Below are 71,874 nucleotides of genomic sequence, written 5' to 3' on the forward strand. Positions count from 1 at the left end.
TGAACGAGCCTGGGCCAGCCGCTGGAGACAGGGCCACAGGAGACGGAGACGAGGATGAAGACTTGTTGCTTCATCTAGCTCCCAGCTGACCACAAAGCAGGAGACAGCCAGCAGATACAACTGCCCATCCCAAGCCAGGGAACCCACCCAGCCTCCTTGCAGCACTGTGAACTAAGCAAGTTTTCAGGTGGATTGTTACGCAGCACTAGCCAGCTGATACATTCATGTGGCTCCACTGCCTCGATCAGTGCAGGTCCTGACATAGGCTCAGTTCAGAGTTGGACGAATGGATGGGAAGAAACGAAGTGTGACTTGGAGGGAACTTCAGCTAAGTTGGTCCTGGGAATATTCCCTTTCCTTCCTCTCCCACCTTTAGATGGATCTCCCATCTTCAGCTGCTGTAATGAGCTCCATTAACACCCGTCACCTGAACCACCAGTCTGCACCCAGCAGTCACTTCTTGTCCACTGTTTTGATTGGCAGTCGACACTTAGAGCTTCCTCAGCTGCAGGACAAACACCCCAGAGTCCAGTGCTCCCCAGCGTTTTTGAAGAGCATGGGTCATGTATTTCGTCAAACGCTCCTCCACCTGTGTCCTTCTGAGGTGTGCTCACAGTTACCTTCCTGCCCTGCAGTCTTGGCAAGTGAACCCTGGAAGTGGCGTCCCGTCCTTCTCAGAGTAGCCTGTCGAGAGGGGGGTCAGGTACATGACGTACACGTGTCTTATTACTGGTGATGACAGCGACAGGATCTTGTGGTTAAGGTGGCATTGCCAGGCCTCTCTAAAGATGCTTTTTTCCTGGTCATGCTCTGTGTCACTGGTCATGTGCTTGTCCAGCTGCATCCCTGGATGGACACTGCTGGAGGGCAGGGTCCATGTCTTTTTCCTCATTGCTGTATCCCCAGCACCTGGGACCACATCTCATCGTTTTTTTGTGTGTGCTCAACAACATCTTATTAAATAAATGAATGTCATGAAAGATACAACCCATCTTCAGGGAGCTGACATAATGGGTTTCAGACCGATTATCTGGAACAGAAAGGGCAAATGCCTCCATCCGTGCCTCCTGCACGTCCCACGTCTTTTAGTTAATCTCATACTTCACTTCGCTATTCTCTTACTCTTAACCCACAGCTGAATGAAACACACTGAGGACCCGTGATCTGGGTCCTGTGAAATTTCAGAAGGCCAGGCAGGAAGCAAACAACCTTTAATTAGCAATAGAAAATCAGTATTTCTTATTGACCCGTCTTCACGAAGCCCGCCTTCCCCCACGAGCCCTCCTGATTTCCGAGCCTCTGTGAAGGCCGTGACTGCCAGCATCGCTGCCATATCCACAGGGAGGTTCAGCGTGACGTCTGGGCTGCAGGTGACCAGGTATCTGACTAACAGCCATATAAACAAACTGGGTAATTACCCCTGTCTGGAGAAGCACACATTGAGCTGCAGGTTGGTTCAGCGGCTTACTGATGTTATCAAGGCCCAGGCGTGGCCGTCCTCAGCCTACAAGACGGCAGCCCCAGACGCAGGCATCACCTCCTGTCTCATGACGGCGTCCTAAGCAGATTCGGGGAAGTGGGGCTCTTCTTGCATCTCCCAGGAGGCAGACTCTCTCTCATGTCTTCTTGGTGGGAACTGGGCCAAAATACCCTCCCTAAGTACAGGAGAGCCTGGAAAAGAACACCTAGTATAATAGCCTCCACCGTGGGAGGTGGACTCGCCCGCACACAAGGCGGAACGTCTGACTTTGCTTAGACGACTCGTACCACCTGCTATGAGAGGCTTCCAGGTGGGGGACTGGCTGGACCCCAGGGCGTTCCAAGGAAGTGGAAAAGTAGGGCTGGTCTGAGGCAGACTTTCTGCTCTTCTGACAGTGTTTTATCAGGTCAAGATCAGAACTGGAATCCAGGTTTCCCATTTGCTATTTTTTTCCATAAAACTTACAAATATAACCACAGGGAAGCATGCGTGAAGAGCAATTGAGGAAAAAGTCCACCCGTCCATCCTTCTGCCATCCATCCACGCTCTCATCCTCCCATCCTTCCACTTGCCCATCCATCACTTTACCCTTCCTTCCTTCCACGCTTTCATCAGTTCTTCTTACCCCCACCTCCCACTTCTCCCTCCTTCTGCCCACCCTTTCCATGTTAAGGTAGCTATTTGACCCAGTTATGGCCAATGAGACACAAGAAGTCTGCTCCTGGGGAATATTTTCACCCCTTATGTAAGGGAGAGACATTTAAAGAGAGGGCTCTTTCTCCCCTTCTTTCTCAGGACACCATCAGGAGAGGGTAAGATGCTCGGAGCGTCCACAGCCATCTTGCAGCCACGAGAAAAGACACACGAGGATGAGATGTCCCGAGTGTCACATTGAGGGCCGCAGTAAGGAAGGGACATCTCGCAGTTTCTGGGCCCACAGGCCAGTGCAAGAGACAGAGAAATGGGTGATCATGATCGGGTGTGAACTAGCTCTGTGGAATAAATGCTGGGAGGGAAAACAGGGGTCGGAATTGGGGAGGGGTGGTGAGGTCCACACAGAGGCTCAAGGAGGACCAGAAGGGCTGGAGAAGGGGGTTCTGGCCCGAGGGCAGGGCCCGGACAGGCCAGCACGGAGCTGCAATGCGGTCAGGATGGAAGGTCAGGGGGTCGTCTGGGGGAGAATGCTGGGGACTCAGGTGGAAGCGAGCAGCCTTGACGAGAAAGGGTGGGAGCGCCGGCTCTGGCTCAGCCGCTCCCCCGCAGCCTGTTCCTGAGATGCCGACCACTGCCTCCTTTCTGCCCGGTTCACCCGGCGGGCACGCTGGAGGGCCAGTTTGGGCCTTGCTTCTCTCCTGATGTTGAGAACCCTGTGGCCTTTGATATCTGCTCTGGATTCCTGTTTCCTGCTCTCCATGGTCTGGGGGGTGGACAGAGGAAGACAAACCCCTCCCTGGCCGCCCCCTCCTCGCCCCTTCCCCGATAAGGTCAGTATCAAAGGCCCGAGGAGGAAGGCGGCAGAACTCAGGGCCCCATGCTAGGCTGCCAGACTCCTCACACATGGAAACAGCTGATGACCTGGCCCCGAGCCGTCACCTCGGAATGCCCGGCTCACCCTGGGCCCTTGGCAGGCTCGGCTCCTGGGAGAAAACCTCCCAGGAGTGCACTATTGACAACCTGCAACAGCGGGGGGGATCCCGAAAGATGGTTGGAGAGCAAAGGGAGTGGAAGTGGCCGGCTCACAAGAGCTCTTCCTGTGCGAGGTGGGCTGGGGAGCGGTGGGGAGGCACTCCCCAGGAGATGGAGGCCAGAGCAGCACAGGGGCTGCCCTGCTCGGGGAAGCTCCTGCCCCAGCACGTCAGCTGCCTCCCCTGACCTTCCAGAGGGGCAGGAAGATGCAAGCAAAGGAAATGGGAAACACAAGCTACACACCAATTTAGCTTTCTGCTGCTTGGAGCTCAGTTTTTGCTAACTTTGGAAATCCCAGAAGAGAGAGGTGCTTCTGTTGAGGCATTTTAAAAAATATTTTTGAAGGGAAACAAGACGGGCTATTCATTGCCAGTGAGGAACCACGGCTCTCTGGACGCCTAGTACCCCCACTGCGCCTGGGAATTTGATTTAATGAGATGACAGGATGCTGAGAGCATCCTCTCTCAGCCCCAGCCCTGGGCCACGAAGGCCTCGACACAACACAGCCAGGCTGTGAAGCTTTATTTCATTTTCCCCCACCCCTGCCCCCCGACCCCCTGCCCACTACCACTGAGGAGAAAGCAGAGCAGGTGCTGGTCCTGCCTTCCTGTCCCCAGGGCCACAGGGTGCCAGGCAGGTCTCCAAGCCCAGCACCTGCATCGGAGCTGGGAAGTGGGGGCTGGTGCTCATGGAAGGCCCTGCCTCTAGAGCCCAAGGTGGCTGCTTTCTCCCTGCTGGTCAGGTCTGGGCCTGGGCAGCACCTACTTCTGGAGGGAGGCCTTCCCTGACCCCCTAAGTCTAAAAACAGAGCCTCCTCAAACGGATCGCCCTACGTCTCCTTATCTGGATTTGTTATGGTTATTCTTCTCTGCAGTGCTTGCCACTACTGAAAATACACTGCTCATCTCTTTACTTGTTTACTTTACTTGTTTGCCTGCTTCCTGTCTCTTGCAGTTGACTGTCACCTACATGAGGGCAGGTGACATTTCTGTATCAGCAGGGCGACTCCATGCACAGAGCAGGAGCTTAATGAACATCCAGAGTGTGTGCGTCTGTGTGCTTGAGGGTGTGTGATCTCCCAACACGGAGCCTGGTGTGCAGCACACACAGGTGCGACCGGCATCGTTTCTACATTGATTTGCTAACCAGGCATTTGCTCATCCAACGCTCACAACAGCTCTTTAAAGTAAGCAGCAGAAATCCCGGTTTGCAGTTGGGACACTTGAAGCTCAGAGAGGTTATGTGAATGGTCAGTGGCCCACAGCCATGTAGTCGTGTCTGAGGCCCAGGGATTCCTGACGCCAGTGGACCCTCCCCAGCTGCTTTCACTGGGGTAACTGGACCCTACTCCCTGCCTGCCCTGGGTGCTTCTGAGTCTGGGACACCAGGGTGCCACACGGGCACTACCTGTGCTTCTGCCATGTCGCCCGGCAGGGTTCCCACCGTGGAGACGGGTCTCAGGGGTCATGGGGTGCCCATCAGCTAGCCTCTCGCTGTGGTAATGATGTCCTTCACTCGGCCTGTTTGCTGGTGGTCTGTGATGGGTGGTCAGGCTGCACGGCCCTGGCGTCCATGGGTAAGGGAATGCGGGAGAGGAGCTGCTGTGGAGCCCACGTAGGTCAGATTTCATCTCTGCAGCAACACCCTTGCCCATTTCTCACACACACAACACACACACACACACACACGCACCTGCCCATTCACACACATACACACACACACACTCACTCCTGCCCATTCACACACACACACCCCTACCTGTTTCACACATACACACACCTGCCCATTTCACACTCACCTGTCCATTTCACATACATACACACCTTCCCATTTCACACATACACACACACCCCTGCCCATTTCACACACATACACACCTGCTTGTTTCTCCCACACACACACCTGCCCTTTCACACACACACATACCTGCCCATTCACACACACACACACCTGCTCATTGTACACTCACCTGCCCATTTCACACACATACACACCTGCCCGTTTCTCACACACACGCACACACACACTCCCCCGCCAGGTCACTGAGGTGGGAACCTTCTTGCGTCCACTGTGGTTGTTAGCTCTTGGCATTGGCGGCTGGACCAGCAGCCACAGGCCAAGAGAAAGATCCCAGGGCCGAGGATGCTGGCACCCTCCAGCCCCCAGGAGGACGGGCTGCAGCCCTGGCCAGGATCTCCTTGACTTGGACAGATGACCTTCCAATGGACAGTGACAGGTCCTGAAGCCAGGAGGAACCACTCTTGTGTTCTGTGTCCAATGGGATAATTCAGTGCTGATTAGAATGTTGTGGACAGAATGATTGCTGAGCAGGGATGGAACATGTCAGTGCCCAGGGGGAGACCAGAGAGAGGAACCCCGAGGCTGGAGCGGCTGGGGCCTTAGTGGTCACTCCAGGTTTCACAGTGTGAGGAACTTCTGGGCTATTTTCCAAAGGTGGCCCCATTTTACACTCCCAAGAGGTTCTCTTTGGTGATGATTTCCCTCATCTGTTTATTCCTGGCTTATAAGTTGTTGGCAGTGCTCATCTGCTGTGAAAAAAAAGGGGAAGTGTCAGCCACTCAGTTGCATCTGACTCTTTGTGACCTCATGGACTGTAGCCTGCTAGACTCCTCTATCCATGTAATTCTCCAGGCAAGAATACCAGAGTGGGTTGCCATTTCCTACTCCAGGGGATCTTCCCAATTGGACCCATGTCTCCTGCATTGCAACTGGATTCTTCACTATCTGCGCCACCAGGGAAGCCCTACTTTCAGTTTTTTTTCCCCTGAAGATAAATAATGTTACCTAGGGTTTCCTAGGTGGTGCAGTGATAAAGAATCCATCTATCAATGCAAGAGATGTAAGAGGCTTGGGTTTGATCCTTGGGTTGTGAAGATTCCTTGGAGAAGGAAATAGCAATCCACTCTAGTATTCTCGCCTGGGAAATCCCATGCACAGAGGAGCTGGGTGAGCTACAGTCCATGGGGTCGCAAAGAGTTGGACACATTTGAGCACACCCCACATTCCCTAGCACTGCCTAGCACTGGAAAGTGGCATGAACATGGGCCACAGTCGACTGTACCATCTGGGATGCTCCTGGACTCCAGAAGTGGCTACATACTCGGAGATGGTTGGGACATCTTGGGGGAGGGACATTGCAAAGGACAGAGGTTCTATGAAGAAATGGGGGTGGGGTGTGAAGGCCCACTCTGGAGGTCGGCTCACAGGGCTCATGGGGGTTTGTGTAGGCTGCAAGGCCCCAACTCCAGCAGAGGCTCAGCAGTCAGCTGGCATCACCACTGTGGGAGTGAGGTACACTCCATTTAACAGTGAGAAGGGGTCCCTCTCCCCCTCATCTCTGCCTCTGGAGTCCTACCTCCTGGCCCTTGGGAGCCTGGAAGGGAGGTTGTTCCAGGCCACATGGGATGTTGCCACTAACCATATCAACATCTCTAAAATTAATAACATAAACTCCATAGAGAAGGGGCCTGAGCCGGAAATCGAGGGCTGCTGGCTGCTTCCTGGGTCCTACGCTGCAGTAGGGGGCAGGACACCCGGAGACAGGGGGGAACCCTGGGTGGACACCATCCTGTTGGAACATAAGACCTTAAGGACTTGGCCGTGACTGGAGCCAGATCCATCCAGGCGGACCAGGAGAGGAGGTGCAGAGTTCTCATTTAGACACACACACTGTCATATGCTTATGACTTACATAGAAAATAGGCTCTTTCTGCTTGGAGAAGGAAATGGCAACCCACTCCAGTATTCTTGCCTGGGAAACCCATGGACAGAGGAGCAAGGTGGGCTACAGTCCATGGGGTCGCAGAGAGTCAGACACAACCGAGGACTGAACAGCAGCTCCCCAGCGCACCTCTCCCGTGGGTGTGGCCTAAAAGGGTCCAGCGCTTTTACTGAAGGGACGGTCTACGATTCAGGTTTTGCAGAAGTCAGAATTCTCGCACTCCACAGCCTTCGGAAGGTCATCCAGTTCAGACCAGCCCCTCCCTCTCACCAAATGGATGGTTCCACCCACCTTAAGGTCAGGAAAGGTCCTCTGGGTGAGCCCTGAAAGCTCTTTCTCTAAGCTTCCTTACCAGCAAATTGGGCAGAACAATGGGTCCATCTCAGAAGGCTGTTGGGAGGACTGAATAAGATAGCCGTGTAATGTTCTTAGTGCTGTGCCCGGCGCACTGCGAACGTCCCAGAAAGGACTGTATTGCTATCATCAGCATCGTCACCAGCACAAAGTATCTCTTTGTGTCCATGCCTCGCCTTCTGCATCGATCCAGCCAGCAGCTGGCTCTTGAGTGAAAGCTCCCTTCCCGGCTCGCTTATGGTTGCGACACAGCGGGCAGAGCACTTAAGACCTGCAGGCACCAGCTCTTACCTTCTCCAGGGCTGAGGCCGGAACACACGCGACAGCCCAGGTGGCGTAGCAGGCGTCTACGATGCCCGCCCTCTAGTGGAGGGACATGGCTCCTGAACTCAGGTGTGCATGGAGGCAGGTGCCCAGGAATACGGCAAAACCAGGTTAATTTTCACGTCCTCTGAATCCAGTTCTCCTGAAACACAGACCGCAAAAGAGGCGATCAGAGTCACAGGCAATGCAGACAGAAAGGTATATAGAGGCATTTACACATGTGATGCCTCTCTCGGGCTCTGGGTTTTAAATCTGTACTCAGAGCCAGAGAGCAGGATAAAGGGAGGGGCTGTGAAAGGGGAGGGGGCTTCCTTTTGAGCCAATAAGACATGTTCTAAAATCAACTGTGCTGATGATTGCTCAACTCTGTGAAGACACCAAACACCACTGAAATTCACACCTGAAGTGGGCGAACTGGTGTGTTAGGCAAATTATATCCCTATAAAGTGATTTTTTAAGTTGACTTTTTAAAAAGGTTTTATTGTTTTTAGATATTTCCCCCGAAATTCATTTACTATGAAAACAGAAAACACACATAAAAATGCATTTTTCTCAAAGTATTTATTTGCATTCTTTGAGTTCCAGATGTGTTTGCCGTCAGAGGAGAGGTCTTGCTGAGGTGGCCAGTGAGATCCCCGTGCGTGCCAGTTGCTGTGGAGATGGGACATGTCCAAGCCCGGACGTGAACTTAAGTCTCTTGTCCAGTTGTGGAGACTAGACCTTAGGAGCAACTGGACAACAAGAGAGAAGATGGCTCAAAATCAGGGGCTATGCTATTTGCTGAGTGAGTTGAAATAAGGATATTATTGAAGGTTCAAGTAATCCAGGAGGGCTTCATGAAGGAGAGACTTGAGTTAGAAGGTGACAGATTTAATAGAAAGAGCAAGTAAAATATCATACGAGCAAGTAAACTCAACTAACACAGAGTTAGGACAGCCCTCTGCTCTTCCTCCTGGTGCCCTCCTGAGGACTGGCACTCTGCTCTCCACACACCATGGACACACTCCAGAAGACGAGCGCGTCACCCAGGAGGAGAGGTCTCACCGACTCCCCCTCCGGTCTCCAGCTGTTGCTTCCACTGGCCGACCCCAGCCAGAAGCCAGAGGGCGGGGGTCCCTGACACAGACCACGAGACCGGTGCCCAGGGTAAGAGGGAGGAAAAGACAGAAAGGAGGGGAGGGCTGCGTGGAGGCGTCCAGCACCTCAACGCGGGCTGCAGGGGGTTAGGCAAGACCCAGCAGCATCACCCAGGAGGGGGTTTTCCCCGGCAGGCTGACGGAGGAGGTGATGGGGCCCTGAGTCGCCCCAGCTGTCAGTAGCGAGGGGGCGATGGTCACACTTTTATCATTAGAAGGTGATGGGCTCTGAGTCAGGGTCTCTTCATTCATTTACTGTAGATCCTCTCTACCCCACGTGGTTGGCAGACACCACCTCGGAGCTGGTTGGAAACCCAGGATCTCGGCCCCACCCACACACTGCACCAGCACCTGCATGCCAGCCACACACCCAGTGACCCAGTGACTTGGGTGCAGGCTGCTCTCAGAGAGACTCAGCTACCCCAGGGAGGCTGGGCCGGGGAGGGGGTGGGTAGGAGCAAGCCTGGGGGAGCTCCCTCTGCTGCAGGTGTCAGGTGTCGGGAGTAGGAAACCATGGCTGTTGGCCTGTCTGGACCCCAGGGTGGACCCTGCTGGTCCACCACCTCACTCTTCCTGCAGACGCCAGGGCCGGCCCCATGTTTCTCTCCACACAACCTACCTGCATCCACTTCCTGTCCATCAGCACTGATGAGCGAGATGAAATTTAGTTGCCGACTATCTATATATCATATCGCCCGTTCACAACTCTTGGCAGATGCATAAAATCCATTGATTATCAGAAAACAAACATCACGTCTGGCGTGCACATTCTTTATCCCTGTAGACCCACCCAGCCCACGGCCAGCAAGCGAGAAGCTCCGAGTCCAGCGAGGAGGCGGGGAGATGCCGTGGTGTACAGTGCTGGGGAGAAGGGGATGACAAAGGATGAAATGGTTGGGTGGCATCGCTGACACGATGGACGTGAGTCTGAGTGAGCTCCAGGAGTTGGTGATGGACAGGAAGCCCTGGCGTGCTGCAGTCTGTGGGGTTGCAAAGATTCAGACACGACTGAGCAACTGAACTAAACTGAACAGTGCGGGGGGCAGTGCTGCAGCTGTATCATATAATGTGCTTCATGTTAATAAAACACGGGGTGGGGCGGCCAGTCTCGGAAGTGTTTCACCCATGACAAGTGTGTATAATCCATGAAGCACTGGGATCTGCATGCTCTAGAGTGTGCACCATCCAGCTCTGTGTGTATCGTATCATCAGCACAAAAAACGCTCCGCACTTGGACGCTTTCCAATCCATCACCATGTGTGGGGGCTGGGGGCTGCTCCCGGGCTGTTGCTGATGCTGCAGAGGTGGGAGAGGTGGCTTTGATGATTCCAACCACGACACTTCCAGCAGGTCCAGGAGAACCTGGTCACAGGGTCAGGGTCCAGCTGCCACCTCTCCAAGACTTCAGGCTGCAGCGGCGGCTTGTCCCCCCGCCGCCTCCAGCAAGCCTCTCCTCGATCCCTGCTCTTGAATTGGCTGTCTGCTTTCTCCACAGGGGTCCTCTGGAGACCACGAAGCCTCTTTTTCCCCTGACATGATTTCTAACAAATGGAAGAAGAGCACAGGATTCTCAAGACACCTGTGCCTGAGATTCTACAAATGTGAACGTTCACCTTACTTGCTGTGACCTTGCTCTGTCACACACACACACACAGAGGAAGCTGTGGATAGGACTTGCCTTTCCACCAAATACTATCGCGTACGTCTCCTAAAAGCGAGGGATCCTCTTCTATAACCACAGGACAATGATCAAAATTAGGGAACTAAAATTGACGCAACTCTCAGCCAATCTACAGATCTTATTCAGACTCTCTAGATGTTACAAGAATGCTTCTGCTTTGCTGAAAGTGACGGAGCTACAGGCTGCAGAAGACATGTGCCATCTCCAGCCGGCTCCAGCCCTCCTCTGCCTCTCTGTCCCCACTACCCCTGCCTGCATCATTTTTCATTTTCGCTTGCTTCTAATGATGTCTTACGTCAGAACCAGTAGTCATGCTGACGACAGGAACGGTTTTGCACGGGCTTCTCTTTCTGTAATAAATCTCTGCATTCAAACAACACTGCAATGAGTAGCCAGCAGGCCACAAGTTTCAGAGCCATGAATTATCACTGAGGGCTGCTTCGGTTTAGTGACAACTTATGAAACTAATTGTGTGTGTGTGTTTTGTGGGAAGCATGTGTACACATGTGTGTGAACAGAGAATAATACGGAGGCAGTTGAGTTAGGGTGTTTGGGTGGCAGTCTTGAATTTATACAGGCCTCCTGGTTGACTCTGGGCAAGTCAATTAAGTCCTCTGGAGCCTCACCCATCACCTGTCGACTTTGAGCAAGACTGCCTTGTTATTTAAAGGGGTGCGTTTTAACATTCTGAGTCCACTGATATACTGAGTGTGCCACGTGTCTGAGAGCCTGTGCACGTGTGTGTCTGTGCGCATGTGTACGCGTGTGCTAGGGAGGGGTGTACGGACCTAGTTCCACCTCTCTGCCTTCCCCTGGCCTGGGCTCTGTCCTCATGCTGGCTCCCGGTGGAGGCAGGAGGGTTGTCAGTGGTGACTTGGACAGCCAGCTTCCCTGCTGGATCCTGGGGGCAGCAGCACCCCCTCTACCTGCAGTCAGTCCTCCCCCTGACTGGACCACTCTGGTAGGAGCCCGCCCCAACCCTAGCAACAGTTGCCAGGGGACTGCCAGGAGCTGATTGCCAGAAGCTTGGGTCTCAAATCACTCACTGGCTGGGGGAGGGGCTTGCTGTGCCCACCTACCTAATCCTGAGCCTCCCTGAGATGCAGTATGTGCTGGTCACCTGGGAGGAGAAAAATGCTGAAAATATTCAAGACTTCTTCAGGAGCCAGGAAGGTAGTGTGGATGCTGGACAAGCAGTGGTGTCCACCACAAGTCCTGTTTTACAGACGGACAAAGTGAGGCTTGGGAGGATTAAATTGCCCAAAGCTGCAGGCACTTAAAATTCAGTATATTTTGGCTTCAAAGCCCGTGAATTTTCCATTATACCTTGGGATCAAGGTATAATTCAGGTTGAGGTCAGTTGTGCCAAGCAATTTAGTGAATAATTGGTAAATTATTCAGCCAGCCTAGAGATACCTATTTTAAAGGTTGTTTATAGCAAGGATGGGCTTCCCTTGTAGCTCAGTTGGTAAAGAATCTGTCTGCAATGCAGGAGACCCGGGTTTGATCCCTGGGTCGGGAAGATCCCCTGGAGTTCTTGCCTGGAGAATCCCATGGACAGAGGAGCCTGGCAGGCCACAGTCCATGGGGTTGCAAGAGTCAGACACGACTTAGCGACTAAACCACCACCATTATAGCAAGGATGGCCATGGCAGCACTACTCATAACAGCCAAGAGGTGGAAGCAACCCAAGTGTCCATCAGTGTCCGACTGCACAAACAAAATGTGACCCGTCCACACAGCACAATATTATTCAGCCTTAAAGAGGAATCATGTCCTACTGACATGTACGGTGTGGATAAACCTTGAAGACAGTAAGTGAAGTCCAACATGCCAAGACATGTTTGACTACAAAATGACAAGTCCTGTAGGCGTCCAGGTCTATGAAGTACAAGTGGAGTCCAATTCATAGAGACAGAAAGCAGGATGGTGGGGGCCAGGGACTGAGGGACGGGGTGGGTCGGTGTTCAGTTAGGAAGATGAAACAGCTCTAGAGAAGTTCTGGGTGGTGACAACAATGTGAATGTACTTAATGCCACAGAACTGTACACTTAAAATGGTTAAACCAGTAAGTTTTATGTCAGGTCTATTTTACCACAATATTAGGAAAATAAACCATTTTTTAAAAACTTGCATTTTAGGGAAGTCAGCATTTTAATCCCTTGTATGGAGCAGCTTTGCAGCAGTGCTTACTTCTGTCATTACTCTGGTCTCTCTGAAGCCTTCCTAAACTCATTAGTCACCCCAGCGTGGCTGTCTCCCATTCTCTTGAGTGTCACCCAGAAGACTGAGCAGCAATACAGGGACACACTTGTAAACACTCCTCCTAACAGCATCCGCTGGCCTGACCCTAGAAATGAGTGACTTTCCGTTATGAGTTGAATCATGTCTACGCTTTGAGTGAAGCCTGGCCTATGTGCCCTGTGCCATCGCCTGGCATCAGCACAGCCCCTGTGGTACATGGAGCCAAGGACCCCTCTACCCAGCGTGGTCTTGCATCTTTCCCCAGCCAGAAAGCACGCGTGGGCAGGATGCATGGGGCCAGGGCAAAGGTGGGTTTTGTCAGCTCCACGAGTCACCATGAAGTGGGCTGTACTCTGTAAACATGTGTTTGGCAAGTGGTCCCCGCTGTGGGCGGCAGAAATCCAGATGGAGGAAGTCTGCTGAGCACAATGTCGGATTTTACATCTCCTGACCCCACAAGCACGTGGGGCCATGGAGAAGTAGGCTGTTGGTCCACCGAACCTTAGCACACCAATGTGTTTCTGGGGCCTTGTTCAGATCTAGAAGACAAAGGCACAGGGTCCACAACCCTTGCCGGGCCTGGGCGTGGTTAGAGCTGGGAGAAGCCTTAGCATCATCACCCAGGTGGGCTCTCGGCTTCACAGACAAGAAGCCCAGGAAGGTGGGCAACACTGCCCAAGGTTGGAGCCTGAATCTTGGGCTCTGTGAGCTCAGTGCAGTGTCCTCTGGCCTCCTCACACTGGACAAGGCTTTGACAAGTAGCCTCTGCCGTGCACCACTGTGCCCTTATACCCTAAGGCTGGTGCCCTGCCTCTCTGACTTCTGGTTCCCTGTGACACACAGGAGGCTCACCCGACACAGTGCTCGGTCTATAAGGGACTGACGGTGGTGAGTCACGGTGCAGGAGAGGCCAACAGAGCATGGCCTGGGTGTACATGGGGTGTCAGAGGGAGGGTGGGAGAGACTGCCAGCAGAAGAGGGCTGCTTCCCCATCCTTGTTGGTCCTGGAACCCCACTCTTGCTCTGTAAATACCCGCCCCGCCCCCCCCCCCCCAATACACACCTTCTTCAGTTACCTCTGGGAGAGGCTGCTTTCCTGGTGGGGCTGTGATGGACACGGGTCGATCATCAGACCACAGGAATGCTGACATCAAGATTCAAGCTGAGGACAACATGTAGTCTGTACAGCTTGGGAATCCTCTGGAAATCTCACACCAAAGGCACGAAGCATCCGGGAAAAGTGACCGGAGGCCTGGGTACTCCTGCCGGTGTGGATGTCTGCAGACAGCAGAGCTCATTTGATGGGCTCCCCTCAGATAGAAGGGCGTCTGAGGTCTCAGGGCTGCTCTGAGAGTCCAACTGGAGTCCAGACTATTGTGTCACTAACACCCTCCCTTCTCACCCATCCCTCCCTCCCTCCTTCCTTCCCTCCCTCCCCCACTTCCTTTCTTCAGGAAGCACAGAGCCCAAGAAGACAGACGTAAACCCCATTCCAGAGCTTTTAACCCAGTCCAGCAGTTATACAGTGTGGTCTTAGACCCTGACATCTTTCCGGGTGGTCAAGATGGTCTGGAATGTTACAGGATCGCGCATGGGTAGAAGACCCGTTCCACTTTCAGGACCGATCAATGCAATTGAATACAATAGGTACAAAAAGTTCACTGATTTGGTTTTAGATTCCACATTGCAGCTAACCTTTAAGGAACTCCCTCTCGCCGAGTTTTGGTATAGTATTAAAGAATAAAACCCACAATTATCCAAAAAGAGTATTAAGTTACCTCTGAATTTCCAAATGCCTAATTGTGTGTGGCCAGGCTTTTTTTCACAGGCACCAGATTGAAGGCAGAGGCAGATAAGAGAACCCAGCTGTTTCCTATTAAGCCAGACCTCAAACAGGTTTGCAAAAATGTAAAACAATGAATCTTCTCACTACTATTTTGCAAAACATGATTTTTTTTCTAAAACACATTATTTGTGTTAACATGCAATGGGTTGTTCTCATTTATAAGACTTAATGGATAAAATATTTTTAAATGTTATCAATTTACATCAAATTCTATAAATACCAGTAGATGTGAGCCACAAAACCAAGGCTCTTTGGGATTTTCAACAAGTTTTAAGAATGTAAAGCAGTCCTGAGATTTAAAAGTTTGGGAGCCCTCTGTTCTAGGAACAATATTGTCAACACTAATCTCTGTTGATGACTGAGGAAGGGCCAGATGGTGCTCAACACCCTTGCTTTCAACAAATCCCCATGGAGCTGATACCACTACTGAATTATGTGCCAGAGATTGAGGGTCTGGCCATACGGAGTCAAAGCATATATCAAAGCTCTGGTTTTTCCAGTGGTCATGTATGGATGTGAGAGTTGCATCATAAAGAAGGCTGAGCATGGAAGGATTGATGCTTTTGAACTGTGGTGCTGGAGAAGACTCTTGAGAGTCCCTTGGACAGCAAGATCAAACCAGTCAATCCTAAAGGAAATGAACCCTGAATAGCCATTGGAAGGACTGATGCTGAAGCTGAAGCTCCAATACTTAGGCCACCTGATGCGAAGAGCTGACTCATTGGAAAGGACCCTGATGCTGAGAAAGATTGAGGGCAGGGCGGTGGCGGGAGAGGCGGGGGGAACAGAGGATGAGATGGTTGGATGGCGTCACTGACTCAACGGACAGGAGTTTGAGCAAATTCTGGGACAGAGTGAAGGACAGGGAATCCTGGAGTGTGGCAGGAAACGGGGTTGCAAAGAATCAGACACGACTTAGCAACTCAACAACATACAGTGTCAGAGTACCCTGGAGGTTAGGGTTTGTTTCCACCAGCTGGAGAGCTGTGCAACCCTGGGCACCTTTGTTTCCTTCTCTGAGCCTCATCTGGAAATGGGACAGGAGTGTGGTAGGGACTGAGTGGTGGCAGAGATGAGGAGGGTGGGTGTGCACAGCTGGGTGTGAGTGCTGGCACTGTGCTCTGCGTCTCAGGGCCAAGCCCTCACCTCACGTCCTCGTGCAGCCGTCCCTTCAGGTCGCTTGGAGGGTGAGACTGCGCTGTCCATCAGAGCCCAGAAGCCGCAAGTCTCCTCAGTGCTTTTCTGTTGCTAAGGGGAGACTTGCAAAGGTCCTTTTCTGAAGGTTAAGGGTGCCCGATGGGCAGCAGGGAGGCTCACACCCAGAGGAGGACAGCACACATCTGGGGAAGGACGCCACTAATCTCCGTAAAAAAGCCTTCCCGGCCTCGGGCCAGTGGGCTGTTTAGAAACCCACAGGAGGCAAGGGGACCAGCCCTTCCTGGATCCTTGAGAAACAGGTATTTCATGCCGGGCTGGCACACGGGGCGGCCAACACCCCCTGTGCTTGTCTGCCTGGCTGCTGGGTAATTTTACACATTGGCTTTTACTGGCAAAGGAGGCGGGCGGATGTGGGCAGTGGAATATTCCGCTAGGTCAGGGGTTCAGGTCTGGCCTGGCTGGTGGAGACTTCTGGGGTGATCTGCTCTCTGAGAAGCTGTCTGTCTGTTCTGGGGACCGGGGTTGATGCCCACAGCCAGCAAGTAGCTATGAGCGCCTACCAGGCTCTAGGCTCTGTGCTGAGGGCTGAAGCCACAGTCGGGGGCAAGGCTGATAGAGCTCACGTCCCCTGGAAGGTCATGTTCCCAGGTTCTGGGGATCAGGATGGGAGCTTATTCTGCCTGCCTCACGAGGGGCAGGGCTGCGTCTCCGGGCCGCCCCCATCAAGGTGTGGATGTGGGGCTGATGATTCAGTCGGTGGCTGAGCTCACCCTGCTGCCCCACATGCAGCCACAGAGTGGGTCTCCCCTCTTCCAGGGCCACATGGGGTTTCCCACCAGTGTCTGCCTTCTGTTTTCCAGCGCAGAGTCCTCGACTCGATCGTGCACCCAGTGGCCCAGGGCCTTATTGACGGGCTGGGGGCGGGGGCAGTCTGCATTTCTAGCCTGTTCCTGGGGGACTCTACTGCTGCTGGTGTGAACCAGGCATGGGAGGGCACGGCTCGGGTTTCTCTCAGTGCTGACCTCCATGGCCTAGGATGTGAGTCAGCACACAGTAGGTGCTTAATAACTACCCAGAGAATGGATGGATTCCCCATGGTCCCTCCCCTGCCTCTCTCTCACCCTCAGACCCTCTGCAAGCTCCAGGCACCTCGTGGAGGGACAGAGCTCGGAAGGCACCAGCTGGCGTGACGAGTAACAGCCCGGACAGGCAGACACCGGCCCCTTCCCTCCATAATGCTCCTCCTCTATCATCTGTATTCGGTTTCCCTTGCTACGAGTAACCTGGCACCAACCCCACCATACCTCCAGAATGAGGGCTGGTCGAGCTGCAGCGGCCTCTGCCCCCTCCCCAGCACACGCACGTACTCGCCAGCTACTGTTATGTCCCCCCGAGCTTAGCTCCCCTCCTGCCCAGAACCAAGGGCCAGCCCACAACTCAGTGTGGGTTCTGTTTATTATTCTAAAGAGGTCATTTTCAAGGGGCTGAAATACTTGTTAAAATTAAGGCAAAGAATGTAAACCACAGCCAGGCCCGCTCACCTTGTGCTTCAAAGGCCTCTTGTTTCTCCAGGCACCGTTTCCTGTAAGCTGCCTGTAGGCCTCCAGCAGCTCCGATGAAAAGGAAGGCCGGCTGCCCAGCGGACGGGCAGAGCAGGCCAGGGGGTGCGGCCAGTCTCCAGGCCTGCATAGCTGTCCCAGGGCTGGAGGCACCTGCTGGGCCTGGTTGGACGATGGCTTGGAAGGTTGGAGACAACCAGTCAAATGGACCTGACAAGTGATGGGCAGAGAGAGGAGCCTGCAGAGCCCCTGCACTTCTGAGGGACCAGCCGTGCCTGTGGAGCCAACTGTCTCCCAGTGGTGCACGTCCCTCCAGGCCAAGTCCTGGCATCCCGGAGCAGGGCTTCCATGGAAGGTGAGGGTGAAGCGCACTGACCACGTGAATGCCAAAGGCTTGGCCCTTCAGGGAAAACCACCTTGGGCAGCTTCCCGCACAGATTGCTGCCTTTTGTTCCAAGAACTGCCGCTTCCAAGTGGTTTTTATTTTCTGTAGACATTTCCCTTAAAGAATAACAACATGGGAAGGAGGGTTATTTGGGGAACTTCAGCCTTTGAAAGCCCCTCCTGCAGTTGGAGGGGGGCCTCAAGGAGGAGGGGCCCGGAAGGCTGGGTGTGTGTGTGGCTCCTACACTGAGCTCGAGGAAGTCTCGCCCTCTCAGTGGGTCCAGATTGGATGGTCGAGGTCCTCTGGAGATTAGATAGGCATATAGGGAGAATGGTTAAAATGAAACAGATGGATCTGAGCTTTTCCCCTGAACAGCTACATCTCCGAGGCTCTTGGCGCCTGCATGGCAACCTTGGCTCACGTCTGAGATGATTCACTGCTTCTGGATGAGGGATTTCAGGACCTGGGTTCAAACCCAGCTCCTCCACCATTTGGGAGTGGAGTGATGCCATGCATGCCCGCCCACTGTTAGAGTGTCTTCTTCTTCGTCATTCATGGCGGTGCGAGGACCCTGCAGACCCTGACGTGCAGGTGCCCTGCGGCAGTGGGTGAGATGGTCAGAGCCTCAGGCTGGGCCTCTGCAGCCAGGCAGGGGGAACTGAGCCCCTTGCCCATTGACTGCGGATGGGCCCCGGCCATGTGTGGAACCCTTTTGCCCCCAAGTCCCCCTTGTATCGGCATGAATATAAGAGCACCTGTGAGGAATGTGGACCTTAGGCGCTGCTTCTGTTCATGTCTCTGGCATCGCCATTGACCTCAAATTAGAAACAAGACAACACATTCAACAAGTGACAACTTAGGACTATGAAAGGCACCCATTCGGCCTTGTCAGTGGCCAGACACGTGCTCCGTGAAGGCCAGGGAGAGTGGGCTGTGGTGTCAGCCCCCATCTGAATCCGAAAGCCCAAGAAGCAGAGACTCTGACATCGGGAAGCAGGAGGGCGTGGGTGTCCTGACTCAGCAGAGAGGGCAGACTCGCCCTCCACTGACCTGTTCTAGCTGGACCCTCAGTGGACTGGTGATGCCTGCGTGTGGGGAGCCACCTGCTCTGAGAGGGTCACATCTCAGCGCTCATCTCACCCAGGGACACCCTCCTGGACGGGGACCCCCCCCACTTCCCGGACGGAGACAACCTCCGGGACAGAAATACCCTCCTGGACAGAAAGAGTGCTTCCCCACTGTCTGGGCACCCCTGAGCACAGTCAAGTTGACCATCAACGCCTGTATACCAGCCAGCAGCTGCCTGTTGACCTGCAGAGTCCCTAGCAGCAGTGGTGTGCCATGTCCAGGTGTAGAACGCTGATTCAGGCATCTGCGGGTTTGGGGCTGTTGCATGCGAGGCTTCAGGGGACCCCCTGGCACCTTTCTCTGGGACAGAGATGCCTACTTTGCCGCAAGAACTTGAGTAAGATTCCTGGGGCAGAGGGCGTGGCATCAGTCATTCACCATGTGACCAGAGCCCTGCAGGTCGGCTTTGAGTATGTGTCCAGGGTGGACCAGAGACCTACCTGCTAATACATAATACGTTAAGTTCCTCATGGGAGGGCTGGACGACGGGCTCAGCAAGTGGAGGGTAATTTAAGACGGTGGGTGGTCCTGTCATCACCAGGCAATTAGATATGAGGAAGGCCCCTGCCCCCCCGAGGACAGCCTGCATCTACTCAGCTGCCATGTGAGCTTCGCACCCTGCCCACCCAGCCCTCCCGATGGCGGTGCGGGGCTCAGGAAAGCATCCCAGGCAGGCCATAGTCCATAGTGTCACAGAGTCAGACACGACTGGGAGCAACTCACAACATTCATGTATTCAACAAAATCCCTGAGTAGCCAACTCTGTGCCCGGCAGAGTCTCTTTTGTGTCTCTTCTATTTGAGGACAGCCCCCTAGGCTCCTATGGACACATGACAATGTTACAGTTAGACCAAGGAGAAATGAGACCACCATCACTGGAGGTTCATCAGGTCTCTTTAGCCCACAAGGAAGCTTTAGAAAGCCTCGTGGCTCAGCTGGTAAAGAATCTGCCTGCAATGCAGGAGGCCTGGGTTCAATCTCTGGGTTGGGAAGATCCCTTGGAGAAGGAAAATGCTATCCACTCCAGTATTCTGGCCTCCAGAACTCCATGGACTACAGTTCATGGGGTTGCAAAGAGTCGGACACGAATGAGTGACTTTCACTTTCACTTCACTTTCCTGGAAGAAGTTACGGTGACTGCCATAAACATTTATGCCTTCCACCACACCTTACTCTTCTTCTAAGACGTAAATCTGTCAAGAGGACAAAGAGGAGCCAGAAACACAGTTGTAAGAGGGTCTGTCACCTTTTTAGAAGACCAGGTGACAGAAAAGCGCTGGTAGTTGGACTTACTGGATATAGTTGTATTCAATACAACAGAAGTTGTATTGAAAAGGGAAACCCCAGGCTGGAGTCAGCCCAGACACTGCTTCTTCCTCCTCCATCTCAGGGGCTGGACCTTCATGGAACCTTGGCCTCCTTGGAGACTAATTCCAGCCCAGCGCTGGGTCCTGCCAGCTTGCAGGGACCCCGCAGCCCCGCTCTCAGCCCCCTGCTGCCAGCCCCAGGGCTGCCCTCCCCCAGGGGGTCCTGCCAACACTGCATGGGCCCTCGCAGACTGGGGACCCTAAGCCAGCTCCAGCCTCGCCCCCACTGTCATCACCCTGCTGGGTGTGCCTTAGATTCTCCCCTGCCACTTCCTGCCGAGATGCTAGGAAGAGGCAGGACGCTAAGCTCTGGACTGCTCTGTAAGGAGCTGCAGCCAGTCGACTAGCCTTGACCCACAAGTCTAAGAACTCACGCCTTGAGCATCTTAAGGAGAAAATGAGAAGGGCCTTTCCTGAGCCTGCTGTCTTCAGAACACGCCTCTGGATTCTGGCTCTAGCCTCCTTGAGACTGTAAATATCTCGGGGCAGGGGGGAGTGTGAGGAGACAAGTGCTACACTTGACCCTGACGTGCCTGCAGGCCCCTGTGGGTACCTGGACAAGGGGTAAAGAGCGGCCAGCCGTCCTAGTCTGATAAGGTGCCCAAAACCCCAAATCAGGGGGCAGATTTAGCCTTCCCAATCCACGCCACATCCCAGCATCTGTGACAAATGGTACAAATAAAACAGGCTTGGTCGTATGTCAGAAGGATGTCATTAGAGGCAGTTGACATGGGAAACCTCCCGGCAAAGACTGAGAAGGCTTCCCGTCTGGCTGTACACGCTCTGTGGGGCAATGCTGGCTGCACGTCCAGCTTCAGAAGACTTGCTCCTTTAATGAAGGCTAAATTTGTCCCTGAGTGCCCACTGCCCTGTGGAAAACCTGGGCTAAGACTTCAAATATGACTTAAGTCTTGGTGAAAATACAGACACGCATTCATGTGAGTAACAGATGTGTCAGTGTGTGCCTGCTGCACGCACAACCCACGGAGAGGAGGAGTCCAGGGCTTTGCTGCTCTTGTAGGACCTGCCTCAGGTCCCACTGCCCAGAACAGGCCTCAGAGGGTCTGTCCTCCACCCTTCGCTCTGCCCCCGGCACCCCGGGTGTGCATCTCCTGTGCATCAGAACCAGAGGCCACTCCTTGATTCCATAAGCTCAGGCCTGAATGCGCCAGAGGCCGCTCCTCCCCTAGAGGAGCACCTCCTGGACAAATGCAAGAAAAGGGCCCTGAACTTCCTGCCTGGCAAGAGCCAGGATGTGAGGCGGCCATGTAACACGCACAGCGACAGGGCCGTGGGGATGGGGACTGTCTGCCGTTTTCAGGAAATGCTTTAGCTCCCTTTTCACCTCCCCCTTTCTCAGTTCAGGTTAGGGATCCAGGATACGCTCTGGGACTGACGAGAGCCCGGCCTTCCGTCCTCACAGTCCTCACAGACCGTGAGATTCAGCTGCGCCAACCCTGGGGAAGCCCGCTGAGGGATCCTTGTTTTGTTTGGGTTGAGCTGGTTAATTGCATGGCTGCTTTTGAGGCTTATTTAAGGAGTGGTTTAACGCATTCCTTCCTGGTCTCCTGGCCACGCCCCAGACATCAGGTCCTGGAGAAGAAGGGGCCTGAGCTGTCATTCTCACGGAAGCGTCTTGGCGCCTGGACTCCAGTAAGCGGTGGCTGACGTGGAGAGAGATGCCCACGAGACTGTGGGGAGCAGCCACGGTGAGGACTCGGGCTTTAACACTGTGGCTTTTGCCCATGAGATGTTCCCTCCCTCTGCGTTCTATTCTGAGAGAAGCAGCAGCAGGTGATGAGGAGCCCGCCTCTCCTGTCACCTTGGAAGCCGAAGCCACAGCATCTTCTGTGGGGGTGGGGCCTGAGCTCAGCCTTCCAGCCTCAGATGGGTAGGGGGCTGCTGGGAACCCCCCGCTGGCTGCCCTGAGGACGTCACTGTCTCCATGAGCAGGGTGAGCTGACAAACGCGGCGTTCTCTTATACAGCTGCCTGCTGCGAACTTCGCCAAAGTGTGAGGCAAGCCGCAGGTCAGCACCGCTGCCGCAACACAAAATGACACGACAGAAAAAACCACGCTGCCCAGGTCAGCTGTTGAGGCTCTCTCCGTGTAAAATACAGTGAAAGGCAGTACAGTAAAAGCAGCTGTGGGGGGCGGAGAGAGGGCAGGTCAAGCCCAGGACTGAGAGAAGTATGCTTGGAGCTGCCGCCCGGGGTGTGCGCTGCGGGCTGCGCCGTGGAGCTGCTGCCGGACGTGAGGAGGCCGAAGTCCGTTTCCCGTGAGTTCCGGAGCTTTGTCTGTGCCGGCTCAGGGCCTGAAGGCCTGGGAATGGACCCGGCGCCCAGGCCCACGGGACGCGCGTCCACCCCCACAGCGCGTCCCGATGCAGGGTGGCTCCATCTTGATGGAAGGCCCCGGTGTACTGCCTATGAATCCCGCAGCAGCCCCGCTTCTATTCACAACGGCCACAGAGTGGCCGCCGGAAGTGGTTTTGAACTGCTTCCTGTGGTTCCCCCACTGCGCGGGGGGCGGGGGCTTCTATTTTTAGACACTGGCGGTAGACGCCACGTGGAGACTTGTGGGTGACCGGGGCAGGCCGGGGGGCTCTCCATTCAGATAGTGTAAGAGTTCCTTCCGAGTCACACCCAGTGGAGAAGGCTACCACTTCCTCCTGAGGGTGAGAGTGTGTTGTGTGTCAGGCCGACAGACGCTAGGACGGTTGGCTGTATGATGCATCATCATGTTCGGTGACCTCCCCGTATGAGGCTGTGTGGCTAGTGTCCACGAGACACCAGAGGGGTTTACGTGCTCCTTTGCCTGTATCCTGGACCTTTTCTATGATCGTAAGTTGTGGATTTCTGTTCGGAATGGCTCAGTTTCAAATATTCCATTCTCTCGTGGTCAGTCTTCCTGTCTTAGTTTTGGCTTCCCAGGGTTAGCAAATCCCCACAGGAGGACTCACGTGCATTGTTCATGTGGGAGATGGGTCCAGCCAGCACCCCTGGGTGGGGGCAAGTGAGGCAGGGATGGGACAGAGCTAAGACCACCAGTGAGTAGAAGATTCTGAGAGTGTGCTGTGAGCCCAACCAGTCCATATCTGCGGATCTCCGATGCTGCAGGTTCTTCTGAAGATGAGGGACTGCTTCGTGACCAAGACATGGCTAGAACTGAAAAGTAAGCCTCCACACCGGGGCCAGGATGAGAGAGAGCAGAGCGGGGAAAGGGTTCACAGGGGATGCTGGTGGTGAGGGCCCTGGGCCTTGTTGTTTCTCTTGCCCCCTTGGCTGTGTCTTCTCACAGCTCTTGCTTAATCACAGAGACTGTCAGGACTCAGTATTTGCACAGCACGCCTCCTGGCTATGAAGCTTGGCCTCAGTGTTTCAGATTTCTGTTTCTTTTTCTCTCTCTGGTTACTCTGCATCTTATTTTTGTACACTCATTTTATGCAAATCACACCCACAGTGAAATAGCCCCGTGCAGCCACAAGGACAGCTAAGGTGGAGAAGAGAGATGATTATTCCAAATCCTGGCAAAACACATGAGCAGCAAGAACTGTCACACGTTGTGAGGAAAACAGGATGGCCTATCTTATAAAGTTAGATACAGGATTTCCCTGGTCGGGGGTTAAGACTCCACCTTGCAATGCAGGGGACTCAAGTTTGCTCCCTGGTTGGGGAAACTAAGACCCCACATGCCTCCGATCATCTGAGCTCTCGTGCCCTGGAGCCCTCACCCTGCAGCGAAAGATCCTTGGGCCTTAACTAAAACCTGACGCAGCCAAATAATTATATAGATATGTTTTTTTAAAAAGTTAAATACAGACTCACCATATGGCCCAGGACTACCCATCTGTAGAGGTTACCCCAAGAGAACATGTATCCATACAAAGTCCTGTGTATGGATGAGCACAGCAGCACTTATCTTAACAGCCCCAAGCTATCTGGAGCAAGCTGCCGGGGTTCAAGTCCCACCTCTGCGTGTTAGCATGCTGTGTGATCTTGGGTTAGGTAGGAACTTAACCTTTCTGAGCCTCTCTTCCTCAGCCATCTAACAGAAGTAACAGCAGCAACCACCTCATCAGGCTGCTGTGAGTACTGACTGAATATCTATGAGAGCTCCATAGTGTCCTTCAAAAAGATGTGTTCAAGCCCCAGGACCTGGGACTTTATTTTAGGAACAGAGTCTCTGCAGACCTCCCCACCTAGGGCTGAGGTGAAACGCTGCTGGGACTGCTTCCTACCAGAGGCAGATGACAAGAGTGTGGCTCGGCTCACCTGTACCTGACCTGGGCCATCTTAACAGGTAGCTCATCCCTTAGGGCTGCCCCCCAGAACTCCTCTCCTCCCTCCAAGCACGTGTTTGGGCACCAGTTGGCGGCCGGGCACGCTCACACACACAGGCTTGAACAGAGATGCGTATCAGAGCCCCTGAGACATCGGTTTTCTTCCAGATCAGATACAGCCAAGCCTCGTGGCTCCAGCAGAAGGGAGGAGAGGCACTGCATCTGAGTTACATTAGCCAAACCAGCCCACTTTATTTTTCCATGCCTGAGAGTCATGATACGTTTTTAGCCTTGAGAGATGCTGCACTTCGGGGAAAAGGCACGGAGACTTGAGTAACCCTGACTGCGGTTGTGGCAGGACCCTCCTGTGGGGTCCTCCTCACCTTCCCAGGACTCCCACCCCCATGTCCTACATCTGGTCTGTCCCATCCCATCTTGCTCTTGCCCCCAACATCCCTTTGCTGCTTCAGCACGCTACTTCAAAGACAAAGGTTTGGGTTGGTTGCTGGCAAAGCAATGTCTAGATGGGGATGAAAATTTCATGCAAAGATGGGCACAATAAAGGACAGAAATGATATGGACCTAACAGAAGCAGAAGATATTTAGAAAAGGTGGTGAGAATACACAGAAGAACTATACAAAGAAGATCTTCATGACCCAGATAACCACAATGGTGTGATCACTCACCTCGAGCCAGACATCCTGTAATGCAAAGTCAAATGGGTCTTAGAAAGCATCACTATGAACAAAGCTAGTGGAGGTGATGGAATTCCAGTTGAGCAATTTCAAATCCTAAAAGCTGATGCTGTGAAAGTGCTGCACTCAATATGTTAGCAAATTTGGAAAACTCGGCAGTGACCACGGGACTGGAAAAGGTCAGTTTTCGTTCCAATCCCAAAGAGCCAAAGAATGTTCAAACTGTCTCATAATTGCTCTCATCTAACACGCTAGCAAGTTCAGTTCAGTTGTTCAGTCGTGTCCGACTCTGCGACCCCATGAATCACAGCACGCCAGGCCTCCCTGTCCATCACCAACTCCCGGAGTTCACTCAAACTCACGTCCATCGATTCTGTGATGCCATCTAGCCATCTCATCCTCTGTTGTCCCCTTCTTCTCCTTCCCCCAATGCCTCCCAGCATCAGAGTCTTTTCCAATGAGTCAGCTCTTCGCATGAGGTGGCCAGATTACTGGAATTTCAGCTTTCAAAGAACACCCAGGGCTGATCTCCTTTAGAATGGACTGGTTGGATCTCCTTGCAGTCCAAGGGACTCTCAAGAGTCTTCTCCAACACCACAGTTCAAAAGCATCAATTCTTCAGCGCCCAGCTTTCTTCACAGTCCAACTCTCACATCCATACACAACCACAGGAAAAACCATAGCCTTGACTAGGTGGACCTTTGTTGGCAAAGTAATGTCTCTGCTTTTGAATATGCTATCTAGGTTGGTCATAACTTTTCTTCCAAGGAGTAAGCGTCTTTTAATTTCATGGCTGCAGTCACCATCTGCAGTGATTTTGGAGCCCCCCCCCCCCGAAAAAATAAAGTCTGACACTGTTTCCATTGTTTCCCCATCTATTTCCCATGAAGTGATGGGACCAGATGCCATGATCTTAGTTTTCTGAATGTTGAGCTTTAAGCCAATTTTTTCACTCTCCTCTTTCACTTTCATCAAGAGACTTTTTAGTTCCTCTTCACTTTCTGCCATAAGGGTGGTGTCATCTGCATCTCTGAGGTTATTGATATTTCTCCCGGCAATCTTGATTCCAGCTTGTGCTTCCTCCAGCCCAGTGTTTCTCATGATGTACTCTGCATATAAGTTAAATAAGCAGGGTGACAGTATACAGCCTTGACACACTCCTTTTCCTATTTGGAACCAGTCTGTTGTTCCATGTCCAGTTCTAACTGTTGCATCCTGACTTGCATATAGGTTTCTCAAGAGGCAGGTCAGGTGGTCTGGTATGCCCATCTCTTTCAGAATTTTCCACACTTTATTGTGATCCACACAGTCAAAGGCTTTGGCATAGTCAATAAAGCAAAAATAGATGTTTTTCTGGAACTCTCTTGCTTTTTTGATGATCCAGCGGATGTTGGCAATTTGATCTCTGGTTCCTCTGCCTTTTCTAAAACTAGCTTGAACATCTGGAAGTTCACGGTTCACGTATTGCTGAAGCCTGGCTTGGAGAATTTTGACCATTACTTTACTAGCATGTGAGATGACTGCAATTGTGCAGTAGTTTGAGCATTCTTTGGCATTGCCTTTCTTTGGGATTGGAATGAGAACTGACCTTTTCCAGTCCTGTGGCCACTGCTGAGTTTTCCACATTTGCTGACATATTGAGTGCAGCACTTTCACAGCATCATCTTTCAGGATTTGAAATAGCTCAACTGGAATTCCATCACCTCCACTAGCTTTTTTCGTAATGATGCTTTCTAAGGCCCACTGGACTTCACATTCCAGGATGTCTGCCTCTAGGTGCGTGATTATACCATCGTGATTATCTTGGTCATGATGATCTTTTTTGTACAGTTCTTCTGTGTATTCTTTCCACCTCTTCTTAATATCTTCTGCTTCTGTTGGGTCCATACCATTTCTGTCCCTTATCGTGCCCATCTTTACATGAAATGTTCCCTTGGTATCTCTAATTTTCTTGAAGAGATGTCTAGTATTTCCCATTCTGTTGTTTTCCTCTATTTCTTTGCATTGATCGCTGAGGAAAGCTTTCTTCTCTCTTCTTGCTGTTCTTTGGAACTCTGCATTCAGGTGCTTATATAGTTCCTTTTTCCTTTGCTTTTCACTTCTCTTCTTTTCACAGCTATTTGTAAGGCCTCCTCAGACAGCCATTTTGCTTTTTTGCATTTCTTTTCCACGGGGATGGTCTTGATCCCTGCCTCCTGTACAATGTCACGAACCTCAGTCCATCATTCATCAGGCACTCTATCTATCAGATCTAGTCCCTTAAATCTATTTCTCACTTCCACTGTATAATCATAAGGGATTTGATTTAGGTCATACCTGAATGGTCTAGTGGTTTTCTCTACTTTCTTCAATTTAAGTCTGAATTTGGCAATAAGGAGTTCATGATCTGAGCCATAGTCAACTCCCGGTCTTGTTTTTGCTGACTGTATAGAGCTTCTCCATCTTTGGCTGCAAAGAACATAATCAATCTGATTTCAGTGTTGACCATCTGGTGATGTCCATGTGTAGAGTCTTCGCTTGTGTTGTTGGAAGAGGGTGTTTGCTATGACCAGTGCATTCTCTTGGCAAAACACTATTAGCTTTTGCCCTGCTTCATTCCATACTCCAAGGCCAAATTTGCATGTTACTCCAGGTGTTTCTTGACTTCCTACTTTTGCATTCCAGTCCCCTATAATGAAAAGGACATCTTTTTTGGGTGCTAATTCTAAAAGGTCTTGTAGGCCTTCATAGAACCGTTCAACTTCAGCTTCTTCAGCGTTACTGGTTGGGGCATAGCCTTGGATTACTGTGATATTGAATGGTTTGCCTTGGAAATGAACAGAGATCATTCTGTCATTTTTGAGATTGCATCCAAGTACTGCATTTCAGACTCTTTTGTTGACCATGATGGCTACTCCATTTCTTCTAAGGGATTCTTGCCCACACTATTAGATATAATGGTCAGCTGAGTTAAATTCACCCATTCCAGTCCATTTTAGTTCACTGATTCCTAGAATGTTGATGTTCACTCTTGCCTTCTCCTGTTTGACCACTTCCAATTTGCCTTGATTCATGGACCTAACATTCCAGGTCCCTATGCAATATTGCTCTTTACAGCATCGGACCTTGCTTCCATCACCAGTCACACCCACAACTGGGTATTGTTTTTGCTTTGGCTCCGTCCCTTCATTCTTTCTGGAGTTATTTCTCCACTGATCTCCAGTAGCATATTGGGCACCTACTGACCTGGGGAGTTCCTCTTTCAGTATCCTGTCATTTTGCCTTTTCATACAGTTCATGGTGTTCTCAAGGCAAGAATACTGAAGTGATTTGCCATTCCCTTCTCCAGTGGACCACATTCTGTCACGCTACCAAAAGTGAAAGTGAAGTCGCTCGGTCATGTCCGACTCTTTGCGACCCCATGGACTGTAGCCTACCAAGCTCCTCTGTCCATGGGATTTTCCAGGCAATAGCACTGGAGTGGACTGCCATATCCAAAGTGATGCTCAAAATTCTACAAGCCATGCTTCAACAGTACGTGAACCAGGAGTTTCCAGATGTTCAAGCTGGATTTAGAAAAGGCAGAGGAACCAGAGATCAAATTGCCAACATCCACTGGATCATCAAAAGAGCAAGAGAGTCCCAGAAAAAACATCTACTTCTGCTTTATTGACCACACCAAAGCCTTTGACTGTGTGGATCACAACAAACTGTGGAAAATTCTTCAAGAGACGGGAATACCAGACCACTTTACCTGCCTCCTGAGAAATCTGTATGCAGGTCAAGGAGCAACAATTAGAATTGGACATGGGAAAACAGATTGGTTCCAAATCAGTAAAAGCGTACGTCAAGCTGTATATTGTCACCCTGCTTATTTAACTTGAGCTCCCCTGGTGGCTCAGATGGTAAAAGCATCTACTTGCAATGCAAGAGACCCAGGTCCAATCCCTGGGTTGGGAAGATCCCCTGGAGAAGGAAATGGCAACCGACTCCAGTACTCTTGCCTGGAAAATTCCATAGATGGAGGAACCTCATAGGGTACAATCCAAGGGATTGCAAAGAGTCAGACACGATTGAGCAATTTCATTTTCACTTTTTCTATTTAACTTATATGCAGAGTACGTCATGCAAAATGCTGGGCTGGATGAAGCACAAGCTGGAATTAAGATTGCCAGGAGAAATATTAATAATCTCAGATATGCAGATTACACCACCCTTATGGCGGAAAGTGAAGAAGAACTAAAGAGCCTCTTGATGAAAGTGAAAGAGGAGAGTGAAAAAGTTGGCTTAAAGCTCCACATTCAGAAACTAAGATCATGACATCTGGTCCCATCACACCATGGCAAATAGATGGGGGAACAGTGGAAACAGTAAGAGACCTTATTCTGGGGGACTCCAAAATCACTGCAGGTGGTGACTGGAGCCATGAAATTAAAAAATGCTTGCTCCTTAAAAGAAAAGCTATGACCAACCTAGGCAGCATATAGCAGAGACATTACTTTTCCAACAAAGGTCCATCTAGTCAAAGCTATGGTTTGTCCAGTAGTCATGTATAGATGTGAGAGTTAGACCATAAAGAAAGCTGAGCATCAAAAAATTGATGCTTTTGAACTTGGTGTTGGAGAAGACTCTTGAGAGTCCCTTGGACTGCAAGGAGATCCAACCTGTCCATCCTAAAGGAAATCAGTCCTGAATATTCAATGGATGGACTGATGCTGAAGCTGAAGCTCCAATACTTTGGCCACCTGATGCAAAGAACTGACTCATTGGAAAAGACCCTGATGCTGGGAAAGATTGAAAGCAGGAGGAGAAGGGGACAACAGAGGATGAGAGGGGTGGATGGCATCACTGACTTGATGGATATGAGTTTGAGTAGGCTTCAGGAGTTGGTGATGGACCAGGAAGCCTGGCCTGCTACAGTCCATGGGGTTGCAGAGTCGGACTCGACTGAGTGACTGATGTGAACTGAGATGGGGAGATGCAGGTGTGGTTTCCGGCTGTCTGAGAAACAGAGAAACCTGAGAACAACATGGAGGCCCAAGCCCATGAACCAGTTCAGCCCCAAACTGGCCACTTTGCAGCCGAGGAATCATGGAGAGCAGAGGAGACACTGGGCAGGTTTCAGCTCAGATCACAGTTGTGATGAGCTCCATGCTGGTTATCAGCAAATGTCTGATAGGAGGAAAGTTTATGCTTCAGTCCTACACCACCTTCTGTTTATGCTTTTTCTCCCTTGTTTTAATGCAACTCCCCCTTCTCTTTGATACACCTTTAACCTTCTATGACCTCAGCAACCCCACCCTACCAAGACTTGTTCCAAAACACCAGTGTCAGTCATTTACAAACGAGTATGAATAAGCCAAGGAAGGGCTCCTTTTCTGGGCTGGAAGTGGCATTTAAGCCCCTGTTGTTCAGCGCTAGATCTGGCAGGTAGGCTGGGGCTGGCTCTGTAGCTGAAGCTGCTCCTGCCTGAGGTGGATGCAAACGTGTTTCTAGCAACATACTCATCACTTGGGCACACGTGCGTGGGCATGCATGTGTATAGGTGCACACATACACTCTTCCAGGATTCCAGGGTGGAATTTAAGTCACATTTTCCACAGGTCTTTATGGGCATTCCACCACTGAGAAATGTTGTCATGGTTGCCCTCAGAGAAGGAAGGAGTGAGTGTTCCCATGCTGGAACAAGCCAGCCATGTCTGCCCCCAACAGGGGAGGGAGTCAGGCCCCTAGGGACGCTGACGACTCTGGGTACGGGGTGTATGGGGCTCTGCGCTTATTACATGCTTACTCTATAAACAGGGCTTTTTTTTCTCTAATGGTAGTGGGCACAAGCTCAAAGATGTCTGCTGAAAAAACTCTGTGTTCTTCTCTCTGCTGACTCATTTGGTGGGAATTACAAACCCAAATGCCAGTGTGTGGCTGACCCACACGACCCTCCACTGAAAAATAAAGACAGGGTAGTTTCGGTTCTTGTGAACAAACAGTGGAGACTTGGCCAGATCTTCTTCCTCTGTTTTTTTCACTTATATCAACAGCTCTACGCCCAACAGTCAATGTGACCCGCACCCCCCACCAACCAACCCCGGTCAGTGGCTCCAGATTTGAGAAGAGAGGGGAATGGGTCACAAACTGACACTGCTTTTTAACTTTTTAACAAGTGAAAAGAAACCTTGGTAGGTTTTAGAGGAAGGAGGGGTCTGATTTTTTGGCCAAGTCCTAGAAGTAGTGGCCTGGTATATAACCTGAAGCAGGGCTGCTCTAGGAGGAACAGGCCCTGACTCCACTGGCCCTGCCCCTAGCCAGCTCTGTCACCCAGGACTGCTGCTTTCTCTCTGGGACCCCAGGTTTTTCACTGGCAAGGTGAGGGTGCTGGTCTTGGCCAGAGTGGCAGTTCCCTGGAACACACCTCAGGCCAGCACCCAGGCCAGGCATGGCTTACTGGTCAGTTTGTGCTGCCTGGCAGACCTCTGAACCCTTCTTAACCCCGCTGACTGTGAGCCATCAGCCACCGGTCAGAAGTCCAGTCGCTGCGTGTAGTTGTCACACCCACATGTGCTGTGTTTGCCAGTTATTCCAGGAGTTTCCTGTCAAGGATGCTGGTAGGATTGCTCTGCCTGCCCCTTTGGGTGACGAGTTCAGGCCAGTGAGTCATGAGCCAGTGAGAAATGGGTCACTTCTGGGCTGGGGTGGCTCACTGCTACCATGAGACCCTCACAGGGCAACTGGAATGATCAAGATGGCACGACTTCCTGAGTCTGAGTCACCAAGCAGAGGCCCCTGCCAACTTACAATGGACCTCCCACATGAAGAGAAATAAGCCTTGATTTAAAACAAAATAAAAAATAAAAGCACAAACCTCAGATTTTGGGGGTTGTTTGTTACTTCAGCCCGGCTTGGCCCTTCCTGACTGCTACATCATCCATGGCCCCTCTGACCCTGCGGTTTTACAAGTCTGGGTCTGGTGTCTTGGCTATTCCGCCTGATTCAGAGTGGTCCCTTGGGACACTGACACCAGCCCAAAAAGCTCACGGCAAGGACTCCCATGATGTTAGCGCTCAGACCTGTTTATGGTTCCTCAGGGACAGTTTTCCCAGCTAGTCAAGACGAAGCACAGCCTACGTCCAAACACTCACCACACCCTTCCGGTGTCGGGATGTCCCGGGAAGCGATACGACAACCAGTAGTTCTGCGTTCACCTCTCTTTATTTGTACGGCATTTTCTAGTTTGAAAAACAAGTTCTCGCACCAGTTTTTCTTTAAAAAATGGTGGGTCTGGGGCTACTCCAGGTTCTGTGTTTTACTTCTAAACTTTTTCTCTAGACCAGCAGGAACCACGACACTAAAGCATATGTGAATGCAAAGGGCAGGAACGCCCCACGTGATGCCAACCAACTGGAATCTTATCTTACTCACCAAAGAGGCAGCTTCCTCAAGGGGGACGTGGGAATCACGGGCCCCACGTGTGGGTGGGGTGAGTAAGCACAGACATGCAGAGCGACGGTCCCTTCCCTCAGGGCATCGCCGACCAGGGTGGGAGTGCAGGATGGCAGGAGGTGCATCTGTCAGGCTTAAGCCTCCCTGTGAGAAAGCCAGAGTCCCAAGGTGAGTCTTTCAGACACAGCCCGAGTCACGTGTTGCTCAGGCCTCTGGAGCCTGCAGACCTGTCTTCAAAACCAGCTTGCCCCCTTCACCACTAATTCACTGCAGACTTGGGCCAGTTATTGAGCTGGACAAGCTGAAACATCATCACCTGTGAACCAGGCAGCAACATCCGTCATCATGAACTTTCGTGGCCCAGCCTGTTGCCTTATGTCTGCTGGGGACTCCCTGACCGCCGGCTGCTGTCACCCACCTCCCGCAGGAAAGGTGCACACCCCGACACCCCAGGGCACCCACATGTTTTGTCCCTGCCTCCCTGTGCTCAAGAAATCTCAAGACTCACTCCCTGCAAGAAACAGTGGGCAAATGAGGAGGCTCCCAGGAGCCCGACAAGCCTTCGGAGGCACCGGCAGCCCCATCCCTGAAACCTGAAGTCCCGAGAATCATTCACTATAGGAACAGGAAGCTTGTGTGAAATGTGCTCAGAGTTGTCTAAGAGAATAAGAATAGAGAATACCTGCTCTCTCTCTCTTTTTTGCTATTTACAAAAATTTTTATTCAAAATCAACAGACTATAAGACTAATTTTCAAAATTTGTTTGTAATATGAACTTATTCAACTATACAGAAGAGCTCAATGAGTCCTCACTTTGTACGACAGTGTGTTAACCCAGCTCACACATAAACCCACAGGCACATGTGTCTGAGAACGTGGGGCCACTGAAGCCAGGAGTCCTAATGGAGTGATGTGTAAACACGTCTCCTCCTCTTCACAGGTCTGACAAGATTTTTAACACGGGAATGGGATTTCTGGCAATTTCAGTTCCATCCTTTGTATTTCCCTGTGTTTTTGCCCCTGGAGTCTGTATGTGGAACATGCATTCCCTCGGGAATCATATTTTACAGTTAAAATCATATTTTACAGTTCAACTCTGCTCTTGAGACATCTACATTCGATAGCTTGTTTCATTTCCATCCCTGGCTTGTGAGACACTTGAGGTTGGTGCTATTTTACAGCTCAGGACACAGGCTCAGAGAGGTGATGTGAGCTGCCCAGGGTCACACAACTCCTAAGGGGACCAGCTAGAGAGTGAACAGGTGTTTTTTTCATGTAGAACAGGGCTTATCATTGAAATAGAGCCGCCTCCTCAGATGGTGAAAAGTTCTTGGGAAAAATATCATTGCTGAGATGATACATCTTTGAAATGAAGGCACACAGCCCAGGTTGAAAGAAGCATTCCTCTTGAGGAGCCCAGGGGTAGGAATTTGCTCTCCTGAGAGAGGACCCTGAAAACCAGCCAGCAGCCCTTTCTCCTTTTTCCCCCAGCTAAAGAGTAAATGTATTGGGGCTGTGTTTAAGTTATAAGAATGTAAAGAGAGAAGTTTACCAGTGGTGGGTAATCTATACAATCTGTAACTCCAAAATCATTTCTATTTATTTATTCTGAAGGGTCTAACCTGGTATTCTTTTTAAAACAACCCATGTGTTGGCTGCAGAGAGGAAAAACGAGCCCTAGCAACAGTGGTGGGGGAAAACAGAGAGCTCACAGCAGACGGCAGGCATCGAGCTTGGTCTTCACGTGGGCGGGGCTCAGGGACCATCTGAAGCAGCGCCTCCTGAACTACACTTGGGAGCAGTCTTCCTGGGGCTCTTGTTCGAAGGCAGACACTCATCTGAAGGTCTGGGGTGGGGCTCAGGACTCTGCATTTCCAACCTGAAGTCTTGTCTCAAGTGCCCTGGGTCTGGTCTCTCAGCTGGGAAGCCCTTGAGAAGCACCTGACGCTTTGAAGATTCTGTTGCCTGACCTCAACAGCAGACCCACTGAATCAGACACCCTGGGGCAGGACCCAGGAGACTCCAGCGTGTGCGAACCAGACTTCAGGATCCATGCTCAGAGCAAGCAGTTCTCAAACCGTTCATCCTAGGAGCGCTTGACACACTTGACATGATTCAGGGTCTTTTTCTACTATTTGAGGTTTTGTTGGGGTGGAGTTGATTTACAGCATTGGGTTAGTTTCAGGTATACAGCACAGCAAAGTGATTCAGTTACACACATACACATATTCATTCTTTTTTAGATCCTTCTCCCATACAGGCCATCACGGAGCACTCACTAGAGTCCCCTGAGCTATACAGCAGGTCTTTTGAGTCAGGACCTTGAAGAGCTTTTCCTATCATAGATATCACACTGGCTTCCCTGGTGGCTCAGAGGGTAAAGCATCTGCCTGCAGTGCGGGAGACCCAGGTTCACTATCTGGGTTGGGTAGATCCCCTGGAGAAGGCAATGGCAACCCACTCCAGTACTCTTGCCTGGAAAATCCCATGGATGGAGAAGCCTGGTAGGCTACAGTCCATGGGATTGAAGAGAGTCGGACACAACTGAGTGACTTCATTATATCACATTGCAAAAAACAACCAGGTAATATAAAAATCATTTATTGATTCATTTAAAAATTATACATCTATTTCATGTTAACATGAAAACATGTTTTATGAAAAACAGCCTTTTCATGAAACACTGTTCCATGTCTGCACCTCGAGCATCTGTGTGACAAGGATGTTGTGGGGCCTCCCCGTTGCCCCTGTATCTGACCAGTGCTCATCATCTCGTTTCATCCTCAGCGACGCTGACCAGACATTGAACTCAGAGAAGAGGAAGTGGAGGTCCGAGGGTGGAAAGGTGGGCACCAGGGCCTCAGCTGATTGACTCTAAAAGCCAGCACTCTCAACCTCTAGGCTAGACTCCCATGTGGATGGGTGAGCTAGTGCCTGGGCCGCATGCTCCTTAAGCTGTCCTGTGAACGCTTCCTAGAAGGTGCTTGGTGAGCCCCCAGTGTCCCTCCATCTGATGCCCGCAGCCTGGGTGATCATGTGTCCTGTCTCTCACTGTGTGGTCTTCAGTGATCCATGTGTTTTTAACTGATTCTGTGAGGCCCCACAAATTCATGCAGCACTTCCTGGGGCAGGCACTCGTCTGGGCATCCCATAAATGCCCACCCCTTTAATCTTCACAAGAATGCTCTGCTGTTGGTGCAGTGTTGCTCCCATTTTACAGATGAGGAAACTGAGGCCACACAAGGCTGCCATGTGGACCTCTGCTCTGGCTCCAGCTGAAGCTTGGTACTCTGCTGCCTCCAGTGACAAAGGGACCTGCTCTGGTCTAGGAGGAGGCCACCCTGAGGTGGTGAGGGCCTCCGCCTGGATTACTGGAGTAGCTCTCCCTCCAGTTCAGTGTAAACCCTGGCACTGGTCTCTGGAGCCATCCACTGGCCCTGCCACTGCTCAACAGGGGTTACCTCTGTCAGCTGCAGCTCCTCCTCCTAAGATGGCCATAAATGACAGCACCTGCCCACTCACAACAGCCTCTCCTCTGTATCTTGCTGGGCATCACTGTGGTTGGGGTGTACTTCTCTGCCTCCTTAGTGGTGGCTCTGTCCCAGGAAATGTGGGCAGGGGTGACGGTGTATGATTTCTGAACCAAGACCTGGAGAGCCACAGAGGATTCCACTTCACACTCTAGTGTTTCTGCCAGTGTCACGGGAAAAGCATGTCCATGCAGCTGCTGGTCACAGAACAGGACACATGTGCAGCAGATCTAAGCCTGGCCCACAGCAGAGCCACCAGCTTATAGATCTGAGAGAGGGAAACACATACTTGTTATTGGAAGCCTCTGTGACCCTGGGGCTGGGGCTGTTTGTTATGCAGCATTACCACAGCATTAACTGACTCACACATCATTGCAGTAACAGGGGTAGAGGTAGTGTGTGGAATGCTCTTAGTGTGGTGTCTGGCTCAGGGCACCCCCCATGAACATAAGCACTCTGACACCTATTTCAGATGTAGTTTCTATGCAGCCCCTCCTCTTTCTCCCTTCCTTCCTCCCCTGGGGCTCTGCAGCCTACTCACCCACCCCGCCCAACTGCACAAGGTGCTCACACTACAGCTTAGCAACAGGTTTGAGAGTCTGGGCCAGGGATGTGGAAAACGGCAAAAAGTCCGTGGCTCAGTGAATGGGCTTTTTCAACCTTATCTCAAATCCTCTTGGTACGGCTGGTGGGTTTGTGCCTGACAGGGCTTTCTGAAAGGGTCTTTGTGGTATAAGCGTGGAAGAAAAATGAGGACTGGGAAGGAAACAGGCTTGACTTTGTTACGGAGTGTTCCAGGTTTCAAAGGAAACTCGAGGGTGAGTCCAGGGCACGGGCCTGGCTGTGGGTTTAACAGCAGGTCCCAGGACTCTGGGAGAGAACCTGCCGCTCTGAAGGTGTCCTGGACGCCTTCCTGAGCCCGCTGGTGCTGTGCCTGCTTTCTCACATTGACCTTGCACACGGACACATGACTTCAGCTATTTCCTGGCCCAGGAGAGCAGCTCACAATTCTCTTCTGGAGCAGGATCTGCTGCCAGGGGCCTGTTCCTCCCTGAGTTGTACGACCCAAGCTCTCTGAGCCTTGGTGACTCAAGCTCTCTGAGCTTTGGTTTCCACATCTGTGACATGTCAGTGCTGTAATAATGCCAACCTCACAAGGTTGCGGTGAACACACTGTAAGAGCAAGCGTGTTGTCCAAGCCGCCAGCCCCTTGACTGGGCACAGTGCTGGCTGTTAGGACTGTGGTCCTCACCTTTCGGTTTCAGTGGACACCAGGCTCCCCACTTGTCTCTCAGCTCTGACTCACAGTGGCCACTGCTAAACTGAAATGCCCTCTGTTTGTTGACATTTCTCATCTGGAATTAACATGTAATGAGTGCCCTGGATGGATGAACAAAGAAGAACCTTTTCCTTCCAAGGAAAGTGGGAGCTTACTTACTCTGTGGTACCGGGCAGCATAGTGAAGACGAATGGAATGAATGAGGCAAAGGAAATTCAAGCTGGGTATCAAGAAGTTCTGCACATAACAGCTATTAGAGGAAATGGTGACAGGGACATGTGGCAAGCCAGGCGGAACAAGGCGGAGAAAATACTGGCAATCGGTAATTCCACAGCCAGACAGTGGGAGACGCTGTGTTCGGACGTGGGCAGAGAAGGGAGCATGGGACAGGACACAGCCTGCAGAGTGGCAGGTGTTGGTCAGAGAGGGGCCACTGTTACAACCACTGTGGGTCATTGGGACCAAGCTGGCCGTCTCAGCCTGCTATATCTCAGAACAATGATGAAGATAGTCTACCTTGGAAGAGACCCTGATGTGGGAAAGATTGAGGGCAGGAGGAGAAGGCAGCAAGAGAGGATGAGATGGTTGGATGGCATCACCGACTCAATGGACATGAATCTGAGCAAACTCTGGGAGATGGTGATGACAGAGAAGCCTGGTGTGCTGCAGTTAATGGGGTCCCAAAAAGTCAGACACGACTGAGCAACTGAACAAGAACAACAAGATAACCTGGAATCAGGCACTGTGAAAGGATGCATTCACTTAAAGGAGGAGCTTAAAAATAAGTAATCTACCCTGAAGGAGGGCATGGCAACACACTCCAGTATTCTTGCCTGGAGAATCCCCGTAGACAGAGGAGCCTGGTGGACTTCATGGGGTCACAAAGAGTCAGACACGACTGAGCGACTAAGCACAGCACAATAAATAATCTATTATAAGTAAAATAATGTGCAATATTTATAAATAGTACATAATAAGCTATAACAATAGAAGGTTCCCCACCTTTTTTACTTCTCACAACCACTAAGCATGGATTTTCCAGATCATCCTCCAATCCCTAATTCTCTTTTCCCAGACAAAATCAGATGCAAAACCCTAGTGGTGCTGAAACCATGCCTCTGTCCAAGGCTTGCATGAGGACCCCCTCCTTTCTTCTTTGACTTGTTTTCCTCCTCATTCATCATTACTTGAATGTTCTGGAGGTTTTGCATTCTGGAATCTTCTTTGGCCTTCTCGTTTCTTCTCAATGAGATAAGACATTTGGAGTCTGTTTTGGGAGTAGTGAGGGGTGAGTGTCAGTAAAAAAGAAAAGCCAAAATAAAAAAAGGGCAAAAGTGTCTTCCTTTCAACACTCGCGGACTCTTAGTCCATAAATGGCTTCTTTACTCCACTCCTGCTTTGGAGATGATCATAGCAAATCCCCACTGCTGCCTTCTACTGACCTGCAGGGTTTCTCTGCAGCTTGGAGTTGCTGTTTTAGGGCAAGGACATGGGGAGAGAAGGGCCACTTGGCTGACACAGCAGCTTAAAGGCAGCACCAGCACGCCCCCACCCCGTGGAGACAATGCTGGAAGGGAGACTAGGTGGATTCACTCATGACAGCAAATGGGACCTGTGTTTCCTGAGGGAACACTCTGCAGACAAAGGGAAACTGAGTCAAGGAATGTTAATTGCTTCTGGTATGTCCCGTTTAGCCATGGATTAGCCCTTATCAGCAAGTGGCTTCTTAAATCTAATTCTGCCCCAGAAAGGAGGCTTGGCTGTGCCGAGCTGAAGTCGGCCCTCATTTCCCAGGATTACCCGGTCAGTGGGGTCCTGCGGTAATCCCCACCTCATTTTAGTTAATTTCAACCTCCTGTACAGACCCTTTCCCTAAAGCTACCAGCAAGAGACAAAAAAAAAAAAAAGTCGGGCTTTGTTTCATCCTCCTGTCCTTGCCCAGATTTTCAGAGACAAAGAGCAGCCCTCAGAGGCCCCCGCTAGACCCCAAGCCTCAGGGAGGGGACAGAGTTCCCCTGGGAAAGACCCACGTCCTCCCCAGGGGCCGTCCATGCCTGTTGCTGGGCCTCTGACACAAGCACCTGGGTGGGCAAGCAACGGGACGCGGGGCAGGGGCCTCGCCCTTCCCTGGGTCAGCTGTTTTCTGAGCCTGGCTGGTTTGGGGAGACCAGGGCCACGCTGTGGGCCCGAGGACCTCGCAGCCCCACCCGGTGTCCTGTGTGGGGCAGACGCCGGTCGTGTTTACTCCTCAGGGAGGCGGGTTGTTCCAGGCCTTTTTCGGGTGTCCCACTCGAGACTGCACCTTTTTTTCTCTCCCAAACTTGCATGGGGACCAGATTCTGCAGAAACAACCTGGACAGGTCTGTGAGCCTGTGCCCCGCCTTGCCGGGTATCAGCCCCGCGGTGGGGCAGTCACACTGAGTCTACCCTCAGTGGGGATTAATGGGGAGGGGGGCGGCGCCGGGGCCTCGTGAGCTCACAGAGGACTGGGAGCCTGAAGGAGCAGGGCGCCTGGGGAAAGAGATTATGCCCCCCAAGATCGACTCCTAGTGGCTGAGCCGGGGAACTTCAGCCAGGACTGGGGGACCAGCAGGGAGAGCAGAGGGCCCTCCCCATGGGTGAGAGGCTGCACTTTTCTCCCGCTGGGTTTTTATTAATACAGTGCTCTCTATTTGGATTTCCTCCTGTAAGCAAGTGAACAAGACAAAAATTCAAAACACCTGGTAGTTCGAAACTTGCTCATTAAAAAAAAAAAAAACCCTGCTAATAAAGATGATAGCAGAAAAGATGAAGTCCAGATGAACCACAGCTGCCGGTTCAAGTGACAAATTCGCATCCCTTTCTTCTCTGCGAGTGGGGAAAGGGGCAGGTATCGGGGTTTAAAGCCGTTTAATGCAGATTTCCATCACTGTTATCCTAAGTGGAATCACTGTTATCGTTGTAATAACATTTATCCTGCGTCCCTGTGCTGGGTGCCCTGCATATGGCGACCACATTGTCTCACAGAAGTCTGCAGCTTCCCAGCCTGAGGTGGGGGGCTCGGGGGGTGGGGCGGGGCGGGGCTTCCCGGGCCCGGGGAGGGGCCAGCAGGACAGGCAGGTCTCCGGATTCCGTTTGGTGGCGTTTCTCAGAAGCTCTCAGACTGTTTGAGCGGAATCCTAAACGCCTGTCACATCGAATGCAAGGGACTCCGCGTTTGTTTAAACAAATGCTGCAGATTACTCTTAAGCACATGAAAATCTGAGTTTCCCCATCTATAAAAACAGATGGACGCTATTGCCTCCCTCACAGAGCTATTGATGGGATGTTCAAAGAAGATGATGCGGGCAAGTGCTGGGACAAGGGCACTGATTGCTAATATTATAAAATTCAGCAATTATTATTATTGGGGTTGTTGCTATTATGACTATTATTGACAAGCAAACCCAGGCCCAGAGAGGGAAAGCGACTTGCCCAGGTTGACCGATGACAAGGGGACAGTGTCCACTGTGAGCTGCTTTGGGGCTCTCCCCAGGCTCCCAGTGCCCCGTTGTCACTTCCTCATCCTGTGGACCGACTCCAGGGCTAAGGCAACGAGTGCTGATCGCTGAGTCCCTTCCCTGCCTGGGTCCCCTGCTGACCCTCCCCCAGAAGAGACCGTTTCAGGGTCCTCTCTGTTCCAGGCATGATGATCCTCTAGATGTCTTAGTTGCCATCAGCTGGACTCCAAACCGGGCTGACATGGGCCACCTCAAGTCATGAGGCTCTGCCAGAATGTCCTTGTGGCCATTTTCTTAGGAAAATCAAGCTTTGATTCTTCATTCCCACGCGCTCCAGTGGGACAGGATGCCAGCTCGTCTGCACAATTTTGTCAGCATTGAGTTTTTCTCGCTCATCCCATAACCCTTCAGGATTCTGAGCCCATATGTGTTGGGCTGTAGCTGGAGGCCCAGGGCTGTCATCGTAGCCTTCAGGCCTGTCTCTGTGATGCAGGCAATTTGGGGGTTGGCTGAACAGAAGTGTGCTGCAAGTTCACAAGAAGGCCAAGCTGTGTGAACACAAAGCCTGTGAGACTTCTGAGTTCACATCTCGCCTTGAGATGGCCCCACAAGTATCCCCCTCCCCGCCAGCAGCAGCCGGCTGGGCGGCACCTCTGTCACTGGGAAAGATGAGGAAGGCCGGCCAGCCGGCGTGTGAGGCCGGCACGGAGCACATATGTATCATCAACAGATTATAGGATCAAATGGTTCAAAAATGTGACACGTCGTGTTCTGCACCAGCAGTGGGCGGAAAGACGTGGGTAAGATGAGAAGCAGCTTGAATCCGTTCCACGGAAGATTCCAGGAGGTGTTGGCGATCTCTAATTCCCACTGCGTTTCTGCCCTGCAGATTTGATCAGCACTGGAGGCCTACCGCCACACTACCTCCCCCATTCACGGGTTTTCCGTCCCGGATAAACTAGGAAACAATGGGAAACTGGCAAGAAACCCCTGAGCATGTGTTTCAGACCAACAGAGCCTGTGTGGCTTCCCTGTCTGGAACCTCCGAATAGCTGAGGTCGAAGCCTCCATCGGATGAAGAGTTTAGAGGCTAATACCTGCTCTCTGGCCAGCTGCACCCAAGGGCTCGTCCAGGAAAGGCTGGTTACAGTGGACTCCCTCTGGTCGCCTCTGCTTGACTCTGGGCAGTTACTGTCTCCGCAGTCATGGTCCATTTGGCATTGGCATCTCAGGAGTGTGAGCTCTGGAGCCAGGCTGCTCCTCCCAACCCTGCTGTGTGTCCTTCCCCCAGAGTACCTTGACCTCTTCCTCTGGTTTTATTCCTTAGGTATTTATTTCCCAGTGCTTAAGTTCTGCTGCTCCGCAGTTGTATTTTCGGCTTGTTTTACTGGGCATACCTCGTGCCCTGTGTAGGTGCTAAATTCTCTTGAAGGCTTCCAAATACTCAGGAAACAGGACACAAATTCCAAACACAGACATGTTCTTGGGTTTCTTCTGACCCTTAGGGTCACAGCAGAATATTCTAAAATTGCCCAATCCCACCTTTCTCTTCCCAAAGGAAAGTCTCCGATGTATGAGCAGCTGGGTCTCTAGCACAATACTGGGGGGAGGAGCTGGAGGGAAGGGGAAGTGGCTGAGGGCTCAGAAGGGAGTTTGGAAAGGGGTTTTGGGTGTGAGCAGCTTTGAAGCAGGGTCTGGCCTCACAGGGAAAAGATGATGGGGAGGGTCTCCCCAGGAGTGCTGTTAGGGATGGTAGGCCCAGTCCCTGTGTGGTTTTGGAGAAACGTAAGTAAAGGACTGGAGTTATGCTGAAGTTCTTTGATTGGTAAACTGTATTTTGATTGCAGTGGATTTCTGAGACTGAATTACATAGATTCTGGGCTTATAAGGACTCAATTGTGTTTTCCAGGGGGCAAGAAAATGCACATGCTGAGGTAGCCAGTAAATCTTGTTGAATGAGTTAGAGGAAAGAAGTATTTATGAACCTTCACAGCTGGAATACAGCTTAGAGACTCTGGTCTAGGTGTCTGAAGCTCAAATGCCTCCATAAGATTTCTAGATAAGATACAAGATGCTCAGTGAAATCTGAATGTCAGACTCAAAAAAAAAGAGTACTTGTTAAAGTACAAATGTTAGGGGAAACTGACTGAAACTGCTCACCTTGGCCAGGCAAGAAAGCAGCCACTCCCAGGAGTTATCTTACAGCAGGAGGCCCGCATAAGGAAGAACCAACAAGCTACCACCCGTGGGAAGAATTCGGGAAAGGACAGGAGAGAGGAGACGCCAGTCCATATGTCCTACCGACCTCCCTGAATCCTCCTCACTGGCATCCCTCTTGGCTGAGAGATGCACACGCCACCAGGAAGGGCCCTGAGTCAGAATGACTGGTCAGAGACAACCCGGAAACCAACCCCATCACCATAAAACCTGAGACTGCGATCCACCCAGGCACCCCTTCGCAATAAAGTCTCTTGCTTTGTCAGCATATGTGTCTCCTACGATAATTCATTTCTGAGAGTTAGATAAGAGTCCACTCTCGAACCCTGGGAGGGGGTCCCCATTCCAGCAACAGAATCAGCGTTCTAGTTCTTCCATGACTGACCCATGAAAATGTCCAGCTAAGCCAGGGTCTGTCCTGGTCCTCAGTGGTTATAACGCTGTGAAAGCAGAGTCCGCTGGCTGTGGGTGTGCTTTTCAAATTTTGTCCACCAGCTTTGTGTGTCCACCCAGTTACTGTGGAACTGCCATGCTGAAAGCCCCAGAGGATCTCTGGGAAAGAACAGCTGCAGTTGGTTGCTCCTGGTCCCCCTGGTTGCCCCCTGGTTGGGTGACTGGTTCACTGAGGCTCATCTGAATAAGCGCATATAAAATGCAGCCCTTCCCGTGCAGGGAGGGGGCGAGGGCAGCCTGAGATGGGGAGTTTCTTCCCCACCCTGCACTTGGGAAGGAGCTGGACCTGGCTCCTAGACACTTAGAGCGCTGCACCTCACGGTTCAGCTTTGCTCATCTACAAAATGGGTAGGTTAGGTGTCTACAGTTCAGGGGTTTTGAAACTGAAGCGAGGTGATGCCTGCAAGACACACGTGGGATGGAACAGGTCACACCTGTGGTGCTGGACCCACACCATGTGATACAGGAAGTTTGCTGTTATTAATCAGATCAGATCAGATCAGTCGCTCAGTCGTGTCCGACTCTTTGTGACCCCATGAATCGCAGCACGCCAGGCCTCCCTGTCCATCACCAACTCCAGGAGTTCACTCAGACTCACGTGCATCGAGTCAGTGATGCCATCCAGCCATCTCATCCTCTGTCGTCCCCTTCTCCTCCTGCCCCCAATGCCTCCCAGCATCAGAGTCTTTTCCAATGAGTCAACTCTTCGCATCAGGTGGCCAAAGTGCTGGAGTTTCAGCTTTAGCATCATTCCTTCCAAAGAAATCCCAGGGCTGATCTCCCTCAGAATGGACTGGTTGGATCTCCTTGCAGTCCAAGGGACTCTCAAGAGTCTTCTCCAACACCACAGTTCAAAAGCATCAATTCTTCGGCACTCAGCCTTCTTCACAGTCCAACTCTCACATCCATACATGACCACAGGAAAAACCATAGCCTTGACTAGACGAACCTTTGTTGGCAAAGTAATGTCTCTGCTTTTCAATATGCTATCTAGGTTGGTCATAACTTTCCTTCCAAGGAGTAAGCGTCTTTTAATTTCATGGCTGCAGTCACCATCGGCAGTGATTTTGGAGCCCCCCAAAAAATAAAGTCTGACCCTGTTTCCACTGTTTCCCCATCTATTTCCCATGAAGTGATGGGACCGGATGCCATGATCTTAGTTTTCTGAATGTTGAGCTTTAAGCCAACTTTTTCACTCTCCTCTTTCACTTTCATCAAGGGGCTTTTTAATTCCTGTTATTAGTTATTTAGTTGCTGTTATTAATAGTGTGCTTTTTTTTTTTTTTGCAGTGGCTGTAATTCACTGCTTCTCAGAGTCTGTGGTCTCTCTTCCTTCTTGCCTGCCTGCCTGTGAGGAACCTGAACCTCCTAGTCAGGTGTTCGTGCAGGCCCCAGGTGGGACAATCGCGGACTCCACCTGCTTTGACACTGCTATGGATTCAAGGAGGGGCTGAAACATAAACCAGTCCGATCAGAGCAAGTTTCAGGACTTGAGTTAGGTGAGGTGGGGAAGACACCTGACTCTTCTGTAGGTGGAGAAGGAAGTATCCACCTGGTGCATTTGGCAGCCACCCAACCACCTCGAGAGAAGTCATTCTGAAACACAGCTCTGGCGACCCTGTCCACTGCTGGAACAAACTGAGCCTGAAGCTCACCCTATCTCAGGCTTTTCCAGCTTCATGGGTGCGGAAATTCACATTAATGCTCAGGTCAGTTTGGATCTGTGCTACCTGCACTCTAATCCGTTGAAATGGCTTTCTGAGGTGAGGCGGTGTCAGAGTGAAAGAACGTGAAAGTGTTAGTCACTCAGTTGTGTTCCACTTTTTGTGACCCCGTGGACTGTAGATCACCAGGCTCCTCTGACCATGAATACTGGCAAGGATACTGGAGGGTGCAGACATTCCCTTCTCCAGGGGATCTTCCCGACCCAGGGATGGAACCCTGGTCTCCTGCATTGCAGGCAGATTCTTTACCTTCTGAACCACCCGGGAAGTTAAACAAGACGGTGTACAGTGAGTCAGTGACCGTGGAAAGCATCTCATACAGCACTGAACACTCATGGCGCTCCACTGAAAATTCACAGTTTTCCCTTCCTGCGTCCCTTTTGTATTCATAGCAATGTCAACTGCACTATCTAAAGTTAGATTTCCAGACTGCTCACAGAGAAACAGGCTCATTAGCCTGGTCTGTTTGGGGCTTTTTCAAGTAATTGCATGCCTTGGGAAATATTAATACAATGCCTTTATTTCTCCCTTGAGACGGAGTCTGTGACACACTAACCCATCTGGAATGCAGCGGAGCACTCAAGCCCTGGCTGCAGGGCTGAGTGTAAACTGGGAACTGATTGTATTGAGACGTTCAGAGCTGCTCCCCCATTCCGCTGCAGCTTGGGACTCAGAAGCTAAGCCTGGTAGTCCAGCGGGAGGGCCCCTCCCCCCACCCCCTCCAAGGCGTGACTCATGGACCCAGGCCCCTCCCTTGCTAGGGCCTCACCTCCTGCCGCAGGAACCACAGGGGACCTAGGAGGTCCGTGAGCTGGGATGGGAAAGCAGTCTACCCCTCTTTGCACTAACCTCTTGCTAAGTCGCAGCTTTTGCTTCTGCAGCACGAGACAGCAATGCCACAGCACCTGGGAACCTTCTGCCCTGCAGAAATCAGGTGTTTTCATGTCACACTGCAGTCGTCGAGGACACCTTGAAATTCTATCTATCCTCGTTCCGAACGACGGCTGACACCTTGTTATTGAATGTGTCTGTCAAGAAATGCTCCATCACTATATCACTGTTGCAGCGCTCTTCGGTGACCCGAATATGCTGGCTGTTACTACATTAGTAGGTAATCATTGCTACCTCATTAGTAGATAATCATTATGTCCCCAAATATTAAATGTCCCTGTCATTCTCCCCAGGGAGACTGCGAGCTCCTGGAAGAAAAGGGCCGTGTCTGACCCGTTTTGTTTCTAGCGCTGAGCACAGGGTTGAGAATCCAGTAGGAGATGAGCAAATGTCGGATTGAGGGAATAAGAACCGTGCATTTACTTTGTGACACTGTCATAAGCAAGGTGAGAGGACTTCTTAAGGGACGTGCTGGCCATGCTCTTAAATGAGGACCCCGTCCAAAACCCTGCTTCCGAGTGAGGTTTGCCTGCTTGGTAACACTTGTTGAAAACAACCCCACAGACATACACACAGGTACTTGCACACACATGTACACACACACACACACGTCAGTCAGAAGCTGCCTCCTTCCTTCTCCGACTCCACCCTGCCTCCAACAAGAATATTTATGATTTTTAATAAATCGGGAGCATGGCTCATTAGGCTCCTCACCCACGCCCCTGAGGCCTCGAGGCGCTGTGACGGTTGACTTTTCACATCTCTGAGCCCAGGGGGGCTGTGCATGCCGCACCGATGAACTCACGGGGGACCAGCTCTGTCCCCGCCGCCCAGGAGAGGGCTCGTCTTTCAAATCAGATTAAAAGAAAACAAGAGTGAGGGCCATCCCCAGCCTGAGGAGCATGGGCTGTGCACTTAAGCAAAGGAGGAATGTGGCCCATTAATTACTATTTGTAGCCAATTAATTACTATTTGAAATATGGCCCCAGCTGTGATGAGTAGGGGGAGTGACAGTCGTGTGCTAATGAGCTGGTGTAACTCGTCCTGGGTGAGGGCAGAGGGGAGTGCAGAGAGGCCCACGGAGGTTGGGGCGCTCCTGTTGGGAGAGGAAAGATCCAGCAACACGTTTTCTGAACTCCTGAGAGACACTCACAAGTGAGGGGCTTGGGCCTTTCGGGGGGCCCAGGCCAGTGAGTCCCACACAGTTTAGGGGCAGAGAGTTGGCACGGTTTTCTGAGGGTGGTAAGTGAACACTCTTGGCCATTGATGCCAAGGGTGCCCTTGATATGGGGTCAGTGAGGGCCAGGGGCCTCAGTCAAGAGACATCCACAGGCTAGATGCTCACTCACACAAAAGAGGAAGAAGCCAGGTGAGGGCAGGGGGCGGAGAAAGAAAGAGCAGTCACTCAGTCGTGTCCAACTATTTGTGACCCAATGGACTGTAGCCTACCAGACTCCTCCATCCATGGGATTTTCCAGGCAAGAGTACTAGAGTGGGTTGCCATTTCCTTCTCCAGGAGATCTTCCCAACTCAGGGATTGAACCCAGGTCTCCCACATTGCAGGCAGACACTTTACCGTCTGAGCCACCAGGGAATCCTAAGTCGGGAGGGCTGGGCATGACTTTATTCCCGGATCGCCCCCCAACCTACCCCTGCCACTCACACCAGCCCAAGGGCCTGGCCAGGGACTTAGGTTAGTCAGTGGACTCAGGGGCAGCTGGTCCCGAAGCTCAGTGTGGGGCTAACTGTCCAGAAGCACCACTGTTCCAACTCTGAGGGACCCTTTGAGTGAAGGAGAACAGACGCAGGGCCAAGGGCACAAATCTTAAGTCTGACAAATTCTGCAAACCAGACATGCCAGACCCCCACCAGACCGCAAGGCTGTCCTGTGCGCCCCCCTGGGTGTCCCCCCACCCACTGAGGAGGCCCCCTGTTCTGAGCGCTCCCACAGGAGACGGCCTGGCTGTGTCTGAGCTTCTGAACGGGCTCCAACGGCATCTCTCTCAGCAACATGGCTGTGATGCCGTCCAACCCACAGAGCGCAGCCCAGACGTTCCCACTGTAAACAGCACTTCTCAAAGTCTTTGGCCTCCGCACGCCTTCACTGTCTTTATGTCTATGAATATTTACTGAAATTTAACAAACAGAGAAATTTAGAAACGTTTATTTATGAGCTTGGGCTTCTCTGGTGGCTCAGACAATAAAGAATCCTCCTGCCAATGCAAGAGACCTCGGTTTGATCCCTGGTTTGGGAAGATTTCCCTGGAGGAGGAAATGACAACCCACTCCAGTATTCTGGCCTGGAGAATCCCATGGACAGAGGAGCCTGGCGGGCTACAGTCTACTGGGTCACAGAGTCAGATAGAACAGAGGGACCAGCACCATTTATGAGCTCATTTGGAAAAGTAATAAATTCATTACATGTTATTATAAATAACATGTTTTAATAAAAAGACTGTATTTTCAAAATATGCAGTGAGTGGAGTGCCTTGCGTTGCCTTTTTGATGAATCTCTCTGTGTCTCACTCGACAAGGACAGCTGGGCTCTCACGTTGCCCCTGCATCTTGCCTGCCGCAATGTCTCGTCAGCTGCTTCTGGAGTTCTCCTCCACACGGTCTTGCAACGGGAGTAAAAAAGCAGATGAGTGCTTGGTGATGTGAAAAAGCTCTCTCAGCTCTCCTGATGAAAGGGGTCTCGGGGATTCCCAGGGTCCCTGGACCCCACTCTGAGACCCTCTGTTGGACACTGTTTCAGGGTGTGAGCGTGTCACGACTTATTTCTCCATCCTTGTGTTGATTGACGTTTACTGTTTCCAGTTTGGGGCCACTGTGGATGAATCTACTATGGACATTTTGCACGTGTCTTTTGATAGAAACCGTGTCCCTCCTCCCCCTGAAGACACTGGGCACATAGTTAGGAGTGGGATTATGGCATCCTAGGGCAGCTCATGTTAGGTCCAGCATGCATGCATGCACGCTGAGTCGCTTCAGTCGTGTCCGACTCTGTGCGACCCTCTGGACAGCAGCCCACCAGGCTCCGCTGTCCATGGGTTTCTCTAGGCATGAATACTGGAGTGGGTTGCCATTTCCTTCTCCATTAGGTCCAGCAGCTGTACCCAAACTGTTCCTCAAACTGGTTGTTGCAGGTGGTAGCCCCGAACTGGCAGCGTCTGAGGGTGCCAGCTCACTTTCCTTTAATGAAAGTAACTGATCTCATCAGAGCATTGTGATCGTTGATGCAGGGGAAGAAGACTTGTGAACTGGGTACATTTTTAAAACCTGCCATTTGGAAGTAATTTTAGGTTTTCAGAGTCACAAGATTAGTACAAAGTTTCTGAATACAGTCCACTCTCTAAAGTCAGCCTCTCACCCGACCTGAGGACCTTGGTCAGGACAGAGAAACCAGCACCACTATAGCACTAAGGCACAACCTCACTGGGATCCCCACTTCCCTCTGAGGCCCTCTTCCTGCTCCAGGATCCCATCTGGGGACCATGTCACATCCAGCTGTCACGTCTCCTTAGGCTACCCCATCTGTGACAGTTTCCCAGACGTCCCTTCCCTTTAGTGACCATGGTGCTCTGAAGAGTCTGGGTCAGATCTTCTGCAGAACGTTCCTTAAATTGGGTTTGTCCAATGTTTGCTCATGAGTAGACTCGAAGTGATGGATTTAGGGGAAGAATATCACAGAACGGATGTGCCCTTCTCACCCTGCCCATCAGGAGGCATGTGCTGTCTGCACAGCTTATCATGGGCGATGTTGACCTTAATCACTCTGGGGGATGCCTGCCAGCTTCCTCCACCGAAACTACCCCCCAACCCATTCGCCCCTCCCATACTCTATCTGGTTAGGTCACCAAGTCCAGCCCACATTTAGCCGTACCTTGTAGAGGGCAGAGTATCAGAGAATTCATGGACGTATGGTACAACCATAACAGTGATCAATAAGTCTTTGAGGGGAGACACTACGGGACTCTGCAGCTATTCTGCTTCTTCTTAAAGTTCTACCGACTAAGTTCGGCACCATCAGTGGGTCTTGCCACAGCACTTCTTACTGACAACGGTCTCTCATCCCCCCCTTCTTGTATGTCTACTATTTGGAGTTCTTCTGAGTCCCTTCTCTTCCACTTGTTCATTTATCCAAGGATCTGCTTATACCAGGACGGGCTCCTGGACATTTGTTTTTTTGTTTGGTTAACAACCCAATACTCTGCTATTTATCTTATTATTCAAATTGTCCCCCTTTGGCCATTGGAGGATCTTTTGGACTGACTCCTGAGTCCTTCTGACGTTGCCCATTTTTTTTTTTTTAAACACATACACACACATACTTAATTTCTGGCACTACAAGATGCTCCACGCTCATCTTGTGTTTTCCCAGCCCAGCCTTTGAATCAGATCTTTAGGGAGCTTTGAACCAGGTTCCTTTCAACCTTCTCTGAAGTTCTGCTGATTCCTCACACATGGAGAGTATTGTATAGGATATTTTTATTTCCAAAGGGTAAAAATGAAATGTTTCATGTCATCACTGGTTGAATGCATATTTTATGCTCTATCTTTAAAATGCAATCCAGTTTCTGTTTCCCTGGTAACTTTCTTTCACAGGAATAATGCTCATTTATAAAGCAGGTAAGGACAGCTGTGTGGTGGGGGCACCCTGTGGTTGTGGGCATGTAGTGCTGGAGTCAGCAGGTGGCTAGTGGGGCTGTGGGCGGCCGTGGCTGAGTGCACGGACACTTCAGGTCTCTCCATGATTGATGCGCCGTGTGTTGACCAGGTCACTTCACCCAGTGTTTGGCCATTAGCACGTCAGAAAGCAACGCAATCACCCAGGGTGACTGCGCGGGCAGATGGAACTCCCGAATACAACCCCCAGGAATTCTGCCCATTGGACCGTTCTTCATACCATCTCAACACGGGTGATGCACTGAGCGGATAATTACACAACTTAGTGATGGTGATTTAGAGCCACGACGCTACTCTAAACACATGGGAAAATGCAGCTGGTGTTGATAACGCTGAGAACTCACAGCGTGGCCATGGCTCTTTGCTGTGGGAGTGTTAAGACTTCTTATCTCACTCTTGACCAGTGGTCACTGAATTCAGGTGGCCATAATTGTGGTTCCCTCCTGAGTCCCCAAATGTCAATGCTGTCTGATACTCCTCCCTCGAAGTGAGCGGTGTGACCTGGGCGTGTGGGCCACCTCTTCATTCGGGTAGGAGGCCGCAACCTGCACACACATCTGCTCTCACCACCCCCAACCCCATCCCACCTCCGGAGGAAGGCGCTGACATCTGAGGGACAGGATGGCATTTCCATGTTGGTTGCTATGGTGTTTTGGCAGGAAAGGGACTAGAAAGGGTCCCCCTCTGGGGGAGGGTATCTGCCTTCTGATATAATTAGCCCATGTGAATCTCACCTCCTGTGGTTCCCTGGCCCACGAGCTGAGCATCTGTCAAAGGGCTGGGATAGGACCCCCCACCTTGCAAGGGCAACACAGGGCTGAGGAATTCGAATCACCAGGGGCCCACCCTAGGGGCTCTTCGTTCCTGATTCATGACCTAAGCTGCCCACCAGACGCCTGCTCTGAGCAGCTTCATTCAACCAGAGCTGAAGCTGTTGGAAACGAGAGCTTACAGAGACTCAAAAATCACCATCAAAATTTTCTTTCTTTCAAAGGCTGGGTCCCAGTGAAAGCCTTTCAGTTATTTTAGTGAGTCCTACTGAAGAATAATTTGGGGCAAAAGGGTCCGTCAAAGCACTTAAGGAAAATGAATATGGTGATGCAGAGTCTTCTAGGCAGAAAGGGCTCTTGTATTTTAGCTTTTCTCAAGCTAAACGTAAAAAAATAAGCCTATTATTTATTGAGTGCTTTCCAAGTGCTGGCATTCGGCTAAGCTCTTTATATATTTGAACCATATGAAACTGCCAGTTTTGTGAATCAAAACAGGTTGAAAGTCACTGCTCTTTTACAATTCAGACTATGTCCTTGTACGTCTGTGAGACAGTTGGTAACATCCCCACTTTATGGATGAATAAAGCAGAGGCTCAGAGAGGTCACATAACTGATAACAATGGCAGAATCAGTATTTAAGTCCACATCTACACGACTTGAAATCCCTGACTGCAGTGCTCACATTACCCAGATCAATTCTTGTGATGTGCTCAGACGCAAGGTAACTCGACACAAGGTAATTGTGACATAAGCAAGGCTCCCTAAGAATAAATTACGAACGCATTTTGCATTCATTCTATTAATTACTATGTTAAATCCTAGTCAGCTATTTTGCATAAAATCCTCTGAACGTGGCCCCAGACGTCACCACCTCATCCACTGGGGCATGTGGTCTGCCAGATGTTTGCAGTAGAATTTGCCCACAGGCCCTACTCAGATTATAAATTTGTTTTTCTTTCTGGAAGTATGGAAGCGATTGCACGGGTTACTTTTTTTCTCTAGAGGATTCTAGAAACTTAGAAATGGAAAAATCCGTGGAGAGCATCTAGCCTGTTGAAGCATCTTCCAGGAACAGAGGTTGCTGACAAAAGGCCTGGATGTTAATCCCATTTGTGCTCCAAACCAGCTGTGTGGCCTCAGAAGCACCTCCAGCTTCTCTGAATCCCTGTGATGTGGGGGTTGGGCCAGATCTTTAACATTCTTTTCTAGACCCAAGGCTCTATATGATTATAGATCTCACCATGAAACAGTAAGTCCTTGTGAAATGCCATGTTTCCATAGAGTAGGACCTCATGAGAGGCTGTCATTGGCTTCTGCCTAAAAATATTTTGTTGTCTACACCTTAGTACCAAAACTGGAGAGAGATACCACCAAAAAAGAAAATTACAGGCCAATATCTTTGATGAACGTAGATGCAAAAGTTCTCAACAAAATATTAGCAAACACATAAAAAAGATCACACCATGACCAAATGGGATTCATACCAAGTTCACAAAGATGGTTCAACATATGCAAGTCAAGGCACACACCACATCAATATATACACCACAAAAACAAAAATCCAAAGCCAAATAACCATCTTCAATAGATGCAGAAAGAGCATTTGATAACATTCAACATCCATTCATGATAAAAACGGTTACTGAAGTGGGTATAGAGGGAGTGTATCTCAACCTAGTAAGATCCATCTATGACAAACCCACAGCCAACATAATACTCAACAGTGAAAAGCAGAAAGCCTTCCAGCTAAGATCTGGAATAAGACAAAGATTCCCACCCTCATTACTTCCTTTCAACACAGTACTGGAAGTCCAAGCCACAGCAATCAGACAAGAAAAAGAAATAAAATTCCAAATTGGAAGGGAAGAGGTAAAATTGTCATTATATGCAGATGATATGATAATATATATAGAAAACCCTAAAGACTCCACATAAAAACTACCAGAACAATGAAATGAATTCAGCAAGGTAGCAGGATACATGATCAATATACAGAAATTGTTGTCTGTTTACATGTATTCCAAATGGCTACTGCACGCACGCAAATACAAGGGTTTTCAGAGCAGGTACAAAAGGGTTTTCGGTGAAAACAACTCCACAGCCACCACTTTCTCCAGTCACCAAGCCTGCTCTGGAGGAGGTGAGCACGGCTACCACTCCCTCGAGGGTCTTTCTAGAGGGAGTCCCATGTATGAAACCAAGCCCGCTCAGTGCACAGGGTGTGTTCAGCCCACTTCATGTTCACCCGCCCATCTGCATCTCTCCTGACCCCTGGGGCTCCTGCCTGTGCTGAGACAGACATCTCTGCCATCGTCTCTATTTCTTTCCTTGCTTTCCAACATGAGTCCAGCTCCTGGGACCCAGACTGATGGAGGACCCAGACCCTATTTGACCTCCCTACATCCAGAGGAGAAGCTGGGGCTGTTTACGTCTAACTAGATGCTTCAAAACCTCAGAGCTTGAAATGAATGGATTTCAGGTGTGATGAAGGATTAGCAAGAGAAGATATTCTGGAGTTAACACAACACTGACACCTAAGGACAGGGGGGCTCTGGCTGGGGTCTCCGACAAAGTGGATGTCTTAGAGCAGCAGGCTTGGCCAATAGGAGAGAGTCTACCTCATGGGGAAGGACTTCCAGAGGAGAAGGGACTCACCCGGTGCAAGACCCTGTGAGCTGGTCCAGGGAGCAGGTTCACCTGGGATGTCAGGGCCCCACGGGGCCGTGTGGTTGACCCCCGAGAACGGAGTCTGTCCACGCAGCCCTGCCTCCTCTCCAAGCCCTTTTGCCCCAAATGGGACAATAGATCTTCCCACCTGCCATGGCCCCTGCCTCCCCTCCTGCCTCCTGGAGACAGGGACTAGGCAGCCCAGGTCTGGAAGCAGCAGATTCCTCAGAAACGGCCTCACACTTTCCCTATCCAGGCAGAGGAGAAGGACGCGCTGAGTCACAGCTCTGCCTGCCTTGACCAGGCTGGCCAGAGGCCCTCCCCTGTGCCAAGAGCCAAGGAGGCAGCCTCAGACGTTCCTGCCACATCACCAGCCCCCGTGTCTGTCCTGTGTCCGCAACTGCTGGAGGCTGCCAGCTGGTGAGGGCGCAGTCCGCGTTTCCCCATCCACTCCTCGGGGCAGCCCCGTGAGACGTGGCCGCTGCCCTGATCCCATTTTACAGATGAGGAAACTGTAAATAGATGTGGAAAATAAACCTTCCTGGAGACCTCGACTAGGGAGCCGTGGAGCCAGACCTCAGCCCTGCACTCAAGCATTGACCAGGCCACCCTCTTCGGGCTCAGCCAGCATCAGTTCCACCTCTGGGGACAGCGCATTCAGGAAGGGCTCAGCTGGGTTGCTCTCGACTGGATGTCGCGTGGACATCCGAGATGGTGTGCACCTGGGGCATGCTGGCAGCTGGTGCTGGGAGTCCCTGGCACTTGCATGCGGCCCCATCCCATGGCCCGGACTTATCACTGCAGGGCATTGGGGGGTCACCAGAGGGAGCCTCGCAAGCAGGAGTAACCAGAGAGACCCAGGAGGAAGGAAGCCCCAGTCCTGTGGCTCACTCCTGTGAGTCCCAGTTCACTTCTGCAGCCTTCCGCTGGTCATGTGGGTCACCAGGGCCAGCCTGGCTCAGAAAGAGGGGTCTGGAGCCTGGCTCCTGGTGGAGAAGAAGCAAAGTTACCTTGTGGGGGTTGGGGAGGCAGACATATCCTGGCTGAATAAGGAGAGATATGTCCGCATGTCCACCTCTCAGGGGACTTTGCATCTTCAGCCTGATCTCTCGGTTAAAACTAGTTTCTTCCAAGATAATGCCTGGTCCCCCATTCCCCTACTTCATGCTGTGGTTTCCCAACTATTCCTTCCTTCTGGTCATGTGAGGGGAGGTGGCGATGGAGCGGTTACCGTCAGCACAGTCCCTCCGTCTCCTTTTCTCACCAGAGCAACAGTATCCTTCAGAAACTAGCGTGATGAACAACAATCATGATGATAATACCTAACATTTATTGAGAACCATTTTATGGCAATGGCCAGGGGCGGTGAACTTTACACCCTTCTTCGCACTTAGTTCTCCCTGAAGTGACTATTCCCGTTCAGGAGGGGAAAGGATGGGCCCAAAGTGATCTGATTAATAAGCACATGAACCAGTATGAAGATGTGGGCTTGCAAGGGGTTACTACAAGGAACTGGGAACTGGCTTACACAACTGTGGGGCTGGCTGACGGGTCTGAAGTTCATGGGGCAGGTGGGTGGGAAGGGAAGGGCCTGAGCTGGGACTCCACCGGCCAGCTGTGTTACCCACTGATGGGATGGTCTCTCTTTCTCTGCCTAAGCCCTCTTTGGAATCATACATACCACACAGCGGGCACTCAGTGAAGGTCTGTTTAAAAGTAAGTCAATCTGGGGACCTCCTTGGTGGTCCAGTGGATAAGACTCTGTGCTCCCAATGCAGGGGACATGGGTTCAACCCCTGGTCAGGGAACTAAGGTCCCACCTGCCACGGGGCAACTGAGCCCACAAGCCACAACAAGAGAGCCCATGCACCACAGTGAAGATCCCGTGAGCCACAACTAAAATGTGACACAGCTAAATAAATAATAAATATTAGAAAATAAAATAAAGGTCAGTCCATTTCTTAACAAGCTCTGCTGCTCCGTGGAAGGTGCTCCATGGGCCCCTCCCTGCACCAGGTTGGCACGGCCCAGCTGCATGCAGGGTTGTTCAACAGCCTCACCTGGTGGGTCTATGATTCGCATTTACCCAAAAACACAGACTCTGAGAAGTCAAGAGGGAATGGAATGTACACAACTTCCACTTGCAAGATGCTTCCAAACTCCCCCTCCAGGAGGTGCCGTGGTCAGTGTGGTTTCCACTCACAATCAGCCTCCGTGTAACGTCCACCCACTGGTTCGCTGTGTCCTCTGAGACCCAGAAGGGTCTCCTTCCTGCCTCCTTCCTTCAGGCAGCAGGGTGCCCGGTGGCAGAATAGATGCTCATGCGTCAGCTAAACTGGAGAGTGGTGTGTCTACCCTCCTTTTGTCTTTCACGGTCACATCCTTTCACCCAGGCGATGCTCGCCTGTAAGGCATCTTTGTGTGAATTAGGTCAGGACACCCACCCTGGGCGGGCAAACTGCAAAACATCACCGCTCTGCTAGAAGCCGTGCCAGGGCTCACGGCATGGCCAGCCTCACCCGAGCTGGCTCCAGAGCCCATGGCTTGCTGCTTTGGTGACACCCACAGCAGGGCACAGCCCTGTGGGGCAGCCTGGCATCCACCTGCCTCCCCCGTGACAGCCACACTTGTCCCTGCTGGTCAATGTTCTTCCTCAGCGGCAGCACTCAGAAGGTCACGTGACTCCCCAAATCTTTCTAGTTCCCAAGAAAGTAGACTCTCTAAGCCACAAATATGGATATAAGGAATTGAAAAATAATACAAGACTTCTGTTTATCCATGAATTTCAAGGAAATGACAGCCGTGGACGAATTCAGCCAGGGACGTCCCCAACCCCACTTTTAAGCCTTAGCCTAGTTCTAACCCTGGAGTCTCCATTCAGCTGGCTCTCTGGAGCCTCGGGCTGCTTTGCCCAGGCAGGCGGCACAGTGACATGCTGGCTCCAGCCCACACCTCCCCACCGCGCAAGGTTGCCGGTAATTTCAGTGCACGATTTCCAGAAAAGAACTTGACTCAGACACAGCGGTTTGGAATTAACCTGCTCAGTTCACCCAGCTCGGGAACAAATCAGATTCCACACTCTCGGGCAGTGTCTGGGCCGGAGGCGCCCCAGAGAGTGGATGAGCCTGGGTGGAACTTCTTAGTAAACAAAGGACAGCGCTGGGCAGCCTGAGCCCTGCCAGTGTTCTCTAAAACGCCGTTTTATTGCTACATAATGCAATTTCATGACAAATCCCCGGCTGCCCTCCCACGCCTCTTATTAAGTTATTTCCTTTTATTTTGCTGGTTTTATTGATGATGTCATGACATGGCCCATCAACCTTTAATTAAAACCATGGCCGCAATGTTAGGCTTCCTTTAAACCGTGAAAGCCAGGGCTTTGCAGAGGTCCCTGTGGAGAGCCATGATGCTCGGCAGCAAAGGGTTGCAGTGGATTTTGGGAGGCACCCAGAGGTCCCCAGAGGGGCTGGGGTGAGGAGGGACTGCTGGGTGTCGTGGGCCGAATTGTGTCCTAACACCCGGGACTTCAGAATGTGACCTCCTTGGAAAGAGTCATCACAGATGTAATTAGAGATGAGGTCACGCTGGAGTAGGGCGGGCCCTAACCGAATACGGCTGGTGTCCTTATGAGAAGACAGAGGCACAAAGGGTCAAGGAAGGACCCCTACAGGCTGCAGAGGGAGCGGGGCCAGCCAACACCTTGATTCCGGAATTCCAGGACAGCCAGACAAGAGTTTAAGTCACACAGTTTGCAGTTCTTTGTTGCGATGCCCCGCAAACAAATACATAGAGTTTGGCTGGATCTCCTTGGGTTCCACTGTGCCAAGGAAACGGCGGACGGGCAGCATTTCCCCATTCCCTACATCTGAACCCTGGTCCGATCTTCCCCAGCAGCAGCCCTGCCTGCACATCAAAGGCATCCCGTGCATGGCTCTGCTCTGTGGCAGGCTGGGTTGGACCCAGCCCTGGACTCAGTTATGGTCATAGATTGCGTATTTGGAGGAATCAATACACTGGGTAATTAATGACAGGAAGGCGGCTAGGGTGCTCTGAGAGTTCCTGGGGTTTGATCTGGTCTGGGGTTCCTCTGGAAAACCAAGACGGCTCCAACATGACAGCTCCCTTTTCCTTCAAGCAGCACAAAGTTTGGGATCCCTGGACCAGATCCGAGGGAACCTTGGTCTCCGTTTGCAGGAGAAGAAACTGTCGGGCCCAGGTCACCCTGGGATGTCGGCACCACGATGAGTGTGCTGATTACAGATGTGGTGTGGGGGTGAGTACACATGTGTGCCTGTGTGTAAGACAGGTGCATATAATTACATCCCACAAGGAAGGTGAGAGACCCACGCTCTTGCTCCTCTGATGTGATGCTTTCTCTGATCTCCCTGAGGTTATCTATGGTAGTTTGTCATTTAAAAATCTCTTCTCAGTGAATAGCCTCCCTTTTCTTCCCACTGCCTTTTGTGTTATTGTGGTAAAATACACAGAACAAAGCTAGCCTTCTAACCACTGAAGGGTGGACAGTTCAGACATGTCTAGTATGTTCACAATGACGAGCACCCTTCACAATGGTCCAGTGCCCGAGCAATTTCATCACCTAAAGGACCCTGGGCTGGTGGGCTGTCACTGCTCACCTCCAGCCCTGACACAATTCTGTTGATCCCAGTGCACAGCTCATGTCCCTCCGCTGAGAGGCTGGGTGTGGGGGGAGACGGAGGGGAGAAGGGGCTTTCTTCCATGCCACCCTCCACCGTGGCTCATCGTATACGCAGCCTAGTGTATCCGAGCAGATCAGGGCCAGGTTCGCACCAAGGTGTCCAGCACCTGCTCTGGAAAAAGTCATGCTTCAGATGCTTACTCTAGTTCAGGCCGCACGGCAGTCCGGGGTGGGGGGATGGCGAATCCACCCCGGCCCACAGTTTGTTCATCGTGTTGGAGGCCAGAGGGCACAGCGTGGGATTTCAACCAATCACCAGCTCACAATTCTACAGACAATTATCCATGACGCGGGTTAAAAGGCCAGCAAGGACAGAACCTTGTCAACACATGTGTCCTCCTGCCAGGGCTCACTTCTTACAAATGCACAAACAAATAAAATAAAAAGCCTGTGTCAGGACTTGGGTAAAATTAGGATGACTTTGCTTAGCAATATGGACGCGGTAAGAACAGCTTTCGAAAGTATGGGGACACCAGGTGATTTTAAAATAAATGGATCCGGGTTAGGGAAGAAAGAAAATAGGATGTTTCAAACACCAAAACCCCTAAATTCTTATCCCAGGAAGTCAGTGACCCCGTGGATGGGCAGTTGGAATAAGAGGTCGCTCTGAAGGAGAACCCGAGACCGTCTCTGTTACAAAGAAAGCATGGGCGTAAGGGAATACCAATTGGTAACAATTAGAGCTGGATCAGATAGGTGGGGGGAAGTTCAGACCCTCTCTGGAGCGTATTTATATATCCTCTCCGGAGCACAGGGCTCGTTAACCTGTGACGGGCTATCAGCTTCCCCCATCGGTGACCTGATCCAGTCTCCCGGCAAAGAATTCCGACTGGAGATGACTTGCTTCCACACAATGTGTGAACACGTCACAGAGGATGTGATTCTCCTGCTATCTGAAACATAGCAAACCCAATGGCCTACAGAGACTAGGCAGGCAGTGCGTCCCAGTAAAGCGGATGGGGCAGGCAATGAGGGACAGTGGGGACTTGGGCGAACGGAGAGCCCAGAACTTGCCCAAAGTGGATGCCCCAGCGGGGCTCTGGGCTCCTGTTCTGGAGGGGAACACCGGCCTGGTGTGGCTCGGTCTTCTGAGTTCACTGGGAGCATGAGGCGATATGGATTTAACATGTGGGATGTCCCACAGCAGTTGAAGACTCCCGGACTAAAGTCACAGGGAATGACAGTGACTTCTCTGTATGCTGTGACCATGAAGGGGCAGCCTCTGGTGTCAGGCAAAATGCAGGCCTATGGTCCATCCGCTGCCTTCTGGCTGGGCCAGGGAGCACCTTGTTCCTGACCTTTCCCAGTCCAGGCCTCATGCCGGGAGGCCCTTCTTGCCCCTCTCTAAGCACAACTGCACTCATCTCACATGCTAGTCAAGTAATGCTCAAAATTCTCCAAGCCAGGCTTCAGCAATATGTGAACTGTGAACTTCCCCATGTTCAAGCTGCTTTTAGAAAAGGCAGAGGAACCAGAGATCAAATTGCCAACATCCGCTGGATCATGGAAAAATCAAGAGTTCCAGAAAAACATCTGTTTCTGCTTTATTGACTATGCCAAAGCCTTTGACTGTGTGGATCACAATAAACTGTGGAAAATTCTGAAAGACATGGGAATACCAGACCACCTGACCTGCCTCTTGAGAAATTTGTATGCAGGTCAGGAAGCAACACTTAGAACTGGACATGGAACAACGGACTGGTTCCAAATAGGAAAAGGAGTATGTCAAGGCTATATATTGTCACCTGCTTATTTAACTTATATGCAGAGTACATCATGAGAAACGCTGGACTGGAAGAAACACAAGCTGGAATCAAGATTGCCGGGAGAAATATCAATAACCTCAGATATGCAGATGACACCACCCTTATGGCAGAAAGTGAAGAGGAACTAAAAAGCCTCTTGATGAAGGTGAAAGAGGAGAGTGAAAAAGTTAGCTTAAAGCTCAACATTCAGAAAACGAAGATCATGGCATCTGGTCCCATCACTTCATGGGAAATAGATGGGGAAACAGTGGAAACAGGGTCAGACTTTATTTTTCTGGGCTCCAAAATCACTGCAGATGGTGACTGCAGCCATGAAATTAATAGATGCTTACTCCTTGGAAGGAAAGTTATGACCAACCTAGATAGCATATTGAAAAGCAGAGACATTACTTTGCCAACAAAGGTTCGTCTAGTCAAGGCTATGGTTTTTCCTGTGGTCATGTATGGATGTGAGAGTTGGACTGTGAAGAAGGCTGAGTGCCAAAGAATTGATGCTTTTGAACTGTGGTGTTGGAGAAGACTCTTGAGAGTCCCTTGGACTGCAAGGAGATCCAACCAGTCCATTCTGAGGGAGACCAGCCCTGGGATTTCTTTGGAAGGAATGATGCTAAAGCTGAAACTCCAGTACTTTGGCCACCTGATGCGAAGAGTTGACTCATTGGAAAAGACTCTGATGCTGGGAGGGATTGGGGGCAGGAGGAGAAGGGGACGACAGAGGATGAGAGGCTGGATGGCATCACTGACTCGATGGATGTGTCTCAGTGAACTCCGGGAGTTGGTGATGGACAGGGAGGCCTGGCATGCTGCGATTCATGGGGTCGCAAAGAGTTGGACTCGACTGAGCGGCTGATCTGATCTGATCTGAAGCACAAATGGATATGAAAGCCCAAGGTGGGGTTTTTAAGAGTGTGGAGAGTCTTCTCCTGACCATGTGGATGTTTTCAGCTCTACGGTTGGGTGGTCCATCCACCCTGGACCAGTACTTGGTCCCTCTCCAAGGCAGCTTTTATTCATTCCCACCCATCAGAATTTACTAGATGCTTTCCTTCGTGGTCTGGACACTGTGCTCTATGGTGGCCTTGACTGAAAACATGATTCTCAGCGCTGGCTCTGCCTCCAGTTCACCCAGCGAAGCTGATGCAAGTCTGATGCATGAATGGGTGGGTGCATGCAAATCTCTGGTGGGGTCTCAGCACCTGGATATTTATAAAGCTCCCAGTGATATCGATGGTCCTTTAAGCCTTAGCAGTTCTGTGAAAACTTCTTATTCAATGAGCATCTCTCCCTCAAAATGTCCCAAACTTGTTTCTGCTCATTTGATACTCAGGACCAAAAAAAAAAAAAAAGAGTAACTTAGAGATGACCCCTTAAGGTCAGGGACCACATTTCAGCACCTCTGACAGCATGTTGTCCAAGGAGGGGCTATGGCCGATGTCCCCACTTCCAAACTGACCATGTTTATCAGAGTGAAGCTCTCCTTAGGAGAAAATCATCAGTCACCTGGTTTAAAAAGCTAACAGCATATACCTTTAGAGAGGCTCAAACTTTGAAACTCATATGAACTTAAAAGACGCAGAACCATGGCAGGGTCCGATTGCCCTGGAAGATGGGGCAAGCTCCCTGGAGCCATCATCTCTGCCCTAGGAGGGAAGCACGTCCCCCTGGGTTGGGTACTACAACTCCTCATGCTGCAGGGGGTGTGCTACAGTTCACATGAGCAGACAAAGCAGCCCGGGTAACAGGACCGGGTGCAGCCGCAAGTTCAGATGTTAATCCACCTAAGCCCCCACGGCTGATAACCATGACGTTCTGGAAACCAGACACCGGGGCTCATTACAGAGCAGTGGCTTGTGCCCTGAACTTTCCCCAGTCCCAAGGTTCAAATCCCAGAGGCTGACTTTTGTTCTAGATTTTTTTCTCTTTATGGTAGGACACAGCTTAACCTCCACTTCACCTTGGGCCAGGGTCACTTTTCAGCAAAATCGAGGCCCAGCTGCATGTGGCCAGTGTTTATTTCTCAGTTGTCACCTCCAGTTTACCTTGCAGAACTTGATCTTTAAGTGAGTAACACACAGCTACTGAAATCTGTCCAGGACTTTTTTGTTTTGCAGGCAGAACATCTGTAAACCAACGCCAGTAAGAAAGACCAGGGAGTCCACTGAAGAGTAACAAGCTTTTAAAGACAAATCACCCTCCCCCTTGGGCATACAACTTGAAAACATGCACCGACTGGCAAACAAACGAAACTGGAACAACACTTCACCATCTCTTTGGCTGCAGAAGTAGCGTGTCTGTGTGGATGGTGGTCCAGGAGTCCCTCACAGTTCCTTTGCTGGTCTCTTTGGCCTTATCTTTTCTCTGCCAACTTCAAAAGCTGGAGCGAACCCTCTCCCAGAAGGTAATGTTTCCAAGGTGACAGATGTGAAGAGCAAATCGACTTGAGGTCAAAGGCAAGAAGAAAACAGTCTCTCATCTGATTAATGGTTTGAATTTAATTAGTGGGGAAAAGCTCAAATCAGACAGTTTGTGACTTGGTCAAGTCACAAACTTGACCCCAGGTCCCTTCTTGCAAAATTGCTACAAAGAAAAGGGTCAGTGGAGCTGAAGGCTGACATTTTGGAGATATCTGCTGGCTGGTTTAATACGGGTTAAAGGTGAGTAGGTGGGTTGGTCATGTTCTAAGCCAATGGTGAAACGGTAGTTTTGAGGGGTTGTAAATATTCAGGTTTTTGCAAATGAAATAAAAATTTAAAAATACAGCTGCAGCACAGTCCCATGTTCTAACCCTACCACCCTGTGAAACGTGAGTTCCTAAGAAGTCTAGAGCCACAAAGGATTAAAGCAGGTGGAGACTGAGTTTGGTTGTATGAAATGACCCTTGCATCTGCTCACGTGTTCACTCCATAAGTGCCTGTTGCTACTGGGCTGGCAGTGGGCAGCGGGCAGTGGGCAGCAGACCAGGGGTGGGGATTTAGACAGTCCTCCCGAGAAGGAACTGTGGGCCACAGAGCCAAAGGACTCGGCTAGGACCACACAGCAAACCCAGGTGGTGTCTCCAGGACCCAGACACCAGCTTCACCATCACACGGGGGCTCCCCAGTGGCACCCCACTTATGAGGACCAAAGAACTCAGCACTCCTAGGAAATGTGCAAATGCATAATCAGATTTAAAAAGAGCTTGGACAGCACTTCCACCCTGGATGCACCTTAGATTTAACCTGGAGATGTGTACAGGATGTAAAGAAGGAAAGAGTCTCAGGCCCCTCCCAGACGGGCCCAATCAGCATGGCTTAGAGAGGGCATTTGGGCACCAGGCCTCTCCAAGCCCCCACGGAGCCTGGGTGAACAGCCCACCTGTGGCTCAGGGAGCTTCAAAAGGGGGCTGTCCCGGGCCTCCTGCAGACACCCTGGGAGTCTATCCGTGGTCCCCAGGCACTGTGTTCAGGGCCTCTTCCCTGGGGAGAGTGTGGACTCTCTCGTGGCCCAGGTCTGCAAGTAGAGACCCGAGTCGCCCCCACCCCCAGTCCTGTCCTTCAGACCTCCTGGTCCTGTCTTCACTCTTTTCTTGCCCTCCTCACCAGCCCCCACCCAAAGCTGAGGGTCCCTGCATCCGGGACAGTGCCTCTCCCTCACCTCCCCAAACTTCTTTCTGACCTGCGCCCACCCCCCTACCTGGGCTTCCGGGCTTGAGCGACAATGATTCTTCTGAGATCAGTCTTGTTGTATTTCCGCTTGTCTTACTTCTAACTGATCCCAATGTCCCCTTGGGTCCCTCCAGTTTGGGTTTCCATTTCCTGATTGTTTTTATTCCTAGGACTTTTCCTCCACTGTAAAATGGTTAGCATGAGGCATAACAGCTCCAGCTCGGGGATTCCACGTCTGACACTGGAGAAACGGAGTTTCGTCCTTTATCCTTGTGAAGTACTCACAGAGGGATCAACACCTTCCTGTGCACGCTAGATGTGATTCTATGTGCACACTTAGAAAGCCTTAATCATGCTTTCAAACAAAATGGTGAAGCAAAATGCTAAAAAAGGCCTCAGTCCTTACATTTTCAAACAAAATGGTACAGCAAAGGCTCAAAAAAACAAAACAAAACAAAAAAAAAACCCTCAATAAGTATCTGATAAGTGGATGAATGACTGAATTGCAGAATCCAGATTTTAAGGGCAGATGGACCTGGATTCCAATCCTGGTTAAGCCACTTATTAACTGGGGACCTCAAGCAAGTTACTTAATAACCCTGAGTCTCATAGAAGGAAGTACAGCCACAGAGGTGGTGTGGGTGTGTGTGGTCAGTTGAGTCCAACTCTTTGAGACCTCATGGACTGTAGCCCATCAGGCTCCTCTGCCCATGGGATTTCCCAGGCAAGAATACCAGAGTGGGTTGCCATTCCTTCCCCAGGGGATCTTTCCGACCAAGGGATCTAACCTGCATCTCCTGCATTGGCAGGCGGATTCTTTACCACTAAGCCACCAGGGAAGCCCCCTGAGGGTGGTAGTGAAGATTAAATTAGAGAATCTTTGTAAAGACCCAAAAGAGTGTGTGCAATGAGGAAACAACTAGATGAACTGAAAAGAACGGTAAGGAATAATGCTGTACAGTCAGACAGAGGTGAAGACACCAAGCAGTGCTTGTTCAACTGGTGGGTTAAACAAGGCTTTTTATTTTTTAAAAAAGTTAAAAGACCCTCCCTAACTGCCGGGGTCCAGCCCCGGCTGATCCAGGGTATTCGAAGGGGAGACGGCTTCGGCGAGGATCAGGATACAATAGCTTCAATTAGACATTAATTAGAGATGTAAAGAGTAATAGAATGAGGATAGCTCAGTAGGAAAATTCAGTGGAGAAAAGAGGCTGAGTAGCTTGGTTTACGCCGGAGACCAATAAAACTTCAAGACAAGAAGCTTGCACCACTTCCGCAGGCGTCCTTCCATTCTCCCGAAGGACAGGAGACACTGAGGCCTCCCCGGTCGGATCTTAGAAGCCCAGGCATAATTAGTAAGCATGGCGGGTTCCTCACTCCAGATGGAGACTCAGCCAGAGTTTGAGAGAGAGAGAGACATGGGGAGACCAGTATTTCGAGGAACTGATCCCAATTCTTTATTTTCCAGAGTCTGTTTTTATACACTGAGATGTTATACAAAAGTCACACGGGGACAGCAGTCCTGACTTTTATTAAAGTCAGGTGCTTCATACAAATGTATACAGAGGTCTTAGGGGTGTTACATCATCTTCTGGCCAGGGGGGCCTGATGACAATTTATGACCCTCTCCTTGTGACAGTGGTCAGTCAACCAGAACACTTTTTTCTCCAAGGGTGATTATTCTTAAAACAGAGGCCACCCAAATAAAGTTACATTCCTATAGGGTGAGGGTGTAGTGGGTTTTAGTTAAGGAAAGAATTTACTTAGCCTAAGGTCTAATGTGATTTATATCAAAGGTTAATACTTATTTCTTCTATATATTCATTAATGTGTGTAAGGGCAGGGGATGTGGAGTCTTAGCAACAAACATTGACTCAACAAATGAAAAACCCTTCACCAATACAATTTCTAATCAGCCCACTATACTCATACTAATGGTTTTCTAACTTTTCTAAGGAACCTGTTTTTAGAAGGTTTAAAGCATCTCGTGCCTCTTATGGTTGGGAGGCTGTGAGCAATCACATGTGGCCGGACAAGCCTGTCAGGCAGGCTAGAGAACCTTCAGAGGAGTTTGTAGGTTGAAACACTCCTATCACGCCCAGGAATTATTATTAACTGGAGCTCTAAGTTAACTCCTTCTCCAAAAGAGGTGGTGGGGGACAGCCCCCCGTAAAGTCAGAGATGTAGGGGAGAGCACAAAGTAGTAAAGTAGGCAGGCTCTGGTTATGGGGGTAGACGCTCGAGAATTTCCAGGGGGACTCCTGAGGCTCGATCCCGCCTTTGCGTATGTCGAGCCTCCTTTCTTATGACCTTTGCCACGGGCGGAGTGCCTCACTCTGGCCCCCAACACCTAACCTGGCTTTGTTTCTGCAGTGAAAACTGCTTTTTAAGAACTGAGAGTCGCTTCACGGTTTGGTATGAATGTGGTTTAAATAATAATACCATCATCTTTATGCCTTAAAAGGATCATATTTCACATTAAATACTACAACTTCCTTTTCTCTTTAACTGGATATTTCATTCACAATATATTATTCACAGCACATCAATTTACAAAGATATAACACTTCACCACATGAACATTCCATAATGTTTTCTCATCCCCTATTAATGCACTTCAGACTATTTTTTTTTTTTTTTTATAATTCTAAGTTCAATGAATATCCTTGGACATAGATCTTCATTCTCTTTCTTAAGGGGTCAGTTGCTGGGAATGGAATTTCTAGATAAATTTGACAAATGGATAAGTAACAGTTTGATACAAAGGGCTTAACTGCCTTCTCCAAAATGCATACCAGCCATGTTTGAGAGGACTTTCTTCCTGGCATTCTGACCAACTTGGAACATTTTGGTTCTTTTAAAGTCTTGGACAATCCAACAGACAAAAATAAGGTCTCGTTTTAAAAATGTGTGCTTGTACTTGATGGCTAATAATGTTGGGCATATTTTACATGTAAATTGGCCAAAGACAACATATGGTACTTTTGAGAAATGTCTATTTCTGTCCTGCCCTTTGCCCATTTTTCTATTTCAGTGGTTTATATGTTATATACCAGTACATAGATATGGTTTTATAGTATGAATCTTAATCATATGTCTGCCCTATGTATTGCAAACTTCCAGGTAATTGTCTACCTTTCAATCTTTTATTACAAATTTCTGTAAGACATATTGTATATCATCCTGTCTTATTTCACAGAAACCACTGCACATAATTTAACTTCTTCTTGGTGACCATAACCTGGCCCTTCTTCAAATGCTCCTCAAGTTTGTACAACTCTTTGCCCTCTCATTAAATGGCCTCAAATTGCCACACTTCGAGTACTTTTCTCTATTTTGTTATTTTGGTTTCCCCCTTAGTGATCTACTGTCCACATGTACTCCTTGTTATTAATGTGTTAAAAATTATAATATTCTTCCCCAATTTCCTTAATGTACTTTTCTCTAGCAGCTCCAGCAGGGGGATCATGCAAGCAAGTCTGTTAGAACTGTGTCTGAAGTAGGAGCTGTGAGGTCATAAACGAGAACCCTGGGTGCTCTCCTGCTTAGAAAATCCATGAACTCTACAGCATCACTTCAGGGTTCTCAGAGCCACTTTGTATCTTCTTTTCACCTTTGGTTCTTTTTCAGAAACAAGTTAAGAGTGCCTGACCCTCGAAACCCCGGGTAACTGAGGTGTTCCGTATGCCAGAAGCCAGTAACGGCACCATCCTTTCTGCCTGATTGAGTCTCAGACCTGAGATTTAGTCTAGTCAGCCTCTACCCTCCCCAGAGTTTTAAAATCTTCAACATCCTAGACCAAGTGGTCCTCTAAACTTGCTGAGCAATTCCTCTGGTGGACAGACTGGTTTCTTTAACCAGGGTATTCCACTCTGGATGGCTCTTATCATTACAAACTGTATCACCATATGAAACCTAATTCCCCAGGACTTCCTCTCTATAGTCCGACGTTGGCCTCTGGTCAGCCGAACTCTACCACGCATCTTTTCACAGTTTAAGACCGACGGTTGCTCTGTGGTTTGCATAGCTCTCCCTGGGTGGGCCAGGACCCCCATACCAAAACCAACCTTTTCCTTCCCGGGATGGGCACTGGGCTTTCCAAGTCCCACAGCGGGTGTGGAGTCATACAGATGGAGCTGCTCTGAGCTCAGTGATGGCGCCAGATCCTAACAGTGCCAACGCCGATGAGGTCAGCGCTATTCCAATCCACTTAGCCTTCCCCAAACACTGCAAGAAACCTGCCCACCAGGCAAGTCGCATGTTAAATGTCAGCCGAGAAGGGCTCTAAATCAAGGCGGGTGAGGTATTTGAGCTTCCTAAATCTTGGCTGCTGCTTTGGACGCTGGCATTGGCTCTCGCTTCCTTCAGAGGGCTTCTGATTGTTTTGGCAGCATCTCTGACTGTGTCTCCGACATCAATTCTTCCTGAACACCGGCCCCACCCCCCAAAAAAAAGGAAAGAAATACACACAAAGCAAGCATTTGTATTTGTTCAATGATCTGGTTGCTCAGAAATGAGAACTCGGGCCTATAAGCCCAGAGGTTCCCCTTGAGGAGGGGCGCACTCCACCCCCCCACAGCAACTCCCCAGTGGCCAGAGGGGTGCCACTGGAGCTGGGTCCTTGATCGAAGAGGAGGCAGAAGGTCTGGCCCATGAAATGCTCTGGCAAAGCACAGCTCTGTGTAGGTGTGTTGAGCTCCAATGCTGTGCAGGACAGAATAGCTCAGAGGAGGATGAAGACCACATCACTAAAGAGCGTATTTGTTTGGCCAGACCTAAGGACCACCCTTCTGATAGTTTTTTAAAAAGTGCTAAGTACCTATAGCCTTGGGTAGGAATGCAAATATTAACACATGGAGCTTTCCTTCTGGGCTTTGGGTATTTTCTCCTCTGTAAAAGGTGTGGATTGGACCAGAAGATCCTAACAGTTCCTATTAAATCTAATCTCTCAGCAGCAAGTTGGTGACTTGGAGGAAGGGTCACCAAACCATGCCCACTGCCCCCACTTCCAGGACAGTCTGCAGAGCACGGTGCACACAGTCAGCATTGATGATGCTGGGGTGTCCAGCGGACCGCCAGGTGGCCGCTGCGCTCATCGTGGTTGTAGTCATCGTCACCGTCACCACCACCTAGCGTTCTTGGGCCCTTAGCTGGAACTAACATTCAGGAGTTGGTGGTCTTCCTAGAGACAGCACGCTGTCTCTCACCCAGTGAATGTAAAGTTGTGTTTTATGTTGCCTGAAATAAGGATGTTTCATCTTGACAACATCCCTTTGCATCAAATTCCTGTCCCTTCTCCATTAGCACATGAGTGCATGCATAGGGTTTACAGATGATGTGGGAAGTGTGATAGTCAAAGTGACAATCCGATCCTGGAATGGGGTGCTTCTGTAAGCAAGATGCAGTCAATGAGCAGCAAAATGCAGCCAAGGAGGCAGACAAGCTGCGGTGAGGCGCAGAGGCACTGGAGACTTGCCTGCACTGGCGGTCGGGTAGGGGCTGGGAAGACTGGGACTTCTCCCTCTATTTTCCAAGCCAACATGATACACTTTGACAGAATCACATACATAATGTCTTTGATCTCGCTTCACTTCTTGCTCCTCTACCCAAAGACATTTCAGACCATCATGTAGCACAAGGAAAGGATGAAGGAAGAACCTTCATCACATATGCATATACCAAACATCAAGTTATGTATTCCCCTCGAATACACACAATTTTGACATGTCAGTGATCTCTCAATAAAGCTATTAAGAGTGGGGTATAAGAGAGAAGCTTGGTGCAAAGGTAGAGCCATCTCAAAGCATCACATGCCCACTTCCTTCTACTGAAGTCAGAACAAAAGCATTTTTGAAAGAGCACTAAAAATACGTCCGCAGGGTCATGGAGTAAAATCAAAGTCTTGGGCCCTGGCTGCACTAGAGGTGCCCCAGTGCTCAGGGGACCACATAACTGATGGTCTAAACCGGGGCCTATTTGAATGAAAGGAGCTATTAGAACACATTCGTGGACATTAATTAATTAACAGTTGCCTCAATTTAACTGTCCCAGCCCAACAGGGACTTATGGTCACCCTACAAATGTCAGACCTTGAGCTTGGCTGATCTAGAACTGACTTTTTTACCAAGGGATAAGTGAGAAAAATCAGGACAACGTAAGTGTGTAGAAATGCAGCTACCAACACCCACTACCCTTTCATGAGAATGCCCACCCTTCATCTGTGATGCTGTTCTCCCCACTTTGGGTGTGTGTTTAAAATAATCTTTTTAAAATAAATTGATTTATTTAAAATCTTTTTAAAGTAAAATAATTGGTTGTAAGGGCAGCTAATATGACTGTTATTTTTATCGATCCATTTGTTTGCTTGTTATTTTTCAAGTACTTAATTGGCACAGTAAAAGTGGGTGAGCCTACGTCATTCACCGGATATTTTTAAATTTCCCAAATTGTCTAAATCCCCCAATTTGGCCCTACTTATGTGGCCCTCTCCAGCTCACTAGGGAAAGAAAGACTTCAGCTTGCTGGCTGCCTCACACCCAAACCATCACAGACACACCCACTTCTCCAGTTGTGTGGCCTGATTATTTCCTAAACATTATTGCCTATTCGTTTTGGGGCTTCCCTTGTGGCTCGGCTGGTAAAGAATCCACATGCAATGCGAGAGACCTGGGTTTGATTTCTGCGTTTGATCCCTGGGTTGGGGAGATCCCCTGGAGAAGGGAAAGGCTACCCACTCCAGTATTCTGGCCTGGAGAATTCTGTGGACTGTCTAGTACATGGGGTCGCAAAGAGTCTGACACAACTGAGTCACTTTCATTATCCGTTTTTTAAGTTGGATCCTGCATATCATTAGAGAAAGTCAGTTCCCTTGAGTCCCACAAGGGCAACACCCCCCACCGCAACCTTCGCCCACCCTCTTCCCCTCCCCTGCCCCAGGCAGCCCAGCTCCCCCATCATCACAGATACTGGAATTTGTCTCAGAACCATCTGGCCTGCTTGCTATGCAAACGACATTCCCACCGAGGGAGCCCGAGGCCAGATTGCTATCTCAAGACCCCTCGTTGGTTTGTTGTTATTTTTAAAGACAGCTCATTCAGCCACGGCAGGGAACTAATTTCTTTTCAACAGGGCTACAGCCCTGTGGCTGCAGCACCCATCCTGAAGTCCAGGGCGGAGGGGGTTGAGGGGTCTGGGGGCTGTGGGGGAGTGTAGGGAGTGTTGTAGGGGAGTCGGGGGGGGGCGGCGGGGAGGTGCAACAGACAGAGATGGAGGAGCTGGGGGTGGGAGAAAGCATATTAGCACAATTTCTAGGATCAAAGCCCTTTCTGACCTGAAAGATCTCAGGCTGTTAGATTATAAATTGGGGTTTAATTAGAGCCTTGTCAGTCAACCTTTATCCCTGCCTTGGTCTGGGCAAATGGTTCGTACTTTGGCAAGTCATTAATTAAGAGTTTTGGAGACACAAGCTCATGTTTTCATGTCAAGCAGAGAAGCAGATGTGGGTGGTTTTTCACTCTTACGGGACTTTTCCCCCCTCCTTTTGGAGAGTAGTGATGCAGTCCATTTG

General features: G+C 50.6%; 1 long non-coding RNA gene across 1 annotated transcript; it reads right to left on the reverse strand.

Annotated features, from left to right (window-relative positions):
* Positions 1-4,072: 4,072 nt before the first annotated feature.
* Positions 4,073-32,862, reverse strand: LOC147353060 (uncharacterized). Its single transcript, XR_015145340.1, has 2 exons — positions 32,464-32,862; positions 4,073-7,728 (listed from the first exon to the last, which is right to left on the reverse strand). It is a non-coding gene; the product is annotated as an uncharacterized LOC147353060 (long non-coding RNA).
* Between the last annotated feature and the right edge of the window lie 39,012 nt (positions 32,863-71,874).

The sequence above is a fragment of the Bos grunniens genome, chromosome 18 (assembly GCF_055505025.1).
Source record: "Bos grunniens cultivar Pamir isolate PY7600 chromosome 18, Bosgru_T2T1.0, whole genome shotgun sequence".
Classification (NCBI taxonomy): domain Eukaryota; kingdom Metazoa; phylum Chordata; class Mammalia; order Artiodactyla; family Bovidae; genus Bos; species Bos grunniens.